This window comes from Dermacentor albipictus, unplaced genomic scaffold, assembly GCF_038994185.2.
Source record: "Dermacentor albipictus isolate Rhodes 1998 colony unplaced genomic scaffold, USDA_Dalb.pri_finalv2 scaffold_17, whole genome shotgun sequence".
Lineage (NCBI taxonomy): Eukaryota > Metazoa > Arthropoda > Arachnida > Ixodida > Ixodidae > Dermacentor > Dermacentor albipictus.
The window spans coordinates 1308492-1379913 of NW_027225571.1; the positions used below are offsets into that span (position 1 = coordinate 1308492).

At 44.9% G+C, this 71422-nt stretch overlaps 3 protein-coding genes across 5 annotated transcripts; 2 read left to right on the forward strand and 1 right to left on the reverse strand.

Annotated features, from left to right (window-relative positions):
• The first annotated feature begins 2309 nt into the window (after positions 1-2309).
• Positions 2310-14923, forward strand: LOC135897847 (uncharacterized). The gene is made up of 6 exons (XM_070529112.1): positions 2310-2549; positions 2908-3002; positions 8744-8861; positions 11556-11641; positions 12251-12470; positions 14838-14923. Exons 1-6 carry the CDS (start codon positions 2357-2359, stop codon positions 14921-14923), a joined length of 798 nt encoding a protein of 265 aa, XP_070385213.1. The 5' UTR covers positions 2310-2356.
• A 13551-nt stretch (positions 14924-28474) lies between these two features.
• Positions 28475-36038, reverse strand: LOC135913572 (uncharacterized). Its single transcript, XM_065446084.2, has 7 exons — positions 35324-36038; positions 32313-32507; positions 31559-31915; positions 30005-30225; positions 29776-29935; positions 29327-29423; positions 28475-28956 (listed from the first exon to the last, which is right to left on the reverse strand). Exons 1-4 carry the CDS (start codon positions 35355-35357, stop codon positions 30152-30154), a joined length of 660 nt encoding a protein of 219 aa, XP_065302156.2. The 5' UTR covers positions 35358-36038; the 3' UTR covers positions 28475-28956; positions 29327-29423; positions 29776-29935; positions 30005-30151.
• Positions 36039-42888: 6850 nt separating this feature from the next.
• LOC135897839 (uncharacterized) lies at positions 42889-51360 on the forward strand. Of its 3 annotated transcripts, none has more exons than XR_010563169.2 (5): positions 42889-43020; positions 45276-45422; positions 46379-46447; positions 47495-47575; positions 49886-51360. XR_010563169.2 is itself a non-coding variant. In XM_065426544.2 (5 exons), the coding sequence occupies exons 2-5, from the start codon at positions 45370-45372 to the stop codon at positions 50365-50367; spliced, it is 681 nt and encodes a 226-aa protein (XP_065282616.2). In that variant the 5' UTR covers positions 42889-43020; positions 45276-45369; the 3' UTR covers positions 50368-51360. The 3 variants fall into 3 exon arrangements, 1 of the variants encoding a protein (XP_065282616.2); XM_065426544.2 differs by having other exon boundaries at positions 45276-45418; XR_011509642.1 differs by lacking the exon at positions 47495-47575 and having other exon boundaries at positions 45276-45418.
• Positions 51361-71422: the final 20062 nt, after the last annotated feature.

Here is a 71422-nt window from a genome sequence, read left to right on the forward strand (position 1 = left end):
GCCCCATACTCTACAAGTCTCTGAAGTCAGTGTTCTCTTTACGAAAGGGCAACACTGCAGTGCCATCTTTTAAGCAGCCGAACAATAAGTTGGGTATGAGGTATGGAATAACCAAACACCTTTCATGTGAGAACAATGGTATTTGAAGACAGCTACGAAGAACAGATCTACCAGATCATGCCTTTTGTCAGTTTTACTAAGCTATCGCAGCTTATAGGGACAGGCAACGAACAGATAGCTTGCACGTGACATCCTGGACACAGCTTCTTACAGTGCTGGTTTGCCAACATGGCGGCTAGGATGACATTAGTGCAAGCAATCTATAAGATGAAGCAATGAAAATGAAACAGCGCATAATCGTGAAAAAAGAAAAGCTACGAATTGCTTTATAGCAAACAATTTCAAATGTGTACACATGCTGCATAAGCTAAAAAAAAATGCATAAGCCTAAGTAATCATGTGCCCTCTGCTTTTCAAAGAAATTGTTTTTGTCATAATTAAGTCTTTAGTTCTGCCAAATTTATTCACTTCCCTTTCGTGAACTTCAAATAATTTTGCTGACAATTTGGGAATACTTTTGCTAAAGAGACGAAACGGGTTGTGACATCAATTTCTGTCCAGCAAATAGCAGCTGCATTAAAGAAAGAAAACGCATTGCCCCGTCATGAAATGGGCCGTTGAAAGTGACAGAATTGTGAATGGGTTATTGTTTTATTTTTGTATGGCAGTGTATAGCTCTGCCTTACTAATACTTAAAAAAGAAAGAAAAAGGCGGAAGTTATTTTTATTCACATACATGTTTGGTGCCTTTATCGTCAGAAAGCTTGTCCGAGGCCCTTCCCCACTGAGTCCTTTGTAGAGATGCTGAGACAATCGTTTTTTTTTTAAATCTTTTACCTATCTCGAAGAAAAATATTACGCAATGCCAACTTGCGCTGAATTTTTTCATTCTGTACCGGCTTTGTCTGCGTAATTCCTCCCAAACGCTGCCACGGTTTCTAGCTAGGCTGTACAAGAATTTCTACTAGATGAAGGCAGCTTTCTTGCTGGAATCTTAGTACAGTGTGTTATTGTTCATCCTTCAATTTTGCTAAAATATTTTCGTTTCTTCCTAGTCAGGACTAAATTCTCCTTCTCCTAATTCCATCAAGGCTTGTCCGATTCCCTATGGTTGGTACGCCATCAGTAGAGGCAAAACAAACCACCAAACCAACAGAATGCATGCTTACCAGCTCGTCCTTGCAGTCCTCCATGCACTGCCGCTCGCTGTGGTCTGGCTCAGAGTCAGCATCAGGTTCTGATCCGCTGCCATCGGAGGATGAAGTTTCAACTGGATTTTGCGGTGGATCGCATGACTGCGAAGGGTAGTGTTCCGCACGATGTGGCTCGGTATACTGATCTGAGCCTGCAGGGGCCGACCAGTGTGCTTCGTCTGCCTGAGCATCGCTTCCGTCTGAGCTGTCTTCCTCACTCATCGCGACTGGCGCAAAAGCCGTGCCAAATGACCGCTTCTGGAATCTGTGTTTAGAACGAGGGGGAACTTCGACGGATGAGTCCCATAGGTACGTGCCAAATTGCCTTTTCGGCGGCATGGCGGCAGTCGGCGGAGGCAAATCAACGAGAGATACGAGTTTTCGCTCCCGGGCACATCCGATTAGACTACGTTGAGAGTGCACACGTCCGGGCGAACAACGCACCCATAGGACTTCGTTTGTACAGTGCGGAAACAGAGCCTTACTATCTCACGACGACAGCGCCATGCGAAATAATAGTAATAACAATAATAATAGGGCAACATATCTGAAAATTTCTGCTTTTATTACAGAGTACAGATTATTAGACGATGCTTGGATTTCCAAGTTTAGAAATGCATATTCGCAAGTGGAATGGTGTAGAATGTTGTATGTCGCACTGCTTCCATTCTTGCACCATGAGTAGGTCTACTTTATTTTCATTGACCGTCAACCAGACCCAGTAGCCAAGGGCATGCATACGCTGGGCTCCTTGCCTTGGCCGTAGCCGTAGTCAAGCTTGGGTCAACCTAACCTGACCCCGCGCAAACACGGCCTTCGAAATTGGCTGTTGTTACTGATAAGCAGCCATCCCTAGAGCGTTAAATTGCACACAACGTATAAGTTAGAACACAAATTATTATAATAGGTAAATATTGTTTCTTATGATTTCTGTAAACTCTTTGTAATAGTTCAGCCAACAGAATTTACTTTTTTTATTACCACATTTGGCGGCTACATAGAGATAGAGCAAGCAACTATGACAGCCTGCATTCGTTTGTGAAACGTTTATAAAGAGAGCGCACATCAGTCGAATGCACGTGAGTAGATAAACTTTTGATAGTATGTCGCACATACTGATTAAATGGGTGGCGGAGGAGAAATGGGACGTGTATCCCGTCCGCGCACTAGCTGACGCCGATGTCGGCTTCAGGCTGGTGGCCCAGGAGGGCGCCATAAAGAAGTTGAGAGGGAGCACGCAGCCCGTGTACTGGAAGGAAGGGGAACCAGCGGCCCCGGCAATCCTTCTGAACTGCGGTAAGCACTTATTTCACGTCATATATTTGCATTCATATATACCGTCATACTTTAAAGCAACGACTGGCGATCGCAAGTGATGCTGGCACTCTCGAAGAGGCCTAAAACGGAGACCGAAGTATCTCCACATTTAAGCGCTATGACGACACTCCATGTGCCGTCTCTGTTAGCGCGACAGAAACAGCTTTACTGTAAACATTAAAAAGTATACAGATTATTTGGTCCTGCTCGGTGATTTACTATGCTCGGCTCAGAACATTTTGGGCTTTAACAGGGCGCGTTGCTTCTTCTCACCCCTTGTGCATGTATTTGTCGAAGCTTTGTTTGAGCACTTGCATTTGCGCATTATTTCTCGCAGGGAGCCCGAAAGCCCTCGAAAAGAAGCGTTCGCGGCTTGTCGCCAACGCAGGGGCCCTAACTGCAACGACAGAAGGGGACGAACATAAAGCCCACGTGGGTGCAGTGTTGAATTACACTTCACGAGTGAAACTAACCACGTTTTAAGCTTGTTGCATGCATTCAGTCGCTTCTAATAATACTTCAAACTTTAGCAAAGATAGGGTTTCGCCATTTTTAATTACACAATCGTGCGTCCGGGTGGTGCTTGCGGCGCACGTGCGTGGTCATTTTGCGGTCACCCTACCCCTCTTCACAAGTCTAATTTCTAGAAGGGCTGAAGGAGGGATTCCCGCATCTGAGATTGGAATACCAGTTAATGAAAATACTACAAGCTCTCACTAGGCCCACCTTGTACTGATGTATTTAGTGACATTGCCAAAAAAAATGCACCAAATAAAGTTTTCACTGTTGCATACTAATAACTTCTATGCCTAATTACTTTGGGCCGTTTACTGCATCCATATTTTTTTTTCTTGTGAAGAGCGGTGGCCGCATTTCAGTGGGGGCGAAGTGCAAAAACGCCTTTGTGCCGTGCACTGGGGGCACGTTAATGATCCGCAGGGGATCAAAATTAATCTGGAGTCCGCTCCCCCACTATGGCATACCTAAAATTCAGATTGTCGTTTTGGCATGTAAAACCTTAGAATTTCTCGTCTTTTTTTTTCTGATGATAAAACAAGCCTTTGTATACATAGGCCTAGTATGCCTGAGCAAACATAAAATTTGACGAGAATTGCATTGCGATTTTATAAGCGAAGCTTGGCACATAGGGAAGAGTCTGGAGGAATGGGACATTTTTCACTAATGTATTTTTAGTTTTGTTTATTTTGAACGCAACCAGATATTTGATGGATTATAGTAGAAGTCGAAACATGCGGCAAAAATTCTGAGGAACAATGGTTTCAACCGCTTCTGGGCACACCTTTGAAAAAAATAAGCTTCTAACAGCTGAAATCTATCCCATTCCACTCGTCTTTTTGGGTGGAGGGGGACATCTGTAACGCGTTCATTCCAACGTCTTCAGTGAACATGCCCCTGTCACACGGGCACCCGCAAACTCCGTCATCTTTATCTCGAGGGAAGTGCACTTGGTGTCGCACGGTCGCCCTTCCGCTAAGGGAGATTAAAGGAGCTTTTGGTCAAGGGAGATCGGCGATCTCCCTCAGCGGCCTGATGTAAAAATGATTATTTAATTATTGGTCTCATTAAAATTGATCTAGCGTGCGTTTAAAATGTTTCCATTGAATTAAATAAATCTCCTAGCACAATTCAGCAACAGTTATGCTTGCTGCTGCACAATGCTCTCGACCTAGGCCTCTTGGCACCATGTTTTTCTTATCTTTCAGGGCGTTTACACGAACCCGACAGAATCAAGTTGAGGCGCCTTGTCGACCTAGAATATGCCTGTTGAGTTCATGTAAATGCTAGCCGGTCGGACTGAACAAACATCGAGTCCAGCTGAGTCATCCCAACTACATGCGGTATGTTCAACCAGCCCGATCCATTTGCAGCGTGCATGTGTACACGCACGGGTCCAGCTCGCCACACCGAGACTTGCTCGGGAATGCTGGGACATCGCTATTTATGCGTCAGCAGCTGGAATAGTATCAGGTTAAGGACCAAGAGAAGGCACTGTGCGATGCAACCTCATCGTAGCGATAAGACCCACGAAATAGAGCTGTTCCAGACGGCAGCAGGGAACCGCAAGCAGAGTTCGAACGCATTAGTCTCAGCTTGACACTGTGTGGTGTTTGCGCTGCTAAGCACGAGGTAATGGGATCGAAACCCAGCCACGGCGGCCGCATTTAGGTGGGGGCAAAATGCGAAAACACCTATGTACTTAGATTTAGGTGCACATTAAAGAACTCCAGGTAGTCGAAATTTCCGGAGTCCACTACTATGGCATGCCTCATAACCAGAAAGTGGTTTTGGCCCAAAAAACTCAATTTTTTTAAAATTTGATGCTGTATGCCATACTTGTCCACACTCGTCAGAAGCGAGTTCGTGTAAATGCCGTCATGTCGGGCTCGGTCAGCTCGCGTCGGGTTCATGTAAACATGGCCTTTGTCGTGCTAGTCTGGCAGTGGTCGGTATGGTCACTCATGAATGACACCATGGCACAATGGACAATATAAAAGAAAAGCCCACAAGGTCACCGTGCACGAAATGTCATGTTTTGAGTATAGTTTGCAGCAGTTCGGGTAACAGAACACTGAGCCTACTCGCCACGCTATGGAGGCTAGCCATGCCACAAGGAAAAGCGTACATAGGCACCAGGTGGCTAATGGCGCTGTCAGCAATGCTATGTTTAGCGAGCACACTTTGATTCTTAATGAGGTGTATGTCTTTACCATCAAATGCATTCAATAATATTCTTATAGAAGGAGCATTAATTATGATAGCTACAGTGTAATTGGAAGTTGTATTCTTGTATTAGTTCAAAAAACAAACACCGCTTAATGCACTCCTGGCGGCTACATTTAAGACCTCGTTATTGGGCGTGTGACACGACCACAACTTCCTTGAGGTCGAACTCCCTTAGGAAGTCTCGTGCTCCCTTATCCTGAAGGAGTTCGTGAGTGCCCGTGTTACACGGGTATAAGGAAGTTCGACCTCAAGGAAGTTGTGGTGTCACACGACCAACAAGGGGCATTTTAAATGTAGCCTCCAGAGGTGCGCTCAGCGATGTTTGGGTTTTGCACAAGAACGTAACTTCTAATTGCGTTCATAGCTGTTATAATCGGCACTCTTTCATAAAAATATTATTCAATATGTTTGGTGCAAAAAACATACACCTCATTAAATATCAAAGTGCGCTGGCTGTAACAGCGATGCTAGGGCTTATCTGCCTTTTTTTCCTTTGCGGCGTAGCAAGTTGGCTCTGGGTTCCGCTACTTGAGCTGCTGCAAACTATACTAAAACACGTTTCGTGCATGGTGACCTCCTGAGCTTTTCTTTAATTTTGTCTACTGTGCCGGTGCCAGTCATGAGTGACCACACCGACCACCGCACGACAAAGGCCACGTTTACATGAACCTGATGAAATCGGGTCAAGTCGGAATTCGGCCTGACGGAGCCTGACCTTACTGCATTTACATTAACTTGCTTCTGACGAGTCGGGACGACGGCACACAGCGTTGAGCCGAGAGATGGACGTGTTGGAACTGGGCTTCCTGTTCCCACTGCTGTCTGCAACAGCTCTATTTCATCGGTCTTATTGCTATGATGAGGTTGCACTGCACAGTGCATTGTCTTGACCTTGTCCTGATGCTATATCTGCTGCAGCCGCATAAATTACGACATCCCAGTGTTCCCGCACAAGTCTCGGTGCTGGTGGGCCGGACCCATCTGCATTTACATGTACGCTTCAAACGGGTCAGGCTAACTCAGCCTGACTCGATGCTTGTTCAGTCTGACCGGCTAGCGTTTACATGAACTTGACAGGCATGTAAACGCCCTCTAAGATGAGAAAAACATGGTGCCAAGCAGCCTAGGTCAAGAGTATTGTGCAGCAGCAAGCATAACTGTTGCCGAGTTGTGCTTGGACTTTTATTTAATTCAATGGAAACATTCCAAATGCACGCTACTTTACTTTTAGTGCGAGCAATAAGTAAATTATCACTTTTACAACAAAAAGTATAGGCACAAGAGTACTTCCTTCAGTTGCTGAGGGAAATTGCCAATCTCCCTTGAGCAAACGCTCCTTTAAGCTCCCTCAGCGGAAGGGCGACCGTGTGACATCCAGCGCATCGAGATAAAGACAATGGAGTTAAAAGGAGTTTGCGGGTGCCTGTGTGATTGGGGTATTACATAAGCTTGCATATGAGCAAAACATGAACAAAGTGAATGCAGGAGCCAACGTTTCGACAAGTGGTCTTGCATATGTCATATATAATACACCATGCATTTAAAGGTATACTTTATGACTATGCAGAAAAACATTTGAGTTGTGGAGAACATGCAAAATATGTCACAACCATGTCCTTTTTACATAAGTTGTGCCATTGCTGTATCATGACATAGTTTTGGTGGTGTGAAATTTGGGGAGCTGGCACACAGTAGACATTGCAATGCATGGTGGCGCTACATTCATTTGCTGCATTGATTCGTTGCATCACTGTCAGTAAGGTTGCCATTGTGACAGTGGACAGAGTGCACTTGAAACCTATTTCTATGCACCAACTGTGAGGCTGCTATGGATTAGGTGGCCATGCTGCCTCTGTGACTGCATGATGAATGCAGTAGTTCTACACATCGACGGCTGTTGTGTGGTGGTGCTCTGTAGACTTAAACATTGTCCTCTGCTTCTTCCTGTTGCTTGCTTTCTACTTGAAGAAAAGAGCGCTGCGAAGACGCGGACTAAAAGAAGAAACATGTACGACGGACAAGGCGCTACTTGCAACTAATTTTTTTTTTTTGCAGAAACGGGACTTTAAGTAGATACAACATAGAATGGCCCATCGTGACATCACGACCTCCCTATCTCATTAGAAAAGCTATTTCTTTTTCGGTAAGCGACGCTGAAGGGCAGCTAATGCACGTGCCCTTGGCCTTTGCAATGTAGAAAGCTTCTAATATCTCCTGTTCTAGTCTATCTCTAGACCGTGCCAGAAACCTAGTCTCGCGAAGATATGGACGGCAATTGTGACGTTTACAGTGTTCTGCTAGATGGCCCCCGCATTGCTATTTACGGCCCAATTCTGCTCACGTGCCCTTTAATTAAAACACCGTCCGCTTTGACCGATATAAACCTGTTGGCAACTTTAGGGTATCTCATATACGACATTACTTTAAGAGATAGACTAGAACGGGAGATATTAGAAGCTTTCTACATTGCAAAGGCCAATGGCACGTGCATTAGCTGCCCTTCAGTGTCGCTTACCGAAAAAGAAATAGCTTTTCTAATGAGATAGGGAGGTCGTGATGTCACGATGGGCCATTCTATGTTGTATCTACTTAAAGTCCTGTTTCTTCAAAAAAACATTTAGTTGGAAGTAGCGCCTTGTCCGTCGTAAATGTTTCTTCTTTTAGTCCGCGTCCTCGTAGCGCTCTTTTCTTCAAGTATGCATAACCAACTCGCCCACATCAAGCTTCGGCTGCTTGCTTTCTACTATATTCACTGCATCATATGGCTTAGTTTACAAGAGAAAAGTTACATTTAGCAAAACTCTTGCTTGAGCTAGTTGGTTCATGCTTGGAAGTAGTAAAGGCAAGGCGCAAAAGACCAGGACTCAAGAAGAGCACAAACAACAGGACCGACGCCGGTCCTGTTGTTTGTGTTCTTGATTCCTGGTCTTCTGTGCCTTGCCTTTACTACTTATATTTAGCATCAGGCTTTATAAACACATGCATGTTAAGCAGCTATGAGCCCGGTTCATGCTTTTTATCGACAATGTCTTTAGTGGTAGTGTAAGAGTCTAAAATGTGCATCAAAAGAGACGATAGCTGTGCAAACACTGCATTGATTACATTGTCTAATAAAGAATTTCGTTCTGTTAGCAAACGGGCTAGGTGCACGTGGTGAGTAATGCTAGGCACGAGGTCTGATTGTATCCTTTCCAATCTTTTGTGATCTCAAATTTCCTTTCCAAGTAAAATCCGTTAAAGGCAAGTGTTCCTTCTGTTCTGTTCCCATCCTCTGCTTTCTTAAAAGCACTGACAATATTCACTTACAGGCCAGCATTCAGAACCAACCTCCAGAAGTAATATTCCCCAGTTATGTTACTGACTCTACATCTGCACCCATTTTTCTGTGTCTTTGATGCCTAAGAATGCATGCACTGTCATGATTTCAGAATGCAGCTTGCGGCACTTGTGGCGACAGAGTGCGCCAGCTGGAGGCGGAAAATGAAGCCCTACGGGCAGAAGTGGAAAGCCTCAAGAGGCTGCAGGAAGGGCATGACTATGTGACTGGTAAGCACCTTAAGGCAGCAGCCATATACTTAGTCATTCTTCAGTTTATTTATGATTCCCTCAATGCACATAAAGTACACGCAGGTCAACACTATGTGTTGGTATTATTCCCCAAAGGACTTTTAGCGCACGAAACATTAGTCTTTCTGAGCACTGCAACCCTTCCTTGCAGGATTCGTAACATTGCTGAAGGCTAACTGCAACAAAGCCTTTAACTGTGTAAAAAGCCTTTCATGAAATGTTGGCATAAAGGTGCCTCTGTGCAAAATTTTACCTTTTAAATTTCAGAACTAGCAGAAATATTTGGAAGAGGAAACGGTGCATAAGACAAGGACAATCGTTGTGCTGTTCACCCTTCATTGCATTGCACCTTTATGCACAGTGTCGCCTTCGAAATGCAATGCCAACTAGCCCAACGTCGATCCCTCATATAGAAAAATACCTGTTTTTGATACTGAAGCTGAAAAAGAAATGCCAGCATTATTGCTCGGTAGCAGTTGCACATGACTTAATGCACGGCTCCTCAATGTAACCTTCGAAATCGCAGTGCTGCACCTTTGCAACCGCTCATTGTTGCACCTGTGCAACAATGAGTGCTCTCGCTGTAGTATACATGAGCCCTCTCACTATAGTAGACGCTTGGAACACCCACATGTCCTGATTAGTATGTGGTTCTCCAGGCATGGCATAGTGATGCCAGCTTGAGCCACAATAGCTTAGAACTGCAGACCGTGGCAAGACTATCAGATACATGTATCGTCTACTAGGTGCTGTTTAATGACTGCTAAAAAAATTTTACAATTACCAGCTGTGCTGCTTTGCCAAGATTGATTCAGTGCTATATACAACTCATCCATAGCAAATTTAGCAAGTGTGAAATTTTATTTAAACCCGCTGTGGTTGCTTAACGGCTATGGTGTTGGGCTGCTGAGCACGAGGTCGTGGGATTGAAACCCGGCCATGGCGGCCGCATTTCGATGGGAGCGAAATGCGAGAACACCTGTGTACTTAGATTTAGGTGCACGTTAAAGATCCCCAGGTGGTCTAAATTTCCGGAGTCCTCCACTATGGCGTGCCTCATAATCGGAAAGTGGTTTTGGTACCTAAAACCCCATGACTAAATTTTTAACATTGCAACATTCTGACACTCGCTGCAGCTAATTCGGTTGTTTGCTATGCTGCTACATTGGCTGGCCCTCACAACGAATAGTAGCGAGGTGATCAAGCAAGCTGGAGCAAGTGTCAGAATATCGTAATGTCCTGTTCCCACCTGACCACATACTACGTCATGACATCCCAAAAGAGTATACTCCTTGAAAATGTAACCCAAACTGACTATAGAAAAGCTATCATAATAAATTACTCCGAGGCATATCGGTATTTTTTTTCTGGGGTTTAGAGATCTAGAATCTTAAGTTACCAGAAAAAAATTGCTATGTCAAAGCCCTTCAAGCACGTATGTAGGCGAGGTACATGCTATATGTAAGACGGATTTTCTCTTCTGATTGAGTTTCTTGTCTGGCTTATTGCAGTGATGCAACAAGGTATTGTATTTGACCAGATTTTAAATAATTGTAATATGTAATGAGCTCTTGCTTTGAAATGTGCACACAGGGCTGGAAGTAATGCATGAACTGCCATAGGAAGGCGAACTTTAGTTCTAAGACTTCAATTTAAGACTAATGGCAGCACGCAAGCTAGGCTTGTGAAGCACCGGGACATCAAAATGGTTCTGTGTGGCGACTCGGAAGTGTTATAGAGGGATTGCCTTGGCATTTACCACCAGTGCGTTCGGAAAATCATGCCACCACGCAGTATTCGAAAGCTGAGAACTCCAGATAGACAGGCCGGTCAATACGACATACCTGAACTGCATGCTTGTGCAATTATCTGTAAACATAATGCTGGCGATCAGCACAGCAGGAGAATTAAAAAAAAATTTGATAGAAATCTGGAAACCTGTAATTTTACCGTACAAGCATAGCCTGTTACGTAAAAAAAAGGAACGTGCAAGACATTTAATAAGATCGAAAAGGTGGAAAGCTAAGATGCTTGGGAAACAAAACACATGTGCAAGTTTTCAGAATGTGCCAGCAGCGTTGTTTGTGGGATTTCCCTGTCATGCAGCAAGGTATGTGTAGGAGAGGTCGGGATTTTCTGTGTTGGTATAAAGAAAAAGGAACTGCGAGCATGAAAAGACTGCTCTGAGCCACTAATGTGAAACCATCAAATTTAGAGCACACATTCACGTAAGGCACGGGTCAATGTTATGACTTGATGCAGTACTTGTCCCTCTTAGTGACCATTTAGGCAGTGATCAGTTTGCATAATGTACCTTTTGCAACATGAGGGAATGTGCACTCTGTTCCATACTTAGCAGGCAACCCTGTGGAAGCTATACAAGTTGTGCAGCCATCAAGTCTCACTCTGCATTTTTCATGGTGCAGTTTTGTATTTGCAACACTTTTTGCAGAATGACTTTTACGTATTACATGAATGACTTGTGGACACAAAATTGCACCAAATCATGCATCAATGACTGATGCACAAAAATAACAGAAGTGTCACAAAGTTCATTATTATGTATGACATATAGTGCTGCATAAGGAATCAGTATTTTGTGCTCTTTCACTGAAATGGTTGAAATACACACACACTTTTGTTCACTGGTTGTATTGCTTGCTCATTATGCAGAAGCTGGCAAGATGGTCAAACGTCTCAAAAGGATGTTGCAAAAAGCAGAAAACAAGCCGGAGGAACCGGTAATTGCTTGCACAAAGGTACGCTTATTTGCTGCCAGTTGTTCCCTTTTTTTTCTTTTTTGGCAGTATAGTGCATTTGAAGTGATGCCTTGAGCAATGCAAGGTTAAATCAGTGTTTCCCAAATCGCTGGCCCCTGGAATCACTTGAGATGGTGAAAGAGGTCTGTCTGGATCACTTAACGATGTGCAGTTGATCATTTGCAATTTGTCACTATGATTAAAGCTGATGCCTGGCCGGCATGATGGCCGGTGGCAAGCGGTTGCAGGAAGGTTGCTGAAACTATACGCCATTTAGTAGTCGTTAACAAAGATCATGTTGATGTCGCACCTGCTGACAGCTGCCTGTGTATCTGTGGGCAACGAGCCGTCAATTACGAAGTCCACTTGTGAACAATTTATATTTGTCTTTCCGTCTTTCTTTTCTTTCTTACTCGCACCTGCACTGCAGTGTCAGTCTCTGCAAGTAACTGTCAAAGACATGCCTCTACAATGCAAACCATGTGACGATGCTGCCAGACACTTGTTTTTCTTCTGCTGTCATTTATGGCTAGTATATTTGGCGATACATTATTCACCTTTATGCCCAAAGGTGAGCTTCTAAAGTGTCTCTTAATTTTCTGTGTCCAGGTGGACATTGGCAGTGGCACACTGGTCGACGAGTCGATCATAAACCAATTGTGCCGAGCCTGTGACAGTGGCCCTGGCAAATTTGCCAGGGCACTGTTGCGCCACGTTTTCTCCGAGGAGGAGTTGCGGGGCAAGTCCCTCTTCGGAGGGAAAAGCTGCGTTCGGGGCGAGACCCGACAGAAGGAGGCCCTTGATCCCGTACGTGTGGAGGCTGTGATAGGTGCGTACACTATTGGATTACAGTGATTTTGTTTAAAGAAACTAAAAACATGCGTGTAAGTTGCCATAGCAAGAAAGCCTATTGTGGTTATACCCACTGTGCCATTAGCAACTAGCTGAAGTATAGTAAGTGTTCCTAGTAATTTGTGTGGAATGACAAATACTTCACTTGTATTATTGCCCTTGCGGCTGCACAATTTTTAGAGGCCTGATAAAACAAATGACTGGTTGAGCTGTCGATTGATCTTAGCTGGCCAGATAGCACACGTACAGTCCTAGGTCTGCTTCTGGATCTCATGGCACAGTTTAAACCATGTTCAGCTGTGTTTTCTATGTGCTACCTATTCCATAGCGCTTTTTTTCTTTATTAAGAAAAGCCTGCAAAATTTTTCATTACTTAAATTTGGCCTCACATAGTGCTTATTGCTATCCCAAAGTGGCAAATATACATGACTCATGTTGCATGCAAGGCTCACTCTAGCAGTACCTTAGTGACTGCACAGAGAAGAGCCCCATCAGATTCGTGTGAAAGTCACATTCAGAATGGAAGTGATTTAGTTTGTTCACAGCATGTCTGACCAGCACTACTGTGATGTGTCAGCAGCAGGCTGCACCTACCTTAAAGGGACACTAAAGGTTACCAGAAACTCAAGTTAAAGTGGTAGAGCAATGTTCTAGAACGTCTAAGGCGTCAATTCAATCGCGAACAGAGCTTTACTAACCGAGAAATTGAGGTAAATGCATGACACGATTTGAGACCCCCCAGCGACATTCCGGTACTAGCCCGATGACAAAAGGACTCCTCATAATTTGTGTTACTAATACTCAACTACTCGTATTAAAAATATCATTTCATTTGATTATAAGACGGAAAAAAATGCTACTTGTCTGCGTCTATTCGATTCAAAGAAAAAATTACATTTTGACGTTGCCCTTCAGTAATATGGGTGTTCGAAAGGTTTCGTTTTCGCTCGACTCTGCGCGCTCGACTCTGCACCGTGCACGCTTTGGAGTTTCAGTACTTTCGTTATCGCGTCGTGCTGTGAGGGTTCTGCTGGCTCGCGAAACTTTCATTTGGAACAAGCAGCGAGAATGCCACGTCCATGTGATGTCGTGGGAAGCCCTCGTTGCTTTCCCGCTCCGGAGAGCCGGTGTCGAGGCCGCCGTCGTAGTACGCAACGACGCCGGCAGTGCGAGCCCTCAGCAGCAGGTCGTGCTCGTCGGTGCTCAAATCGCTGAAGTTGAGCCCACCATCGCGAGCCAATCTGTCGGTGTCAGGGTCCATTGCGACGAGCGTCGAAGTTTGCGTCATAAAATTAAGTACCAGCTTATGGGCGTATTGCGCTGGAGTTTGAGGTATAGTAGCGGCGCCTGGTGGCGGTGCGGGAAACGACATCTGGGTCATGCCAGCTTGGCTGTGGCGAAGCACGTTTCTAGGCCGAGTTTTGCGTCGATTCGCACTTTTTTATGCCCTGTTGCGAGTGTGAAAAGGCTCACAGACCACGCCGACCACGTTGCGAGCTCGCCGCAGCCTATAGTTTAACGAAAACGGACTCTCCGTGTGCCGTGAGACGTAATTCGTTTCTCCTTCTGCTAGCCACCATACTCCCGCTTTCGCACTGCTGTCGGCTCTGTTTCTGGCCGCGCGTTTGCGTTTTGCGCAGAAAAGCCGTAGCGCCGTCTGCGGACGCTGTTCTACTCACCGATGGCGCAACGTCACTATGAGACCATGATGTCAGTACTCCTCGATCGGAGGGCGGGCGATTTGAACTGCGCTAGAGGTACGCGGACGCTTCAGAACGCATTTTCTCTTAAAATAAGTCTCTCCTTGGCACGAAACAAGCGTTTCGAGGTTTCTGTGATGGTATTTCAACAGTCCACGTTGACTTAATAGTAACCTTTAGTGTCCCTTTAAACATGTTGCATGCTTTTTCCTAAACTAATTAAAGAGTTTGACAAAAAGTATTCGGTTGCAGATGCAATGTTTTCATGTTATTTTCAAGCCTTGCATTGCCATAGTGACCATTAGATAGCTTAACAGCTAATGCTAATTGTAATAAATATTTAACCAAGGAGAACACAAATATTTCAGGTTTTTTTCAGGGCAATAATTCACACATAAAGGTAGTTTATAGTTTAAGCTGCATAGAAGCTGATTTAGTTAAATACTTTGTCTAACAACTGGGACAAAGCTCTTGCCACATTTACCATGGCTCATTATACTGTTATAGTTCCCTATACAGAACAACCTGGATTAAACCCGAAAGCTTCAAGCAGACATTCATTGCTTAGTCTTCTGGCTTAAGTAAGCATCTTTTGCTGATTAGTTTGCTAAAGCTGCACATTGTTTATTTTATTTCTTTTTCAGGATACACCTGCACAAAATTTCCAGGGGTCAGTGTGCCATATCTGAAGAACAGTCTGTCCTCCCTTCTCTCCCGTGAAATAAAATGAGTAAGATGCCTTGTTTCGTACTGTTGTGCTTGATCAGCATTACCTGACAACACGAAGTCATCACACTGAGAACTAAATGCAATGTAAATCCCACGATAAACAATGCCATGGAAATCCCATGTAAATCCCACAAAAAGACAACGCCATGGAAATCCCATGGAAATCCCACGAAAAAACAACGTCATGAAAATCCCATGGATTCACGGTGGCCACTTTTCCATGATTGTGCAACAAATCCTCCATAAGATATCCATGGAACTTCCACAGTTTTTCTGTTGTACGCACCATGAAATATCGATGGAAAACCAATGGATTTCCAACAACATTTTTTGTAAGGGCAGTGTAGGCTTTGCCGCAAAATAGTAGGATCTGGTAAAAAACGCCAATGGTACACGGAACAAAAGGATGTCTACGTGCGGCAGAGCGACTGGCTGTGGTTTTCGATATGCTTTTCGCTCTCTCGCAGTGAAGCCTTTTGAACTCGTTGGCCAGCAGAAAAGAAAAGAAAAACCGTGTCAACATTAAAACATTTTCTTCGCAATTTTATTGAAACAATGAGACCGACGTTGGGCGTGACCGCAACGTTGTTCGGGCTTCATTATTATTATTGAATGTTTGCGGAGGAAATGTTGGCATCATAGGTTATGCCCGCTGCTCCTTCTCTATTACGCAAACAGTACTTATGAATTGGCCGGCTAAAAGAAACAAACGAGCAAAAATTAAGGAGAGGCAGAGATGTTGCTAACAAAGGTACGCCGGCTAAAACAGACACAAGAGAAATCGTATCAGCATAAAAAGTAAATAAAGGCGCCAAAGCGCTTACGCGCAGTTCACGCAAAATTCAACTTGTCGGTTGACCTGACCGCGGCTGCTGTCATGCTGAATAGCTCAAACTAAAGAACGAATCACGTGCCTAATGGTTCATCGCTCCTTGGCACAACAATCGTACGCACAATCCTATCGCGCCAACGCAAAGGAACGCTTCCAGACGGTCACCGCACGTGTCACACTGCGTAGCACGGATGCGCGAAAGCAGATGGGTGCGCGCGCCAGTTACCTGCACGTCGATGACGCAGCAACGAAATGAGCCTGGGTATCATAGAATTTGCTTAACCACCTCAAGAAAGCTTCATTTCACAGATTCCATGATTTCCTTCCCATCTGCATAACTTCTTTTCCCAAATAATATTCACAAAGGTACGTAAGTGCGGTACGTTGCGTCTGTCAAAATATCTCTTCCGCGAAGCGGCGTACAGCACCAGCTGTTGCCATTGCATGCCACAGTGCCGTTCTAATTCAAAGACCGCAGGAAGCGCCGTCAGCAAATCACGGACGCCGTAACGTAAAGCTGTTTTATGACTGTTTATTTAAAAGTCGTGAAAGTAACACGAGTCATGAAAGTAACGCGATTCATCAAGGTAACGCAAGACACCAAAGTCATAAAAGTAACAGACGCTTTCACAAAAAAGAAGTACATAAGAGAGGGCAACTCAGCGGCCCAGCAATGAAGAAAAGTCATAAAAGTAACGCAAGTCATAAAAGTCAAAAGTAACGCAAGTCATAAAAGTCATAAAAGTAACGCAAGTCATAAAAGTCATAAAAATAACGCAAGTCATAAAAGTAACGCAAGTCATAAAAGCAACAAAAGTCATAAAAGCAACAAAAGTCATAAAAGCAACAAAAGTCATAAAAGCAACAAAAGTCATAAAAGCAACAAAAGTCATAAAAGCAACAAAAGTCATAAAAGCAACAAAAGTCATAAAAGCAACAAAAGTCATAAAAGCAACAAAAGTCATAAAAGCAACAAAAGTCATAAAAGCAACAAAAGTCATGAAAGCAACAAAAGTCATGAAAGCAACAAAAGTCATAAAAGCAACAAAAGTCATAAAAGCAACAACTGTTCAGCTTTCTATGATGCAACAGAAGCGTTGCACGCTTGTTACGCCCGTAGAACGAATGAAATCCCCGTCGCGAGACAGCTACTGCTACTGGACGTGTCCGTAATGAAAAAGGAACTTTTTTTTCTTCAGCTGACGAAGCACCCACGCCTACTCAAGTGTTTCTCTTGTGCTTGTTCTCTAGATCCCAACGAACCTTCTTGTCTCGAGCGGGCGCGAGGGCTTGCTTCTTCAGTGGTGAAACGACGGTGCGAGGTGTAGCCAATGCGCCCGATGTCGAAAGCGGCTCAGCCACGGGTGCGCCGACGGGTTCCGGCGCCGCTGCCCCGCCGGTCCGCGGTAGCGCGTTCCCAACGTTCGTCAGTGCTGAGCGGCTGGTGCCCTGTTGCTGTTGTCGGCGCTCAGGTAGTGGCTTCTGGTGTTCCGTCTGTTTCTCGAAGCGTTCCTTCGGCGACCTGGTGCACGCAGGCGAGATGGGCTGGCTGGGTACAGGATGGCTGACCGCACCTGCGTCAGCAGGCTTCGCAGACGTACGCACTACAGCTGTCTTGGTCTTGCCAGGCATTTTCCGGGCAGCTGCATTCTTCATGGTAAATCGAGCACGAATTACGGGGCTTCACGATAAGTACGCACTGGACACTCCTGGCTGTCGCGCAGCAGTCTGACTGCCATGTGGTGGGGCGGGTCACGAAACACGCGTATTTATAGCCTGCTTCTCAGGTAGCGTCATGGAGTGCCATGTCATTTTGCTATCTTGAGCGATGCTGATGTACCATATTAAAAAAAGAAGTGCATAAGAGAGGGCAAATCAGCGGCCGAGCAATGAATGACGTAGTGTGGCGAAACGGCGCAAATCCAGAATCTGGGCAACGAAACTGAATCACGTGACTTACACTGCTCGTCTGAGGACTCGAGCACTGCGTGATAAATACTCATTTCTTGGGGATGTGGTGCAAATAGTTTCCCGAATTACTGATTCGTTGATTCACGAGGTTTAACGCCCATTCGGGCTGGGGCTAGACACCACAGTGGAAGGCTCCGGATTAATTTAGACAGCTGGAGCTCCTTAACGTACGCCTAAACCTAAGCATACAGATACGTTCACGCCACCTCCATAGACATGTGGCCACAAGGGCTGGATATTGAACCCTCGATATGGTATTAAGCTGTCTCCTGCACTTCTCAATGATGACGCACTTGACACGTCAATACATTTTCGGTTGTCTAAACTGTGCTTAACGGCAATGTTCTGGCTCTTTTCGTAGACATAAATCCACCTGCAGAAGAAAGAAACGAACAAGAATATGCACGTTCAACGTATGTACACGTTAGAATCTATGTTGTGGTTAATGAAATTTTGTTAGTCTGTGCTTTTTTTTCCTGGGTCTTTGACGAAAGGGAAACCGGCGCCCGCTTGTTCTTTTGTGCACCCGTGATACGCAATGTCACAGATCTTATATTGGCTTGTATGTCTCTTCTTCTTTATTGAAGTGAAAATAAAAGAAAGACACGTACGCCTTACTGCATAGCGGAAAGAACAAGTTGAAAAAGATATTTCGGAAAATGAAAAGAAACCACGTCATAGGGTCGAAAATCCACAGCACACAGTCCTATACACCGATGAGCATATCAGTATAAAAGACAAATACAAGTTGCACCACAATGACTCAACACACCACAACAAGGTCAAAATTCACATAAGCGGCCATGATTTAGACCGCGATGGGCATAGAAACAAAGGAGGAATTACACAGAGTTAAAATACCGGACGCACACAATAGAAAAAAAGTATGTCTCGATTTCTTGTTATTTATTTTAGGTGTGCCTGCCACTTTTTGGCCAATCCCCCGTTGTACCATTTCATGGATATCATCATTACCATTATCAACACGTGGACATGCTTCTTTGCCGATGCCCTGTTGTGCTTATGAGCAATAGTATGGAAATCATGATTATAATCAACACGTGGGCACGCGTCGTGGCCGATTCACTGTAGTAGGCATGTGCCGTAGTATGGAAATCATATTCATCATAAACACGGAGCAACATCTGAAGAAGCTTGTTACTGGCGCGATATGTACCGCCCACTTCTTGGCCAATCCCCCGTTGCGGGTGTGTGCATAGTATAGAAATCATCATCGCATGTCAGCACACGGACATGCTTTCTGTCCGATCCCCAGTTGTGGACATTTTCCCATAGTGTGGGAATCATAATCATCAACACGCGTCCATCATCTGGAAGAACAAGTTTTCGTTGGCACGATATATACCGGCTGTTTCTTGACTAATTCCTCGTTGTGGGTATGTACCATCGTATTGAAATCATCATCATAGTCAACACTCAGCGACGATATGAAAGAGCTGGTATGTATTGGCACGGAAGTAGCATACGTGCCTATCATTGATAAGAAATTTGTGCAATACTTCGACGACTTGTCTTGCTACTTATTTGGCGTTATTTGCTACATGAAATAACATTAAGCAAGATGTACGAACAGCCGCTAAAGAAGTAGGCTCTGCGAGGTCATTTCATGCAAAGAATGAAGAAATGATGTTGGTGAATAGCCTCAAAAGCCTTTATGAGCTAGAGTGCGAAGTGGCGGGTTCATGTATTGAATAAATTGCCAACGCTAAATGTCAGCTCCAATAACAGTACGCAGAATGCTACAGAGGTGTCTGTATTCACTCGCGCAAAAGCCCTGCATAAAATTGAGAGAAACCGTACAAACCTATTTATGTACCTAGATGACAACTGCAAGAGTTGCACAGGGGAGCCGTATGGTGGTGCACGCAAATACTCCATGCACTCCGCCGCATGTCAAGCAGGACGCGTGGTGTGAAGTAACGAGAAATCCGACAGATTGTTCGTGCATTCATAATCTCTCTCAAAACATATGGGCTTCCCTACTATGCGATCACGAGAACTCAGATGCGCATGAGAGAAGCGTACTGGGGCCCAAGTTGGTAATCCATTACTCAAGTAATATTGCGCAACAAAAAAGGGACGGTCGTAAGAGAAGACGCACCAAGCGCAAACTTTGAACTAAATTTATTGCACCAATGAATCGGGGGGGGGGGGGGGGGGTTGTACATAATAATAATAATATTTGGGGTTTTACGTGCCAAAACCACTTTCTGATTATGAGGCACGCCGTAGTGGAGGACTCCGGAAATTTTGACCACCTGGGGTTCTTTAACGTGCACCTAAATCTAAGCACACGGGTGTTTTCGCATTTCGCCCCCATAGAAATGCGGCCGCCGTGGCCGGGATTCGATCCCGCGACCTCGTGCTCAGCAGCCCAACACCATAGCCACTGAGCAACCACGGCGGGTTCAGGGGGGGGGGGGGGGGTTGTACATGTGAAGCAGTATAGACTGCGCATGCGCTTACATGAAGACGAACTGCGCATCCGTTTAACGTATAGTTATGAGTCATGTGCTGCCGCCTCCAAGAAACTAGGTTCTTTTTCGGTGAGAGCCAGTGAAGGGAAACTAACACATTTATCACCCGATTTTGCAATCATCTGCGCTTCAGTTATTTCACGGATGAGCTGCGTCCTCCAACGGGACACAATCATGCATTCGTTCTCTATAGGTTTGCAGCCATGATCGCGACAATGAATCACCAAGAACGCACCTGTGCCATTTTTTACGTTGTTGCGGTGTTCGCGGAGCCGATCATTGAGGCAACGCCCACTTTGCCCGATATATTGCTTCCCACATGAAAGCGGGAGGTTGTAAAGCACCCGGTGAACACACTCGACGAACTTTTTGCGGTGATGCTTTGTGTACTTATCGGACGGGACCGCATTAGGATCCGTCAACTTGCAAAGCTTGCCGAGCTTGTTGGGAGCAGAAAAGACAACTGTTACATTTGCCCTTCGGGCCATCTTTTTCGAGTTATGGGATATCCTGTGCATGTAAGGTACAACACCTAATTTAAGGCATTTGCCGGAAGGGGCGTCGGCAACTGACTTCTGCGTGCTGGATCACGCTTCTCTTAAAATGCGTTCCGTGACAGGCACTTGCACCACCTTAGGATACCCAGCCAATGACAGACGTCGAATTTGCTTTTCAAAACTTATATCAATTACATGGCAGCAAGACTTGCTAAGGGCATTCTTGAAGCACAAACTGATCATGGCCCGCTTAACAAGCATAGAATGTGCGGACGTATATGGCAAAAGGGGCTTATTGGCTCGCGGCTGATACGACCAACACGTGTGGCTGTCCTGAAAGCTCAGGCGAAGATCAAGAAAGCGAATAGACCTCTCTACCGGCCACTCATGAGTAGCTTGGAGGGGAGCTAAGCATTTCTGAATTGTTTCTACCGCTGTCTTTGTTTCCAGAATGAAGGCATCAAAAGAGCAGTCAATGAAACTTAAAAGGTCGGGCAGCTGCACATGAGCCAGCAGGAACAACACCGTTTACTTTTCGTAACGGTTTGCTGTACAAAAAAAAAAAAATTCTCGGCTGATGGTCCCCCATTGCTTCTAGTTGTGCCCGAAAACCTTCTCCCTGCTGTCTTTCGTTCCATGCATGACGATATCACGTCCGGGCACCTCGGCTTTGCCCGCACACTACACCTACTTCGACAGAGATTTTTCTGGCCCAAGCTCTGGAAAACAACGAAACGGCATGTCGCCAGCTGTACTGTTTGCCAGCGCCACAAGCAAACGACGACGGCTCCAGCAGGCTATTTGCAACCAGTTAGGCCACTGACGTTACCCTTTGAAAAAGTCGGCATCGACTTGCTTGGCCCACCCCCAAAGACGTCAGCTGGCTACCGCTGGATGATAGTATGCGTAGATTACCTTACTCACTACACGGAAACGGCAGCACTTCCATCTGCCACTGCAGCAGATGTCTCTTCATGTTTGTTGCATCACGTCATACTCCGTCACGGCGCTCCCACGGTTGTCATCAGTGACCGTGGATGGCAATTCACCGCCGATGTCGTTGAAGAAATTTTACGGCTTTGTGGTTCTGCATATCGTCATTCCACTCCTTACCACCCGCAAACCAATGGCCTCACGGAGCGGACTAATCGAACCCTTACCAACATGTTATCAATGTATGTCGCTGCTGACCACAAGAATTGGGACGCCGTCTAACCTTTTGTAACGTACGCGTAAAATAGGTCCATGCACGAAGTTACTGAATATGCGCCGTTCGTTTTGCTGTACGCACGCGCTCTCCAGAGCTTTCTGGACACTTTTCTACCTTTATTGTGCCAAGAAGATCCTTCCATTGCCCAATCTATGTGTCGTGCTGAGGAAGCACGTCGAGTGGCGCATCTCAGGAAGTTGTCCTTACAAGGCAACAGCAAGACTCGCTATGCTGCGCGGCATATCCCCGTCAGCGTTACTCTCGGTGACTATGTTTGGTTGTAGACACGTTTTGCAAAAAGGGATTGTACCGCAAGTTTCCCGCCACTTACACCGGACCATTTGTTATACTCAGCCGCTTGAGTGATGTGAACTATGTCATCGCCAAAGTGAAGGCAAGTAATCGGCATTCATGTGCGACGCAAGTTGTTCACGTGGCCATACTCAAGCAGTACCTTCACAGGTCCCTTTAATTCGCTCAGCAAGCTTCGTCTCCCCCCCCCCCCTCCCCCGGGGAAAATGTCGCAGCACGGCGCGACTGAGGCAGATAAAGAATAAATAGAGTGTGCACTCGTGATCTCTGGGTTCTCTGCGCCGGCTGGGCCTAGCCTGTAGCTTCCTCTCGGAACTCGTTTCACGCTGTAAATAAACAGCCTTCGTAACAATAGCTTTCATTGAGTACGAGAAAGCGTTTGGTTTAGTCGAAACCTCAGCAGTCATGCAGGTATTAAGGAATCAGGGTATAGACAAGCCGTATGTAAAAATACTGAAAGTTATCTATAGCAGCTCCACAGCCACCATAGTCCTTCATAAAGAAAGCGAGAAAATCCCTATAAAGAAGGGCGGCACGCAGGGAGATATGATCTCTCCAATGCTATTCACAGCGTGTTTACAGGAGATATTCAGAGACCTGGATTGCGAAGAAATGGGGATATGAGTTAATGGAGAATACCTTAGTAACTTGTGATTCGCTGATGATATTGCCTTGCTTAGTAACTCAGGGGACAAATTGCAATGCATGCTCACTGACCTGGAGAGGCAAAGCAGAAGGGTGGGTCTAAAATTAATCTGCAGAAAACTAAAGTAATGCAGAAAACTAAAGTAACAGTATCGGAAGAGAACAGCAGTTTACGATAGGTAGCGAAGCACTGGAAGTGGTAAGGCAATACATCTACTTAGGGCAGGTAGTGACCGTGGTTCCGGATCATGAGACTGAAATAATCAGTAGAATAAGAATGGGCTGGGGTACGTTTGGCAGGCATTCTCAGATCATGAACAGCAGGTTGCCATTATCACTGAAGAGAAAAGTGTATAAGGCTGTGTCTTACCAGTACTCACCTACGGGACAGAAACATTCAGGCTTACGAAAAGGGCTCTAATTAAATTGAGGACGATGCAACGAGCTATGGAAAGAAGAATGATGGCTGTAACGTTAAGGGATAAGAAAAGAGTAGATTGGGTGAGGGAACAAACGCGAGTTAATGACATCTTAGTTGAAATCAAGAAAAAGAAATGGGCATGGCCAGGGCCAGGGCATGTAAGGAGCAGGGAAGATAACCGATGGTCATTAAGGGTTACGGACTAGATTCCAAGGGAAGGGAAGCGTAGCAGGGGGCAGCAGAAAGTTAGGTGGGCGGATGAGGTTAAGATGTTTGCAGGGACAACATGGTCACATTTAGTACACGACCAGGGTAGTTGGAGAAGTATGGGAGAGGCCTTTGCCCTGCAGTGGGCGTAGCCAGGCTGATGATGATAATGATTAAGGTGATGATGATCACTAGTGATCACTACTGCATACGCGTTATCCCTTAGCAATGGTAACAATATTAATAGTGACGTAATAACTTTTTGATTGATAGCAATGATGACCCCCGCCTATGAAAGCTACCATTGTCGTAATAAACAAGGTGACCAATGATAACTACTTTATCAACTTTACCATGTCCTAATTACAATAAATGCATCATTTGTATGAAATTTCATTTAATATCTTTGACACTAAGCTATATGAAAATACGAGAACATCGAACTGAGCGTATCACTAGTGATCACTAGCGATTAGGCGTAATCAGTTACCAGCACTAACTAAGGAAGCACCCATTTAATGGATTTTTGATTGATATCAATGGTGACTTTCGCGAATGAAAGTTAACTTTGTACCAGTAAAATAAACGATTCATTTCATTACCTTAATGATACCACTTCCCACTAAGCATAGTGAAATCACTCATTTTATGACATCTCATTTGATTTCAATGACATTATGGGGTGTAAAACAGGGGGATCTTAGCATAGCATGTTAGTAACTAGTTACTGTGATCCACTGAGTATACATAGTATAATTATACAAGTAGAAGTATGCATAGTAGCTTAGTTATTCGCTCATTATTGCTTATTTGCTCATTACTGATTGGTTTTCATGATGGCTTGCTCGATTGGAGGCTACAGATAGCCAAGTAGGAAAAGGTATTTCTATTTATTAGTGACCAAAGCATACTGGTGCCTAGCGATCATTGAATCACTCTGTTTCGGTTGAGAGGCACGATGACATCAGCCGTGCGTCACCCCCTTTTTTAACAATCTCGTGCTAACATTTTCTCGCAATTGTTTACTTGAATTGACATGTCTGCCGCTCTTGCAAAAAAAAGGAAAAAAAAAGAAAATCTGAACATTTAGTTTGTCACATGGAAGGAAATCTACTGGTCTTCCATCTGGCTCTTTTTTATTACTGCGATAGCAATTATATGCCCACTCCAGGCGCATTTATGCTGTCATGTGGCAGTGATCTTCCGTGTAAAGTCCAAGGGCGATAGCGCCGTCACCGCGCGCCCTACGCTGTATGTGCGAGTGAAAGCTTGCGAAGGACCAGCCGCGGTGTCTCAGTGGCTATGGTGTTAGGCTGCTGAGCACGAGGTCGCAGGATCGAATCCCGGCCACGGCGGCCGCATGGGGGCGAAATGCGAAAACACCCGTGTACTTAGATTTAGGTGCACGTTAAAGAACCCCAGGTGGTCGAAATTTCCGGAGTCCTCCACTAGGGCGTGCCTCATAATCAGAAAGTTGTTTTGGCACGTAAAACCCCATAATTTAAAGCTTGCGAGGGGAGCTGGCGATCGGCGGCTCAATCCAACACCACCTAGATAGCACAAGGCCTTTTCACTCCGATCCATGACGTCATGCTACCTGGCCCGACTGGCATAGAATCTAATGGGGATGCTCGCGAGTGGGCAACAGTGATTTTGACGTCATCGCTTTCATCACGCCAGTTTTGTCAATAGAAATTTCGGGCCAGGTAGCGTGACGTCATGAATCGGAGTAAACAGGCCTTGTGCTATCTAGGTGGTGTTGCTCAATCTGGCCCGCGGGAAAGCGGGGAAAGCGGGAAGGAAGCGCGCCGTCTTCCGTCGTGCGCGAGCCACACTCGTAGGTATGTGTCATGCGCGTACACTTTTCTGATTTCTCCTGAGAATGGTTTTGCTCCATCACTTCACCCCGTCCGACGAAAAACGCAGTGACACAGTACACGAACACACCCGCCTCTAACAGTGGGCACTATTCTTTGGACAACTTTTCTCATCGTAACGTCACTCGGGTGCGAAATAAAACAACATGGAACAAACACGCAAGATGTGTGCTCGTAGCGGTCGCCGTGCAATCCTGTTTTCAGGCAAAGCGTAGCGCAGCGCCAGCGATGCTCGCTGCAATGTTCCTTCGCCGGATCACGGATCAGAATAAACGCACGTGGCACAAATGCGGCATCGTAAGCTCGCAGTCATATTTCTGGCATGATAGACAATCACAAACAGTTCTGGAATTCACTCTGACGAGGGGCTGAAGCACACAGCTGACGCGACCTCGCCCAGTTCGAAGCGCGGGCGGCCATCTTCTCCGTCGGCGGGTTCACCGGCGGTCCGGCTGATGACGTTAGTCCAGGGTGCGCGTCCATTGGTGGGTGCTCATGTGCCTCCACCTCGGAGAAGTAAACGCCCCCTTTTTTCTAAAGTTGTATGCGACTATAGTAGCCTCTAACCTGCGGTTTCGTCTTGGTTGGTGGTGCATCTCAAGCCCATAGCTCCATCAGATTTGGTGAAGACACGCTGGAATGAGCCGATGTGACGTGAGACGAGTTGCCATTATGGTCTACACTAAAACTTGATTACTTGTGTAAATGCGCGCCGCTATTTTAAAAAACTCAAGGCGATAGCTGTCGCCTTGTGTATCCTATTGGCTATGCCATTGCTTCTTTGAAAGGCCGCCAAACCCAACGGTGGATGCCCTTGCAAAGCGAGGGTTATTACACACGGCGGAGGTTGGTGTCGAATTGAAAGAACAATTACTTATAAAGTGATAGCTGTGCACTATAGCGTCGCCAAACTTGGCGGATTTCAACGTTGGATTGTAATAGCTAATACCGCGATGGTTTACCTCACATATTCATATGGCGGGTAGAGGTGCGGTGGGTTTTAAAGCGATAGCCCTGTCGCTGTCCGTACGCAAAAGATTCTGAGCCGTTCCACTCTATGAGGGTGGATGACTAGCGGAAATGTACATAACTACCGATATATTAAAATAAAACTAGAAAAATATAACACAAATATTCACGTTATGTTTATTTGAATTCACGTTTATTTCGTGACCACAATAATGGTGGCTTTATGGCCGCTATGATAGACCGCCATGGGCTCTTTGACGACATTGTAGGTGCTCTTAGCGAACGTTAGACCTACCCACGACCGATGGTGCGTTCTAGATACAATAGTCTTGGTGCAATATTGAAGGCCGAACGTTTCCAAAAGGAACGCATGCAAAGGACCACTTTCGGTCGGGAAGAGACACATCGACGTTAAAGTCACCCACAATGGCACTGGTATTGGGGTCCACCGAGAGGATCCATCCAAATGTGTCAGTCATAAAGACTTTAAGGTTCGTCTTTGACGTTCCGGGATGAACGCATGCGGTGTCGGCAACGATTCTGTCCCCAATCTGTACGGCGCAAGCGTCGGCACATTCCACGCCGAGGCTCTCGCTCGTCGTCTGCAAGGCACAGGGCGCAACGGCCGCGCGGTCGTTGTTTGCGTAGATCGCAACGCATGAAACCATAATCAATCAGCGGTTTTGGCACATCTGTCGACCCGCCAGGGTCGCTTAGTGGCCTTGGTGTTGGGGTGCTAAGCACGAGATCTTGAGATCGAATCACGGCCACGCTGGCCGCATTTGGATGGGGGTGAAGTGGAAAGACAGCCAGGTACATAGATTTAGGTGCACATTAAAGAACGCCAGGTTCTCCAAATTACCGGAGTCCTCGACTATGGTATGCCTCATAATTAGATCGTGGTTTCGGCACGTTAAACCCCATTATTTTTTGACACATCTGGCCTCAAACGCCGCTCGAACACATACGCTGCTACAATTTTGCCTTAAGCTTGAGCTGTTTTAACTCTATAGACGTCGCAACCCTAGTAGCACGCTTTGTTGCCTCAGTGTGGCCACAACGTTAGCTTCTAACATTGCCTTAACGTGGCTAGTGTCCTCTTTTTGCAACGTTAACGCAACATACATAAGACAACGTTGAGACAATATTGCTCCAATGTTACATCAACTTTCAGTCAATGTTAAAGCAACTTCTGGAGACAATATAAATGCAACATTGCTACACCTTTTTATTTGCACACATGCAACGTTACAATGTCACTGCAATATTGCCGCAATGCTGTCATAACATTTCAGAAACTTTGAGACCGCATTCTAAATCACTGAAATATTTCAGCTATCAATGGTTGCTGGTCAATAAAATAATCTCGTGAAAGGCTAAACAGTCTGCAATGGTATCCTCATACCACAACGGTTACGGCAGTTTAAGGTCGCAAGAATGAGCAACTGACCATTACTCCTTGCTACACAGTGATGCGGTGCTGTGCTATAGAATACAAATACTTACAAGGCTGCACAGCACAACACATTGTTTTTCCATACTTTTCAGACCGCTTACTCTAAACAAGTTCTTTATGTAATATTCATCAGCTCTCTACTAGTGCTCTTGATCATCTAGATGCTACAAGCTGCCGTAACCTGAAGATACCACTGCACGTGGTTATTCTGACAATTAGAATGATTTATATATATGGGTGCACATCACAAGTAGCCATCATTTGTTTCTGATAACGCTATTTTATTTGTCAAGAACTGAATCAACTACACTAGCATCAAGCTTCAGACTGCTGTATAACTGCACTTTAGCTTGGCATACAGCTAGTTTCACAAATATAACTTAGAAAAAGGAAGCAGACATATAATACACTTAATATTACATGAACACATTAGCACAGCTTGAAAAATGTGCCATGTGAGCTTACATTTCACTAATATGATTTATATTATTTAATTACTTTATAAATATGATTATATTATTTAATTACTTTACAAAGAAACTTGCAACAATCTACAAAACAGCACACATGCAGCCTATTTTGGCTACTCAGGAACAAAAACCATAGCTAATGTTTTGAACAGTTACTAGGCGCATTATCATAGCATGAAAACACACACACCTCTGAACTTGCATGTTACAAATATCAAACACTTCAGTAAACTATTTACACAACAAGAATAGCATGTGTTGCATGTGTTGCGGACCCCATCCGTCCTCGTTCATCACTGCGAACTGTTGTAGCTGACCACCAAAACTGAAGCTGACAGCTTATCAGAGTTGTTGGTGTAGACCATGCGTGCTCTAGGTTGTAAAGGGAGTATATTTTATGTTTTCCTTTTCAATAAACCTTCAGTTGCTAGTCAGCACCTGTACAGTCTTCTGTCTTGTCCCTGTTGCTGCACTGTTTTCTTCCAAGTCTCCTTCATCCCTTGTTTGGCCATGTGCCGTTGCACTGGAAAACTACAAATTTAAAGTACTGTCAACATTTGCCTCAAAAATTCAGCACATCTAGAAACTTCTTGTCCCCTTGTCCCCTGGTGGCCTCCAGCTGCTCATGATGATGGTCTGATTCATGACATCAAAGGCGAAGCTGCATCCCTGCAAAAAAATAAATAAATATGTAAAGAACCAAAAATTTTCTATCATAAGCATCTTGGTGGACACACTTCCAATAGCAAAACCTCTAACAACAAAAAGTGCAACATTAAGTGCAGGTTGCTGACACTGCTCAAAAATATGGATCAAGGATGAGGAAAAGTAAAATAACATATATACTTGCACTAAGATATCTTCCAAATTAACAAAACACTTCCTATTTTGTCTGCCCCCAACTTAAAACCAGAGGTTATTTAAACTCCAGTAATGCATGCAATAAAATGCACATATTTATTAGGAAATATTTAGTGTTGGCGCCTCTAAATTGCTGATCTATAACTGCCAATCATTAAAGTACTGAACTGTCTCTTACCGTTTCTTCTGTCTTGATGGTGCATAACGGAGCCATTCGGCAATCGAAAGATGTATTTGTGACTCCGTGGCCTCTGCGAAATTGCTTTTCAGCGTTTCTGAAAAACAAATGAAAAAAAAAAGAGAATGAATCATCAAAGACAAGGCTACATTGGTTGGCTTGGAGAAGAGGGTTAAAGTAAGATAAGAGAAAGCCTCATGGCTTGTGCTGAACAACGGCCTCATCACCCTTCGCTATAATAGGCAAAGCAGAAAACCAGCAGGGTGATGGCATGCCAGGAAAAGCCCATGCTATCAGTATAAAAAAATATACTGCTTATGTTCCTTACACAGGAAATGCATTCAGTGCTTCAAGCCTATGCATTGTTAACTGACAGCTAAAAATCATGGCATGCTGAAATGCGAATGTGCGTATGCATGCTACACATGAGAGATATATAAATATAGCACCTGTGAGGACTTGGAGCAGGTATAGCCCAATAAATGGCCTTTTTCCTTTTCTCCCAGTCAGAGAAAAGTCCTGGGCCAACGTGTCACACATGCATCTCCGCATAATTTTGCGTACAGAATCTTGCACTGATGTGCCACCGATTCGCGATAAATGGGCCATCTAGAAAAAAAAAAGACATCCACATAAAATTTCATGCATGTGTACTTGCAGAGCAAAAATTTAACTTACGAGGTCTGTCCTGTTTTTTTCATCATGAAGCTGCCACTCCAATTCTTCCAGCCTCTGATGAGTTGCCAGGGGAAGCAGTTCAAGAATGGCACTGCTGACAGGTTGTGCACACGGTTGTTTATTTTCTGTGATGGCTTGCTCTATCCTTTAGATGGATTTTTCCAGGCCATCTACCTGAGCTCTTATTCCCTTCACCTCCTTGAGCAACTTTCCAAGCATGGCTAAAACAAAGAAGAGAAAAGTAACTTGACCAAGCTAAAACATTTCACTGTAATGGTTTTAATCTTATGTAAGCAGTAACCTAAGTATGTCTTCATTCTTTCTACAAGCAAAGCAATCCACCTAAGAAATAGTAGTAACAGTTAAATAAAGGATTCCTGCCATTTCTTTCTTTAACCAATAATCTGCAAAGGGCCTAACTTAAGTTGCATGAATAACACTTTGCATTTCCAATACAAGAACACCATGCAGAAACATGCACACGTAACTTCACAGGATCCTTAACACAGCCAGAGTACTCGTGCTGCAATGAAAGGTATAAGAAATGCAGATATAAAACAAATTATTCAACAGTCAGACTTAAAAATGGTGAATTAAACATATGCAAATATTCTACTGTTAACATAAGTGCGTTTTCCCAAAAAGTATTGACTAAATTTAGGGGATCTACAATAACAGTGAACATATTTGCTTGTAAACGCACTGAAATAAATTAAAGACCTATTGCACTTTGAAGACTTACTATTTACATTCCACTCCCACTTTTGCTATAGCTCCACATGGAGCTGTAGAATATTTAAGTAAATGAATAAAATTAAATAAGATTAACTTATGGCAATGACCAATATGTGATCATGTGGCTGCTACAACTGAACAGACCAACTTTTCCATGCTAAATTGTAACACCATGGTTGGATGCAACCTAAGTGCAGTGAAGCTCCGCCCACATTTGGGACCCCCACACCGAATTCCACTGCAAAAAAATGTAGTCAACTGTTAAAGCTTTTGTGACCTAAACAAGAAGCTAATCACCAGACGAAATGATAAGACCAAGAATTTTGATGCTCATGCTTGCTTGATAAATTAAAACACTAAAAGCTGCTCTCATTTACTGTACTGATTGGCCAGCAGAGTAATATAGAGAATGTGAACCATGGCCCAGTGTTACCAACTTCTTTTTAAAATTGTATCCTACTACGGTAAAGCTCACAAATGCGGCAGGCACCTGCATATGACACCAACAGATGCATCACCAAAATTAAACACATTCAGTAAGGCAATGTTAGAGCAACACTGTCTATAAAGTGCCTAATGTAGAAACATTCGCATGATCATGCAACCTGCACCTTCCCTGTATGGCGGCCAGAAATAAAGGTTTGCTGTCGTCTATCTATACGCTCCACTTATGAAATAATCAACTATAGCCCTTCTATAACCTTTACAGAATTAAAAAGCACCTGACCAGACTGTACATAAAGTTGGACAAATTCTTGCGACCTGCAACTCATGTCGCAAGCATAATAAATGATTCCAAAGGCTGACAGCAGCCCCTACCATTTTGGTCAAGCTTCCTTTTTTCAGCAAAAGAATCGCCATCATCTAAAGCCACTTCCCGGCTAGGTGGGGCCTTTTGTATCTGGGGATCCTGTGAAGCAAGTGACTGGGGCTTGAACCGTGACAATTTCACAATTTTTGGCGGTGGTGGTCGTGAAACAAACTTCGCAGTTTGTTGCGAAGAATTAAAGCACTGTCCTCGTAGAGGAACAGGAAAGTCGATGCTCTCTTCATCTGAAGACTCCAGGCGCGCTGGTGGCCGCCTCTTCCGCCTTTGCTGAATTGTTTCAACATCTGAGGCCAAATCTGATGTGAATTCTGCTTGCTGCTCTTTTTGTCTAGCACTTTCATAGCTGCCTAAAAAGAATGAATGTAATATTTATTGCCCAAAAAGAAATGAAATGCAAAGCACTAGTTTTAAAAAGACAAACAAAAAAATTTATAGAACTGTTGAACACTGAGTGGTGAAAGAAATAACAGCATAATATAAAAATGACATGTCCAAATTAATATGTTTAGTATATTCATCTACTCAAAATTTGCCACCTTCACTAGTTTCAATACAAAAGCAACCAGTTCTGGTACTAAGAGTAAACAAATTGTAGATACCTTAATTATAAGGTTCAACGAAGATAACTTTCAAGCTCAAAGTTTAGCTAACAATACTGCCAAAAATTTACCGATCTTACTGATAGTACACGAACTTAAGCTACCAACTTGAACATGTTTTTAGAAACTTGGGCAAGAAGCTTACCACATGTGCACAACACTCGACATCTGTAGCTAGTCCAGTCGCTTGATGGTGGTTGTTGCTCTTTGATGGCAGTAGTTATCTTTGCGGTGCTCTTAAATGGTGGCCACCTAACTGTGTTTTCTGAAATCCACGAAGTGGGCACGACGGAAACTTCATCTTCATCTTCAAAAAGAACGATGCTGTATGTCTTCCCCCCTGAAATTATAAAACAAAGAAAACTGAATTAATGCGATGGAATCCTAGCCACGGTGGGTGCAGTTTGATGAAGGTGAAATGTGAAAAACATGTATGTGGCGAGTGATGTCAGTGCAGATTAAAGAACCACTGGTGGTTAAAATTTATCAGCAGCCCTCCACTATATGCCTCTCGCCCGCCTTTAAACTCACGTCATTGTGAATCAATTCATGTGCCTTATCTACCCTGATAGGCAAGTTTTATATTTTACGAAATCAACCAGTGATCCCCGAAAATATTGCCTTTCCTATTATTCAGCAATGCAACTGCTACACTTGTACTGCAGGTAATGATATGGTGGAATGAGAGGTTTCACATTTCGAAGCTGCACATGGATTTTTTAGAACACAAAAGCGGAAGGCTGCCAATTAATTTTTGACCACTCAGTGTTCTTTATAACATGCACTGACATCACACACATTTTCACTCCATCAAAATGTAGCCACTGTGGCAAGGATTCAATCTCATGACCTTGAGAAGAGCAGGTCCAATGAAATGAACAGTTTAAATTAGCAAGTATACCAGCACAGGCTATACTTGTCTCATTTAGTCCATTCATTTCAGTGGACCAAACCATGGCATGTGTGCAATAGAGGAAATACTGCATAATTATCTCCTCCGCTTGGCAAGCACATGCATTTATTTCTAATTTCATCAACAGGCCACACAGAAAGATCTTGTGAAAGGTCTTTAGCAGCAAAAACCAGGAGCTCTGAAGACGGCAATGGTTGCGAATACAAGTCAGCCAAAGTTGTGAAATAGTGCCCACAGATGCTGGCCCCCGACACCGATTGCAACATATTAGTTACTAATACAATGTGACCTTCTTTAAGCTGGACACAATTATCCAGCCTGCCAAGCTTTAGCACAGTTCCTTCAAACTCTAGCAAAGAGTACTGTCTGCCTTGAAACCCTGGTGGCACAGGTCCATTAGAGTGCTCTCCTGACAGTCTTGGGTATGAATTGAGAGAACCTGTGGAAACATTACTAAGAAAGCGTTTCTCACTGAGGCGCTTGATAACCTGCTGAAGAGCTCGAGCCTTCGTCCTTACTAGGGTCTTAAGTTTATAAAGGAAGTTTTCAAAAACGAAGGCTGAAAAGTCATCAAGAGGGCCAAATCTTCTGGCATCGTCAGCTAGATGCAACAATGAGTGCACGTTATAGACATAGATCCCCTTTCCATATAGGGAGCCAGCCTCAGCTACAAACTCTTGAAGAAGGTGCTCCGCCAAGTCCACGTTGTGCACTGCGTAATCTGGGCATGCAAGGATAGCAATAGCAGCACTAAGCTTCATAAAATGGTCGTAAAACTTTCTTTCCAAATTTCCTTGGAGGACAAGTGGTCCATAGTACAGTAGAAAGTTCCTAAACTCAACCGCTTTCCACTGCTCCAAAAATTGCAGTGATCGTGGCCTGCGCTTCATGTCACTTGGAACATACAAGTTAAAACTAGCAAGCATCGTGGATACATGAAGCTTTGACTGTGATGACATTTTTGAAGCTGATGGCTTTTTAGAAGCCCAATAACAAATGAGTAGTTTCTTCATTACTCCCAAACAAACCAGGTGCATATAGTCTAGTGGGAACTGTGTGACCATCCCAACACCAAAACACTGCAGCGGAGACTCGCTATGGTGGTGATGTTCTTGGGCAAAGCTCCTGAAATCTTCATCAGTGCGCAAGGGACTGTCATGGGAATCAAAAATGATTTTCCTGTCAAGTGCAGAGTATGCACCCTTTTGAGTGCACCTTTCACATCCAAAATAGGCTGTATGGCCCTTAATGCATTTGATGTAAGCCCTTGCTGGGGCATCACACACAAATGCATGGATTTTCACAGCATAGACCTTGCCATTGTACATAAGGCCCTCCTCAAGCAGCTTCCTTATTTCGGAGACAAAATCACTTAAGTACAAGGTCACATCTCCAGGCTTGCTGTCACCCTCATAGAGAGCAGCAACAAATGGAGAGGAGTGTGAACTTTCCTTTACAAGCACGAGAATCGGCCAGAATTGCTTTCTCGAGCTGCGGGAGAGCGGAAGGCCGTCTACGTTCACAATGAGTGACAATGTCCGACAATCTGCAGGAACATGTGCAACATGTTCTTCCAAAGAACGAGAAATTCCAAAATAGTGGTAACGACCACCGGTCATCACTGCCAGATCAGTATGCCTCTGCGTCTTTAGCAATGTTCTAGCATCCGAGGGTAACTCTGGATGGTATGGCTTGAGCACTTTAAGCAGGGAATTCAGGTGTGAAGCAGGCAATTTACTATTAATAGCCCATACACGCAAGTCGTACTCTAGACACTGAGTAGCGGCACCAGACTCAGGTGTCATCCTATCTTCACACTCCACCAACTCGTCATCGTCAGAAATCCGCGACAAGTCTGACGTTGCACTTCCTATGTCAGAGATGCCGCTAGAGGTGCCAAAATCTGACAAGTTGGAACTGCGGCTTTCATCTGCGTCCTCGCCTGGCACTGATAAAGAGGATAAAACGACATTATGCGACAAAAAGGCGTATTGATCCTGCTCTGCTCCTGATGCGCACAATCTGCTGTCACGACCATTATCAACAACGGCCAAACAATTTTCTAGTTCGCCGTGAACAGCCTCTGCTATTCTTCGGCGTCGTTGCCGAATGGACACTTCACTTAGTGAACGCTTCACTCTCTTCATGATGCAACGAATGTAGCACTTAAAACCATCACGAAGGGCATGGCTTTGTGCCAACCAACACGTGTTACAGCACAACAATGAGTAGAAATCACTTACCACTGAGGTCATCCTCGGAGCAAGCCTGCGCCATTTCAGTTGAATTGCAGAGAAGCTACAAGAAAAAAAGCACAGGCACGGCGACTGCAAAAAAAACTATGCTAGAACAACAAAAAACGCGGACTTTGACACGACTGCCGCTGAGTGGCACGTTTTTAGATGAGCGCGCGTCGCAGGGCTGGCTGTCGCATGGAAGAAGGCATGGAAGAAGGAAATGGGCTCTCGGCTGTACCGCGATTTGGATTTGTGATGATCTCCATGGCCATTAGACTGCGGAGCGTCAGTGAAACCAGAACTCAATTTTTTCGGCAGTTTTTATTTAGACCGCCTGCTTAATAAAAAAACAGATATTTCAGCTGTTTAGAAATATTTTCGATACAGGTATATATTTTTACATCAGTGTGACATAGTTAAGTACACTTGCACTGCTCGCCAGCTGTATGCACACCACATGCAAGCTTGCGCTCGAAGCAAAAAATAAAAAAAATTAATGTAGTAATGGTGAGGAGAAGTGATCTAGCTGGTACCGGCTTTTCTATTTGGGCTTCAGAAATAGCCCGAGAGGGCAGACAATTATAGCCTATAGCATGAATGTTATAGCAATGTCATCGTAGGTGGTTCAACATTTATTCATCATTTGACAATATTGCTGCAATGTGAAAAAGACCACTTTAGAGCAACGTTATCAGCATGTTGCTTGGTAACATTGCAGCAACATTATCTAATGTTGAAGAATGTTAGCGCAACATAATACAACATTGGCAATGTTGTTGCAACGTTGCAGTAACATACTGTGCTACTAGGGAATCGTTTTTGCCAGCGCACATCACGAAACGCTGGAAACATATCTAGCTTTTCTGGACACGTACCAACTGTAGCACGCGAAGCCGCCCTGGCCCGAACTAACGCGTTTTCAATGCAAGGAGCGGGTTTTTCGCGAATAAGAAAAGCTGCAGGTCGATTATTGAAAAAAGGCAGATGACAGACATGTTCTGGAAGACAATCCACACGCGTCAAATTCAGTGATCCCTCTCTGGCATGCAAGAGTTTTGTTCAAAAAGTGCTTAAAGATTAAGCAATGGAAGCTTTAGGAAACGACGAAAATTTGTACTCGATTTTCGAGATGAAAACGAAAGCTGGGATAAAAGTCGTCGTCGTCGGATAAAAGTCGTCGTGCTGCGTCGAACACCAACTTCGTCCGCTCGCTCGCTCGCTCGTTCGCGCGGGCTGTTGGCTTCCATTGAATATCCTCGTCGATGGTTTCTGGACAATTTTCCCCTCTTTTCTTCTATCATCCGTAAATGATCATTGGAACTTAGCTGATAGGCCATAAAGTTAACACAACAGGTACAGGTCCCGTGATTCCCACCGGCTGCCACCTTACTCACCGCTCGCGCTACTACACTTACACAAAACATTAGGCACACAAGTTCAAAACACAAAAAAATGGCCTATGAGGAGGAACAACTTTATTTAATAGTAGGGGAAGGGGAAGGGGGAGCCAGGTCATGGGGGGAGGCTAGGCCGGGGCTCAGGGAGCCGCAGCTGTAGCCGTCCATTCAGCCAACGTGGACTACGTGATGCGCACAGAACTGGTGGTGCCATCTCGCGGAGTGCAATCGATGCTCTTCTGAACGGTCATGTCTGCATTTTAAAGGGAGAGGGCGCTCCATTACAGCCGCCCATCACAGGCGTAGGGCACTATATCGCAGGGGCGCAGGCGGCACCAATGCGTGCTACCGCCACGTCGAAGCGTGCTTTTTGTACTACCGTGCGACTCCAACTGTTCGAAAACGAAGTTCGACTTGTACTCTGGGCGTTTAGCCAAACTGCGGTGTGCAGTTTCAGTCGTTACGCCACGTTAGACGAACGACAAGAAAACGCTGGGCGGGTATACATTTCTTGGAGCACACGTTAACCATATAAAGCGGAATATACAACAGAGGTGGGTGAATGTATTTAATTTTCGAATCTGAATCGAATATTACAAACTAACTATTCGTATTCATATAAAAAACGCTATTCGGCACTTTCGAGTACTTGAAGCTAATAAAATATTTCACAACAAACGACTGTGAAAGTCTTCTTATTGTTCTCCATCAGCTAAACGAAGTATGATAAATTATCAAAATTTAAACAACGACAAAAGGTCTCGAAGGAATGCAGAAACAATATAAATGCTAGTTTGGTTTCGGTTTCACGATGGAAGCCCACATGACAACCTCCGAGAACTCCTTGTGGTCTGTCATGAGAGTTTTTGGCAGTCTGGTGTGCTACAACGCAAAGCTATTACAAACTTTTCTATTCAATTCAATTGCGCGATCAGTCCTCCATGAATAGCCATGACTTTTCCTGGCCACCGGCCACTTCGCTTGTCGGTCACGCGACGTCAGCAAAACCCCAAAAACTCCTGATCTGCTATGACATGCTGATTATGCTTGAATAAATCAAACAAAAGAAAAATAAATAGTTCCGATTCTTTGGGTTTTTAGCCATCAGCTCGCCGCTATTGGTCAAAATGTTTCAGGCTGTGCCCACTTTGGCTGCCTGTCACGCGAAGTCACAAAATTGCGAGAACTCACCGCGTCAAAGTGACGTGTACGTACTAATATGCCGAATAAAATGGCTATATATATATATACACACACACACATACATATATATATATATATATATATATATATATATATATATATATATATATATATGTGTGTGTGTGTGTGTGTGTGTTTGTGTGTGTGTGTATTTAACAGTCGCAGACTGCCTCGTTCCGAAATGAATAGAATAGGCTGCTTACCGGTCGCTACGGCACTAGCTACTCGGAGCTGCCGGCAAAATGCACCTATTTTGCATGTAATAAAGATATGTCCGCGCCTGTACAACGTTGACGAGCCCTCTCGGCACGTTATACTTTTTACGTTACACTTATGCGTTACACTTTTCTTCGCTGAGGATCCGTTTTAGTGGCAGGCATTTTTATCGTTCCATTGCACGCCACCACAATTTTCTACCAGTCACTGAAATCTATATACACAAGGAGAACCGGGCCAATTGCCGACGCCAGCATTGCCCTCCTCATCAGGTTATCTACATTCACTGCGCTATATATATAGCCCGGCCCCACCGAAACGCTCTCCACTTCTGCGTGCTCCTCGCCCCTTGTGAGCCAATTATGTAAGAAAAAGCTGTCAAGAGGTAGGCAATGCTATTCTATTTTAAAGCTAACAAAAGAGACTCCTGTAAGTGAGTCGAGTATTTCACTAACCTCTTCAAACAATGGTGCGGGTCACCTCTCCCCTCCCGATGCTTGCGTCGGCGGTTACATAAATTTGACGTCAGGAGATTGGAATAAAAACAGATTGGAATAGTTTCACGTGATAGGGTCCCTGGTCATGTAGCATATTTACCTTTTACGCTACGACCAGTGATGTTTTCTTTGCAATGGTTCATTTTAACGTGTTTACGGCTCACAAGTCCTTCAGCACCTTTTTCTTTTTTCGGCAATCATTATCTTGGCATTCTTGTAAATCTCTATCTCACGCAGCAGCCGTTCATTGTTGGAAAGCTTGTTTGTTACCAAGTCCTAAAGATGTTGAGGGACGATTCATGCATATCCTAATGACAATTAGTGATCTCGTGTTTAAAACAGATTCCTCGGCCCTGTATTTTTTGGACTTATCAACGCGGGCGCGGCACCTAACTATAAGAAATGAATATTCCCGCTGTATATACGTACTTATGTGTCTGCGTTTGACTATTCGATGCTTACTAATTGTACTCAATTCATATTCGAAAAATTTGATATTCGCCCATCGCCAACATGTAACCTAGTACCATGGCGGGACGCCTGCTAACTTAACTAGAATGCCATGCAATCGCCACTTCTTTGCACACGTGCGATCTCCAGTCATTCGAAGTTGGCGTAATAATTGCAAGGGCAGTCTGAGAAGGAAGCACCACTTACACGATTATGGTACGTAACTGATATGTCGCGCGCCTAGGCGACAAGGCGTCACAGCTAGGAATGCGCCTTGGTAGCGGCGCAAACGTTATCAATCTGTGGTTGTGCTTAAAAGCGGCGGCATTCAAGCTGGCACGCGCTTTCGTTCCTGTAACATGGAACTGGGCAGTTCGCCCGCCGTTGTTAAGATGATGGCTAAATAAAGCCGTATTGTTTTCGCTCCACCGTTGCGCTGTCCTTCCGTCAGACACGACAGTCCCCTATGCGAAATGGCTCTTCCCCTTTCTCTCCGCATAAAAAACAAAAACAAAAAAACATTGAAAACGAAGAACAAACAACAAAACTTAGTGTGCTTCCACTCTGTGAAGAAGGATGACCAGCGAAACTGTGTATGTGGGCCCCTTAATGGCGAACTACACCTCCGCCGCGCGTCGGCCCGACATTGATTGCACTATCTTCGGTGTTTTTTTTTTTCTACACGTGGACACTATAAGGGGGTAAGTAGCCCTTAATAGCTTCGCTGTAAACTCGGGTAGCAAAAATACCTCGGGGCAACCTTTGTCGCTTTTTAGGTACGATCATGGGTTGTCTAAATGCCAGTGACTGGGCACTGTGGCGTTACTGCGAGAAACCAGGGCCGGGATAACGTAGCGGTTGTATTCCAATGCTAGTTCTTTACACGCTTCGCCAGCGGTCCGCGGGGCGCTCTGTCCACTTTATCACCGTGGTCGGCGGTCGTATACCAGTGGCTGATAAGAAACGTACAGAATCGAGCGAAAGGGGATCCTTGCGTCAAACATAGGGTCCTTGGTTTTAAGGTAATACCCGATAACCCCTAATTTCTGCCCACCGAACAAGTTTAGGAAAATTGGGTTAAAGCCTATTTCTCCCCGAAACTGGCCCTATCTTAGAGGATGGAATAAATACAAGTCTGACAAAACTAATGAATGCTGCGCACCTTGTGTGTGCAATTGTCTATATTGTAACGGTAACGAAGAACGTCGCAAGTGAAAGAACAGGAAGAGAAGGACAAGCAGTAGGATGGAGTAGTAGTGGGTCAGCGGAATATTTGGTTTTTGGAACGGCTGAGATTTGGGTGGGTCATGTGCCGCTTGGAACCCGTTCAAAGCCACCAGACTCCAGTTACAATATATACCCCATTAATAATGTTATTTGTATGCAAATATGGCATATGCCTCAGTTTCGCTTAACACTCAAGCGAAAACCGGCATACCCTATGTTTCGGCGATCACTTTCAAATTATATTTTTAATTGCCTGTGGCAGATAACGCAATTCTAGTCCGTGAGCTGGTCTACTTTAGAGGCAGACATTATTGTCAGGAAAAAGAATGAAATGCGAAGTAGGCTAATTAAGAAGAAAATCCCTAATTATATTGACTAATTACCTTATGGCACCTAACGCAATTTACAAATTCTAGCCGGGATGTTCGCAAGGCGGATCCATTTGGAACGAATTCTCAGGATGACACCAGCTTTGAGTTATTATTTCCTGAATTTTGCGGATAAATGCAATAGTATTCCAGTTTCTTTTGTGCTTCAATACATAAAAACGGGGTTCTGTTATGAAAGTAAGTAGGACGACAGTGTACTTTTAACGCAAGTTTGACGGCATTTCTCGTAAATGGCGTCATCCACACATTTGTTTTTCAAGTGTATATGCCTTGCAGTTTCACATGCTAGAATTTTAGATTGCAATATGTGCCATAAGTTAATAAGTTAATAACTTAATTTGTGAACTTTTGTTACTTATATGATTACGTATTTCAAGTTTTCCTCCAAGTAATGTTCGCCTCTTCTAGTAGAGCATCTCGTGGACTAAAACTATGCTATCTGCCACAGGCAATTTTTAAACATTTTTTGAAAGTGTTCTCTGAAACATCCTTATATATAATAAGTATAACGCCAGCCGGTCATAAATGTGCGAAAGGTTGCCGCTTTTTTTTAGCGGATGCGTTTACATGATTACGAACGCGGCGCATATCATCGCATTTCCCGTATGTCGCATACGTGTATACGGCGGTAATGAGCTAGAAAGCAGACGCAGAGCAAAGGTTTCCGTACGTTGCGAATGGTAGCTGTGACATCAGAGATTTTTAGATCACGGTGCCCAAGCCTTGGGAAGCGTAATCGCAGAGTGTATAGAACAGCGCAGAGCGAGCATAAAAGGCCGCAAAGGAGCAACACTGGAGTTGTCGTCGCCCAACACTTGAGTACGGCTTAATTGGTTGCCGTATTCTAAAATTCGCTATTGAGAGAACGCTTACCCAGCCAGATTACGTTCACAGAACGGCTGCTCTGTTCTGTTTGACGTTCTGATCACAGAACGGCAAAGCAGGACGACAGTAGACAAGGACGAAAGATTTGACAGTTTTCTAGAATGAATAGGAAGATGTTGAAAAATGCATATGCTAAATGTGTACGTCAACAACACTCTAAAAACTAGGAAGGGTATCGCAGGAATGAAGCGGCCGGTTCTCTCTTCAAAGCGTCGTTTTACTCTCGCGAAATGTCGAGGAGAGTGAAATGCATTGTTCACTCTGTCACCAAGGAGAGATTGAAATGTGCTTTTCACTCTCCCCTTCAGAGAGAGAGAGTAAAACTACTCTTGCGGCAATAGAGAACAAAACGTAGCGTAATCTTCTGCTTCAACTGTAGGTGGCTGGCCCCGAACATGGCAATGTATCATTCATGCACGCTGAGCAAAGAACACATCGTTTTGCTTCTAAGATGATGATGCTGTGTGGTGTTTTGTGGCGCAAGGGCCAGGTTTGGCCAAAGAGCGCCATGACAAGTGGTAATGTTAACGATGTATTATGGAAGATGTGACTTGGCTATAAAGTGGCCTAAATATAGTCGCTGTAAAGTGCGTAAAATCTACGTGCTATAAAATTATGGCGATGACTAATGACGAATACTATGAACATTAAAATCCATCGTAAAGGATTGCTGCATTGTTTAAATTATGCGAGATGTTAAAGTGCTTACAGCACTACTGCCTCGCCAGAGCCCTTGAACCACAAGGGCCTAGAGGCATGTGCTATTCAAAATAATTATCGCAGCGGCATCCTCTGAAGAGAGGAAGCGCTACGAACGTGTGGGGCTAATAACATGCAACACTTCATCTTTCAAAAAACCTAGGACGGCGTTGGTGTCAAAGAGTGGTTCTGGGCCAAGTAACATAACAGGATGAAGGGGGATGTGGTGCCGGTATGCTAAGAGAAAATGTTTTTTTCTTTCGGATTCGGCTTCCCGACACTCCAGTAGGACGTGGAGGACGGTCAGCCTCTCCCCGCATCTACCACAGGTTGGAGGCTCGTTTCATCTGTGTAAGAAGTTATGTGTGCCAAAAGTGTGTCCTATTCTTAGACGGCAGAATAGGACATCTGTCCGGCGGGATTTTGTTACAGGAGGCCAGAAACCTAATTGTGGCTTTATTACATGCAGTTGCTTCTAAGAGAACAGGCCGCCGCAGTTCAAAGGAACGCGTAGCGAACGCTCTACTTTTTCACTCGGATTTGCTCCACCGCACGCGCGCGCGCTCATGATCGCGGAACAACACAGCACCGGAGAAAGGTGATCCGTACAGCATCGTCCAGCGAGCTGCACCGCCGCCGCGAAGGCCAGCCGAGGACGATCGTATGTCAGCCATCTCGCGTCGCTACGAAAACACGACAGTCGTTCGTCATGCCTTGGATATAACAGCAAATCCTCCATGGTAAGTGAATTCTAACTTAGGTGCACATTCTCCGTATATGTCATGCTATCGCCAGGAAGCCGTCGCTGCGCTTAGCCGACGCGATTGACAAAAGATTAGGCGTACGCGCTGTGTCTCTCCATGTCAATCGAAAAAGCCAGTCGTCGCGATAACTGCATGTGATTTTATCACGTTGCCGTGTTCCGTAAGAGCTTTAAAGATCGCAAATGCTGCCAGAACTATGGTTAGTTCAATAAGACGCCAGGCGAGAGGACGCTTAAAATGGTTCGTTCACCAGCCCGTTATTCCGAGCCTATGCGGAGCGTGATTAGCGTGCGTTTTGTGTGTTTGAATTTATTCAGTTTAGCAGTCTACTGTGTACGGAACGCTGTTGAACTAAGGAATCACATAACAGAAGGCGTCATTTTGCTGGCAGCATGCTTTTTTTATAAATAAACCGCGCGCTTGACGGTGTCTCGCGCAGGGGGAATCTGCGACCACTGAAGTTACCGCAGCACCAGTGCTAGTTAGAAACTTTGCCGCAGGCATTCAGTTGTATGCTGCAAGAGGTCAGTTGAGCGCGTTATCTTGAACTTACTGAAAACGCATGAGGAATCCATGTTTTATGCTGAAAAAAGTATGAACCCCATATAAGCGATCTTGCGCGCGGCGGCTACAAGCGACGCGATGGAGATGGCTGTCGCGTTCGCTCGTCGCCTACAAGTCGTACTCCGTGCGAGCGACGATATTGAGCGACGCCTCCCCGGTGTTGCCGGCATGAGGGCTGCAATCACGCGTGACGCGTGCTTTAGTAATTTACGTTGATGTATTTTACTAAAAAAGTAGCATAAAATATGTCCGGAGGTCTTGCCGTAGGTTCTTATCCTTGCACGTATAAAAATTGAATCATTTGCTCGTTCCGCGCTACAATCGGTAGTATTTGAGCGATGTAGTACATCTAGTTCCGGCTTCGTGTTATTGGCAAGTCGCTCATAGCACTTTCGGGCGACGAGCGATGATTTCTAGATTTCCAGAACCGAGCCATCTGTTCAAGCGACGGCCCGTTTTGTTGCTCGTCGCCGTCGCGCACTAAATCGCTCTCACAGTGTTTATCCCTAAGACTGAACTGTTTTTGCTCATGTATTGAAATGGTGTGATTATAGGTAGGTCTGGTTTTGTCTCCTGTTGCGGTTTTCGTGCATGGTGGGAAACTGAAAGGATGCTTATGTCTACGAACTCGGTGAATTGTCGAGCAGCTAGTTATTCATCGGCATCGAATATAACGGCTGCTGTGTGGAATTACAATTGCAAGGGCGCTTTGCATACGCTTATTGTTTTGGACGTGCCTTTGCATTTGCTAATATGAGTTGGCGTGTCAGAGTTATGTCATATGAATAGCTAAATCAGCCTACCTTTGGGGGTTACAAGCGTAATGTGTGCATTTTGCTATTGCATGGCAGATCAAAATGTGTTTATCGCTTGAATATTTTTAGTAGAGAAATAAAATATCAAAATAAAATGTTGCTTTAATTCCGTGTTACCAGTCTGTCGTACACAGAACAATAGGTTGGTGTAATAAACCAATAACTGCGGTTTAACTGCGACTTTTACATGCCTTCAAGAATCTAAAATGCTAGATTTCAAACTGCAGCAGTAGTCGGGTCTGTCAAAAATGAACTCCATTGTGCACCTCATACATGAAAATAAGTTCATGCCTTTTAGTAAGCTTAGATGCAGGCCGCAGTGAACTTTCTTGTTAGTATTGAAATGTGGGCAAGCTTGCCATAACAAGCCTCATTGCCCTTTTTTATAGGCACATCCATATATCCATTGAACTGAAGGACAATATTTTCATCCCTACTGAGCATCATGTTTGCAGCTATAATCCTCAAATTATGGCTTCAGCAGTGGCACAACCAGGGATGGTGCGGGGGGCACACTGTGCACGTGCTTAGGATGTGTCACAAATGGTGTTTGCGATACACCAGGCTCATGACAGACCTACGATGTCTGAAAATGACCAATGTTCTATTCATTAGCAGGAGTATTCTAACATTCGTGCCGAACGAGGATGAACTGTCCGTTATTTCGTTTTTGTGTAAATCTAAAATTGAAGTTAATTTAGCAGTTGACTGTTGCAGTCATTTGGATGTTTTGCATGCATTTCACTAAGAAGACTAAGAGCTAAGACTTTCTTTTATTGCCATGGCCTTGACTGTCTTGATGTTGTTTTGCACCATGCCCTTGTGTTGACTTTTGCATACAATATTTTTCAGGCACCCGCTTTATATAACTCAAGAAGGCAGCTGCAAGGACACGAGGATGTGAAAGAGCCAGTGCAGCGCGACTTCACGTAGTGCAGAGGAGCCAATGCCGAAAAATCAAAATACATTGCCATGCAATTTGGACAAGAAAACTAGTATGTGGGTATATTTGGTGTACCATTTGACCAAATGTAACCAAAATCAAGATACAGTATGTTACACCAAGTTGAAAATTCTCATGTGCTCCAGGCAGTCATCTTAACATGGTATATTTATGTAATGTCTCCGATTGGAAAGTCAAATCAAGTATGTTCTCTGGAGACAAACACATAGCAGCAAGTGTCATTGAAAAGTTAGATATGTGTTTTAAAAAAGCTGATTAGTTCTGAGAAGTGACTGCTTTTTGTCTTGCCTCTCAACAGATACATCCATGTGATAAAAAAATAGTGGTACAATGAAATTGCATATTTGCTTAGTGACATGATACATACATGCAATGAGCACGGTGCCTTTGTTTACTATAAAAAGCAACAGCCCATGCTTGGTTAGGTTAGGCCCACTACAACATGCAGGCATGGGTGATTGGCGCTTTTTTTATTTCTGTGTCGTAAGGTTTATTGACGTGCATATAAGTGCAATGGCACGCAGTACGGCTAGTACAAAAAAAGGGGGGGGGGGGCAGATATATGTAGCTCACTGTACACGCCACAGGGCAAAGGAAATCCGTGTTCAGCAACCATGTTAAATGCCATGTACGTAAATTTTACAATGCTACTCATTCGAAGCGCGCACAGGTGCATACTGCAAAAAAGTTTTCCAGGGTACATAATTTAGTGTGTAATTTACACTAATCTTGCTCTAACCACGAGACTTAATAATTTGAATATACTGCACGGAAAAACCTAGAGCGAATTGTGTGTCAGCTTCGTGTGTATAGATATAGTCTTTCCTATGCATTAGGTTTTTCACGTAATGCATTACCAGTTGACAGCCTATCTTATGTGTACTCTGTTTACATTACAGTTGTTTATTAGTTTACTCATTTGTTTTGCAACTTATGAAATGCCGGTGTATATGTATTTTCAACATTTGACATAACCCTGTATGTTTTGTAGGGACAACCCAGGACGTGCATTTCTCAGCACCCAGTCAACTGCCAGAAGTGACTCGAACACAGGCCACCAGTAAGTGGACATCAGTTGCAATTTCACATTATGCAGTTGGCTGCTGCCTTGTACTGAGGATTTTTTTTTAATCAGATGGTGGTGTCGTTCTAATGTACATTTTGACCACAAAGGTGCGATCATGTCTCACAGAGGCTATTCTCTGCTAGGGACGTGTTCTCGTGTTCGTGAAGCATTTGTGTTTGGCAGTATTGTCGCCCAATGAGTCAGATATAAACACTGTAACTCGCCACTGCTGGGAAGTAGTTGCGAGAAACACAATATATTATGACACTGTAAAGTTATTTCATTAATTCGAAGGAAAATTTGCAGCAGGAAAAAAGGTTGCTCTTCCAGGTAAACATGTCTTTTTCTCACAAGTTATTTAACCAAACCGTTGATGCGTGAAATTCATGACTTATGAATAGATTTTAATTAATCCTTTAGTAATGCTTCTAAAAGAGGCTAGAAATAGCATGTGACTACCTCTCCAATCAGCAGATCATACACTTACAGTCATAAGTGGTAGTTCCATGCAGTCTCGCACTCTATATAACCTTTCCGTTCAGCAGCATTGGAACTGGCGGCTGCGTTTTCAGAAGGAAGAGTGCACTTGGCACTGTATATGTATGTGTGAATTCGGTTTTCTTTGTACGTGTGGCTCACTGACTCAAACAGTGCAAAAATCGGTTGTACCCTGAGGCTGATGACGCCTTCTGCTGCTAGAAATGCGGCACTTCATATTTTATAGTACTGAATGACATTTAAATCAAAGCTAGCACATAAGCTGATCAAGAAAACTAACCGCTGTTATAGCTGTTTTCCTCAAAGAAAGCTTGTCCTTTATGGACTGTTAATCTGAGCTCTCCACTGATGTTTCAGTAGTATTATCCCTTAGTGAGTGAGAGATTGGGGGCAATTAATCGTGTTAGTCTTTAAGTGGTGTCCTAATTATGTGTATTTGTTCCAACAAAGTTGTCTAGATTACTTTATTGTGTAGTGTAAAGCTTATGAAACCATCAGCAACTAGTGAGTTGCTAACATGCATGTGCATTTGGCACTATACAGGTGGCACTCGGCTGTACCACTGCAGTGCTGCGGAAATTGCAAGCACCAGCGGCTTTGCAACAGTTGTTTCACAGCATGTCGGTATGTGCTAATCTATAGTTTTGTTGGGATGAGTTAGTATTATGGACCACTGCTACTCTGTATTGTGACAGATCCATATGATAAGTGATGTAATGGGCACAGCGAAAACATGTGAATGTTTTACTATGCTGCATAAAAAGGCTCTTCTTTTCGTCACTGGAGCAGGGAAGAAGAGCATGCAGGCACTCCTGAATGTACATATATTTCAAAACATGAGAGAGACATATATATATATATACATACACATACAATTAAACTAAAATCGGGGACATTCCATCTTTCATTTTGAATTGACTTGTACAGCGCAAAAATACAACACAGACTACAGAGAAGCCCGCATGTTAACAGGTATGATACACACAATAATTCAACAGATTTGATACTTCAGGTGTGCTATTTTATGCAAGGGGGAAGGGAAAGGGGATAAAACCAGAAAAAAGAGTGGAGTGGAAAATAAAGGAATCGTGGCAAAAAGCATGAGAAACATTGTGCAGCCAGGATCGCCAGCAGGACATCTAAAAAGCACTGATAAAATTACATACAGGGCAACCTTACGTATTGTTTGTTTCAATCAACTCAGATCACATGCAGCCATTACTGCAATCAAGTTGTTTCCTTATGTCATGAGGGAATGATGTGGGCCCAAAAAGCTGTTTAGAGCTGAAGGATTATGTTCCATGCTTGCCTCATTACCTGCTTTTTATCATATTATTATCAGCTGCTTATGTTAGGGACAAAAAGTAAGAGTACGAGCTTTTTCCTAATTCGCCATTCCACACAGCATGTCTTTGTGACTATATGTACATGCAGATGATCCATAGATGAAAAATATTCAGTACAGTAGAATCTCATTACAAGATACACTTGGTTGTAAGAGACATCTGAAAATGGTTTGGTTGGTTTGCCACATTAAAAACACTGTACACAAGAGTCACCTTTGTTACTAACGACTTTTTAAGTATTCACAACTTCGAAGGGACACAACCCAGACACATTCACTTCATGCACCTTGTGTGCTCCAAAGGGCATAAAGATCACACAATCCTCACACAGGTCAAGTGCGCATGTCTCTTTAGCATGAACTAGAAAAGGAGGGCAACGAGGACAGTGCAGGGCAGAAAGTGTCGACAGTTGAAGCTGACGAGCGCCTAAGAGCACCTCAAAGGCACCGCGAGCAACAAGGCTTGCAAAGTGAAGTGTTTAACTTCCAGAAGTTAGGGAGGAAGCTAACACAATCTACAGTCACTAGAAAGCTGTTAATGTCTTCTTTAAAGGGCCCCTAAACCACCGAGGTTGAAATTTAGTTGCGGTGTTGCAGTTGTACATGTTAAGGCAACGAACACGTAGCCACGAGAATTTTTCAAAACGGTGCAGTAATAGTGGAGCTACGTGTTTGATTATCTAAAAGTAGTCCCCGCTCATTTTACTCTTTCATCTGGTACAGGCCATCTGGACAGTATCGTCTTTTCCTCGCCTAGTACACCTCCAAATGGTACGGGACAGGCCATCACCGACGAGCTCTGCTGCTGCCGCGCAGGCCCGTCATCCTGCGAGGGGTGGCGCTAATGACCTTGCCAATACAATGGAACTGTATGGTGACTCTAGTTAAAGAGCCTCATAGGGAGATCCTTCTGCTGGCGTTTCTGTTCTTTGCCCCCATTGGCTGCCCACAATGGCATCGCGAGCAACGCGACGAAGAAGGAGTGTGTATTTGCTTGCAGGCCTTGCCGGCAGTCGTACACTTTCGTTCGACCAATCGACAGCACCGGAAACTGGTGACATCATCAGAGACAGCCTGGTGATGTCAGGACAAAGTGGGGGGGTGCAGGATAGGTCCAGAGAGGCGCACGGGGTCGTTTTCGTCATATTGTGGTGCTCCCACAGTGCTACGCACTGTGGCGTTTGGCGTCGTCAATTGTGACGGCATTCTGATTTTGATGTGCATGTTTACTTGAAATCTTCAAAAAATGTCAAGAAGTGGTTTAGGGGCCCTTTAAGCCACCCTGAGCAATTATTCCTTCAGATATATCTAAACATACTTTAGTGATGATGCATAATAAGGTGATCTAGTCTGGCTCCTCAGTGTTTTAAAATATTTGGTTTCGTGAGACATGTTTCCCGTGCCTCTTTAGTATCTCTTCTAATGAGGCTTAACTGTAATGTATGAACACAATTGTGTAACTCCTCCTGCAAGTATTATTCCTTAAGCCTGGTCACTGATGTGCAAAGCTTGTGGTTAAGTTTTGATGTCCGTACTTTTTAGAGCTATGTTTGTTAATTCAGGCTGTTCTTATTGGTTCTTCGATGCAGGAGACAATGCCTACGAAATTATTGGCCCTGATGACGAGAGCCCTCAAGGGGCAAACGACATCTCTGTTGCAGAAGTGAGCCCGATACCACCTGAAGTTACCATGACAGGTGGCACGGCAGCAATAGATACAGAGACGGCCATGTCTACTGCAGCTGCAACAGTGTACGAGGCAAGCAGCAGTGTGTCAGCATCAGCAGCAGTGTCAGAAGGAACCGCACCAGGCCTGGTAGAGCAACATGTGTGCTATCACTGTGACTTTTTTTGTAGTGCATACAACTCATTTGCTCAACATACAAAAGCTTTTCACCACGACTGTGAGCCAGTGTTCTTGTGCAGCAAGTGCAAGACTAAGTTAGGTGTTATAACACAGTACACGCATCACTTTAAAATATGCAAACATATTACAGTTGTTGCCTCCCCAGCCAGCCCACATAGCGACAACGTGGAACACATGGTGGGACACACCTCTTTCCCATTATAAGATAGTAGAGACTGTCAGTGTTGTTGCTAGATTAACTGGTCTTTGTAGGCAACTAGAAGGACAGCACAGGTGTCGTAAGATTGTTGTTGATGTTGTTGTTGAAGAGGTAAAAAAGAAGTTTGATGCAGCTGAAGTGCCAACTGATATTGAGCAAATCAAAAACAACCACCTGAGAAAGCAACACTATCGAAATTTGGGTATCTATGTGCCGCCAACTCTGGTAAAGATGGCATAGGACAGAAGTGTGATGAAAATCACACAGACACTGCTGTTCCATCACTGGTCACAGTGAGCACTGACTTATAGGGCAAGAGAGTCAACTGAAATGAACATTATGGCATAGTGTCATGCTCCCATGTGACCACTTTCCATGTTATTTTGCATGATACGGCTCAACCTCCAGAAACGAGACTGCAACTTGTCTGTAAAAAGCTTTCACAAAAAATTATTCACAACACTATTAACACAGCAGTATCTTCTTTTTTTGTGGGTTCGAGGTTCCCGGGTGTCCATTAATGCAAAAATTGCGGAAAAAAAGAACATGTGTCGTACTTACACCTTTTTATCAAGTACGAGGGGGACAGAACTTTTCTAGTCATGCATCTTCATCATACTATCAAGTTTTTAAATGCCTTTTATAATTATTATAACCAGTTATATCTGAGTGCATTGTATGCATTTAGCAGGTGTAAAATCAGGTCAGTTGGATCAGATGCCTTATCTGCAAGAGAGCCCTATATTCAAGAAATTTGAATTAAAATAGGTACGTTACAGATGCAGTCTTTCAGCACTTTATTGCGTGTGGTTTAAGCATTGCTCAATACTTTTGTGGATGGCAGTTTCAACCGGCACAGCACTGTGCTTTGTCACGGTCACGTGTCTTCAAAGCGGTGTTTACCATTTGTGTTGATCTGTTTGTGTATTCATAGAGCAAGTTCTTAATTTATTTTTTCCGCATTCTTGTGCTTGCACTAAGCTTGTATAAGGCACTTACAAAATGGGCGTCACTATAACGAACTGTTCTGTTGAGATTACACATGCAAATAATAATGTTCAGATGGCCGCACTTCCATGTAGGTGCACCAATAGCTTTGGGTATGTTCTCATGTTTGTATAAATCTTATATAAGCTAGTTACAAATTGTATGTCACTAAGCATTGTGATATTCTTTAACGAAATGCTTGGTTGGTTGTACACTTATGAATTAGTATTCAGGCGGTGGTATTTCCATGTAGGCGCACTGCTAGCTTTCTGTGTGCTCACGTGTTTGTATTAAGCTTTTACAAGGGAGTTACAGCATGTACGTCACTAAGCGCTGTGATATTTTTAAAGTACTGCTTTGTTGGTTTTACACCTGTGAGTAATAGTACTCGGGTGGCACTAGTCGTGTCACACAAGGACCATTTGTATACATTATGCTCATGTAAAGCAGTTACAAAGTGTATGTCACTAATCACTGTGATATTTGTTGAAGATTTGCTGTGATGGTTTTACACATGTGAATAATAGTGGTCAGGACACAGTACTTGCGATGTATAGTTGAATTTATACAGTGCCAAGACAAGGGCTGTATACGTACCAAAAGAAATGTATGTCATTATATTGTTGTGATTATTACTGTTTGGATTTTATTAAACTCTAATAACATTTTTTCTTGTATCTATTGAGGTATGGCAATTTGCCATGCAACCAAACTGAGGACCTGAGCTTGTGCATACAAATAAACAGCTAATTTAAGAGTATACTGCTCATATTCTGCGAAACAAATTTAACAAATCTTGTACTACAATGCTGGAAAAATGACAGAGCTGACAGGGATGTACAGAAAGAGTTCTGCACTGGCTGAAGGACTGCCCCACACTGGAGTTGGTAATGTTGCGTTTATTGGAGTAGAACAGTAAGTGCACTTCTATTAAAAATGGGACAGTCAATGCAGAAACAAGGCAGACGAGCAGATGTGGCACATTTTTTTCAGGACCCTCCATGCCTACTACTGCATTTCTAGTCTTCCTGTGCTCTTCGTATAAGCCCCTGTTCAGCCAAGGTTTTTACTCCATGACAGTTGTTCTACTGGGTTCGTAGCAATATTGAAGAAAAAAATGCAATGGTTTTCAAGAACATTCGAGGCCCCGACACAGTAACTTCAAGGACCTCGTGCGATTTTTTTAGTAGTTTGGGCAGGCAATAACTTGTTCATCAACATTAACTTTAATGCAAACAAAAGAAAACAAAACAAATCGCATTTCACTGATTTCAAACATATGAAAGACTGCTAATTTGCCTTTCACCGCCAATCACTAAACGCACACAAGGAAGCATTTCAAGAAAGCGCTCAAAGTTTTTCTGCAATAGCACAATTAACTACTTGGACCTGCAACATTTGCAGTTTTTGAATACTGTCTGGTTTGACAGTGTATGTGATGTCATCTGTTGCCTCAGCTTTTCACCACCAAATAAGCAAGTCGTTTGTAATTTCCTTTTATTGTGTCTGTAGCTCTCGATTTACTCATCACGGCTTTTCTTTGAATGCCTCAACTGTTGAGCTTCCTGCTTCTGCTCCTCCAAGTACATTTGTCGCCGGTTCCGTGTGCCTAAAATTGGTATCTGCAGCTCCTTTGTAATTTCAACTTTAAGGATGTCGCTTTCCTTATATTACCTACACAGACAATTCTCTGTGACATGCGAAGAGTGTCACAGAAGGAAAAAAAACAACGCTTGGCAATGTCTGCTAAGTCTAGCCAAGTGTACAAATTTAAGGACTTTCCAGTACTTCTAAAAATTCCAGGGTTTTCAATGCCTTGAAAATGGCATTTTAGAAATAAGGGGTTTTCAAGGATCGCTACAAACCCTGGATTCTAGCACCTAAATAATTTTACAAGCTTATTTTGGCATGGAGTTTGGAAATTCATGCTTTTTAGCTAACGCTGCACTATCTCTGTACATTGAAGCCACGAGAGCGCAACCATTTTGGAGTAAAGCAAAATACTGAAAGCTTTTAATACCACTCTTTCTATGGAGCTTCGTATTGCCTAGTTAAGTTTACGAATGTGCCTGGTTTTGGTGGGCATTTCTTCGAAATTTTCTGTGAGAAGTAGATGACTAACCCCCATATTCAGAAATGTATCTTAATACAAAGCTCATGCTTGACTTTATATAAACGACGCCTGGTGCGAACGTCCCCTAGACGCTCACTGCCTTTCTTTTGGTGCGTTCACGGCTTGCGTCATTTAGATCAAGTCAAGCATGGGCTTCAAGTTATGATGCATTTCTGAATATGAGGGTAAGCGTGCGCAATTCCGGGCAACGCGTTGTGCCATTGACACTGAGAGGAAACGGGGAAAACAAAGTTAACGCCCTATGCTCCTAAACTTTTGCCTACCTGTGGTGTGCGTGTATCGTGCAAGAAGGAACAGCGCAAACACCAGAACGAAAAAAAGCATCAACCTCACCAGTGCTTCGTGGTGTGGTCCATGTTTTTGCGTCGTGCTTGCGTTGCGCTGTTTCTTCTAAAATGCTCAACCAACTAGCCGACAAGTCCATCCTGTGCATATATATTGAACACACGTATGAATGTAGATGGTCTTCGAAGCTTTTAGAACGAGCACTGCCACAGGATACGAGCAGTGCACGCGTAACAAGTGGACACATTAGTCATTTAAACATGGGTGCCAATGCATGTGACGCGGCTATCGGCATAAGCAGTCTCCAAATGCTGGAATGCATGCTCTTCAAAGCGCCAACGATCCGCTGCTAATGCAGGACAACAGCTCACAGCGGACTGAACCGAACTCTAAACTAATGCACTTGAAAAGAACGCCTACACGGCAGCGTGAGGCACGTCGAAATGCCTGGTACTGGCGTCGCAGTTAACCACATACGAATGGAACTGGCGGAAAAAATAAACAGAAATGCTCACCAGTATACGCGCGACTTAAATTCACATACGTGGATGGTTGGCACGATACTTTGTATCCGCGTATTTTCGGAGAACATATAATGCATGGACTGGAAAAGCACTCGATCGTGAGCTGAACGGCACATTTGTTATTTTCCTGGGGTGACGACAAGCCGTGAATAGCTCTCACGTCGTCGTCTACGTTGTATTCCTTCGTTAGTCGTAGCAAGGAATGGAAATGATGCAAACGCAAACGTATTCCAATACACAACAGCACAGCACACTGCAGAGAAACTCCACCTACCGCAGCCGATTCCTCAAATACATTTGTTATATATATAACCTCTAAAACAACACGACTGAGCGTGGTGGCTCTGTAATGTAATGGTTAGGATGTGTGCTTTCAGTTGTATAGATGCGAGTGTACGCGGGTTCGAATCCATGTGATGTATAGAGCAATGTGGTTCTCCATGACTATGTGATTCCCTCTACTATTGTGTTCTAATTAGACTATGTGTCTCCTGATTGTGAAATGTGCGAAGATAATTGCGCATTAAATGTTAATTAGCTTTTTTTCTTCGCAGTGGCGTTCGCGATGCATACGCATAAGGCCGATTCCGAGCAGTCACGCCTCATGGTAGGCAGCAAATAGACAGGAAAGATGATTTTAAAATCCTGCATAACTTTGCTCACGCCTATTCTGTAGGCCGCTTGGAATTGGGCTACTGACTCTGAGGAGCCGCCTAAGGAACGGTGTATCAGCGACCCTAATTTGATCTGATTTCCTGCCTGCATGCGCGGCCAGGACTTCGCTAAGAGGGTATTGGGAAGAGTACTAGCACTCTGTTTGGGGGAGTAGAAGTACTCGGTCTGGTGGAGTGCCATTACCCCTGCGGTGAGAGTATTAGCAGTCTGGGGAAGAGTACTAGCACTCCCTGTGGGAAGAGTATTATCACTCTGCGGAAGAGTACTAGCAATCCCTGGCGGTGGAGAAACAAAACTCTGTCAACAGGAGTTGACCTACTCTCTCTCAAAGAGGGTCGATCTACTCTCGAAAAGAGAGTGAAATATGGGACAAGCATCTACTCCCTCAAAGGGAGTGCCCGGCACTCTCTTTGTTTTTAGAGTGAATGGCTGAGAAGCATCAGACGTCTCGCGAAGCATGCCCGCGTCTACTACTATTTTGTACATTTTTCCTTTGCGGAAAGACGCGAAGAGCACAAAGCAAGGAAGTGATACCTGTCTCTATTTATCGTTTCTGTACGAATACTGAGCACCAACAATGATTTGCATAGGTGAGTTCGTCACATGATTTGTGAGCACCTCTATTTGTCATTGCATGTTCCTATGAGTGATTTCGCATGTTTAAATAGAACATTTGTATCCAAGAGCAGGCCACTGGCTGTGCTAAAGGTTCGTGAAATTTACCGGAAAAATCCCGAAATCCCAGAAAAAAAGAAGCCCGATTTCTCCTCGGTTTTCATCTACGAAAATACCACCCAGTTTTACCTCCCAAATTGGAAAAAAAAATATCAAACTCGAGAACCAAGGACCCTCACTATACGGGACCTGCCTATCATTCGCGCACGATATTAAAGCTGTACATTTTAACTCGACGCCTATCATAGCAGACAAAATGTGTGAAAAGCCTGATGTAATTAAAATGATTGGGAGTGAGCGATGACGACACCTATTGCGGGTTGGTACAGTTGAAAGCGCCGCTTTCGTCGCTACTCTTTTTTTTTTTTATACGAAAGCACGAAATGGCCCGTTGAGGGAGAAAGCTGGCGGCGCCGGTAGCAGCGAAACAGCGCCTAAATTCACTTTGGCAGCGACGCCACGTCACGAGCGCGCCTCGACGGAGCAGAGCAGGCGAATCGCAATACTTGCCGCCGAGAGGGCATCGCCTAGACGTAGACTCCCTTCCACGTTTTACCTAGACGCCATATCGCCCTCACGTACCACTATGGTACATTACTCGCTGCGCAAAAACTCAGCGGCGTTCAAGTGGACATTAATTGTTTTAAATTCACGACTCGTAAGAAGTGCTTAAGTCTGCTTGGATATTTTTTTTATTTTTTGCAGTGTATAGCTGTTAACGGCCCATTCGACGGATCTGGGCCTTTCTGCGTGTGCGTAACCAATATCACTGCTTCCGAAATGAGCTCAGTGAAGCGCCGGCAAGAAAGCGGCAGGATAGACGGATATTAGATTACAGGCGCATGATGCCAGCGAAATTCCTTTCCCCATCCCTTCACTCCCCTCTTTTGTTACTTTTGTTATTTTGCGCTTGAGGATGATTAGAAGATATTAAAGAAAGGACCCCGAACTCAAAGCGGCAAAGGCGAATCTATGGCATAGCATACTGGAGTACTGAGCCTTCAGCGCTGCGCATATGATCCCACAGGACCGAATAATCTTTGTACAAGATTGCACATAATTGGACATGTGCGAACAGGATAACCCAGTATAAGAGTTCAAAGGAAAAAGAGAGAGTTCATAAAACAGCTATCTTCCTATGTTAGAGCTAACGACAAGCTTCCTTGCTCTTCTTTGTGTTTTTTGTTTCTTTTCCCTTTTGTAGTAGTTATCGTCATAGTGTCTCTAAGTTACAGAAAACAACAGTTGAGTCTTAATCCCGATGGTCACCACCCTGCATCGTCTATGGAACTTTTTGACTAGCGCGACAAGCTCAAGTTCTGGATTGAAAACCATGACCGTCATAAACAAAAATCACCTATGCTCTTGAGCAAACCTTTCCGTTTGTTCTTGCAGTGAAGGCATCACATGGGCTCATCTGTGACTTCCTGTAAAGATAATGGCGGGATTTGAATGAGGTAAATGGCAAAAATCATGCGCCTCAATAATGGAAAACGGCGTTAGATAAATGTCTTAAATATGATAAAAAAGCAGCTGATGTATTGCTGCATGTCAACTGAGAATTATTGCCAAATTAATTGTGGCGGAATCTAGTAGAATGTGAGTGTGCATTGAACATTTTGCGAATAACTTCAGAAATTTGAGGACAGGCTTGTCAATAGCTCTAGACTCTACGCTCGATCGCCGCGTTTACTTAACTATCAGGAGCGCGTATTTTATTGAAGCGTGCTTGATTTGTCAACAAAACACAAGGTAAGCAGCACTGGACTGTTATTTTACATGACACATATTTGCCAACTAATAGTCGAAGTTAAACACGTACAGGATAACTGTGAAGTATACGGCATACACACGCATAGACACAAAAAAAGGGGGCAGAAAAAAAAACAACTCCGAGATTACACACAGAAGAGATATCGAGAAAGTGAGCTTCAAACGAAACTGCACAGCAGTCTGTAGTAATAGCCAGATTCGACAAGTCACCGACGTCTGATTTCTTGGCATTACCTTAGACCACAAGCTATTCGGGCGCCTCTCTGTCGACCACGTTGTGGCGTCATCGTCACAGAGGTTTCATGTTCTCAAACGAGTCGTTGGCATTCGCTGCGACAACCACCCGACGTCGATGCTATGACCACACACATCGTTAGTTACAAGTTGGATCCTATACCAGCTACCTCTGATGTCACCCTTAGATACTTAATACGAACGCTTATACAGAAGCCACACACACAAAATGTTTTCTGCTGCGCCTGAGAATCCCTCAGCCGGCATCGAACAAAAAAAGGGCTCTACGAAGCTAAGTTACGCGCTCTGCGACTTCAGGCTTCTCAGACGCTCATGACCCAGCTGCTACACTTGATTGAGTCATCGAGCCGGAAAAGCCCGCTTAAGACGTGTAGATAACATGCCGCACTCACACTTTTATGCAGCACTGAACACGCTTCGAGTCTTAGGATTGCGCTGCCCGAGACAGAGAGAAAAGGTAGACTCACTCTACTAGATTTGAGGATATCACATGCAACTTACGTGCACCACGACTGTTGTCAAAGAGCTGCATTCCAGCTCCAGCAGCCAAGTCTCTAGTTCTGGAACATTTGAATACGAAGTACCGGAATCAGCTCCAATTATACGCAGACTGATCGGTCAAAGTAGACGAAGACTGCAGCGCTGCTGCATTCTATATTTCCTCTCTGAGATATGCGTGGTCTGGCCCTCTGGACTGTACTTTTTCGTCGACAGTTGGGGAAGGCGTGGCAATACCTGCTGCTCTGCGCAAACTAAAAACATTGCCTCCACAGAATGTAGTTCGCCTTACGGACTCGAACGCCGCGTTGCAAGAATACTACCGTAGTCTACCGTCCACCAAGTTCCCACGCAAATCCCTCGCCCTCGTGCAAGAACTCGGCAACAAAGGTTTCACAGCAAAGTTTCAGTCGATTCCCTCCCACACTGGTATTGCTGGTACCAATAAACCTGATGCTGTTGCATACGCAGTGCTCTATCATACTCCCAAAGTCGAGGCCCCAAAGAGTAATCAAGATAGAAAATCTGACAATCGAAATCACTTTGGGTCACTTTGGCTTCCACCACACGTGCGCTGCCAAGACATCGCTGAGAAGAAGCCGCACTACTATATCGAATGAGACGATCTGCTAGTACACCAGCATGGTTATTTAAGACGGGACGTATCAATTCTCCGAACGTTACGACATGCGACATGCGAGTCCTACACAGCGGAGCTCTTTTAGATCAAGTACAGGCCGTCCAGAAGGTCACAATACTGCGGTAAGGTCAAACCTTACTATCCGGACGTGGGAGTGGCCTGCGTAAATCTAAGGGTTGATCTCCAGGACCTGAATAAAGTTCACCATACTATACCATCTCTCTCGTGATGCCGATGTTACAACCACTTAACAAAGTGCAGCGAACAGGGCGTACATTCACTGGAATGACGCCCTGTTCTATCAACGTGCAAAACAGCGTACGTTTCAAAAATGAACAAGCTCAAAACAAATATAGATAATCAGTAGCAATGGCAAGCAAGCAAAAATGCAATGACTCCTACAACCGTACGTAATGGCTGATGCCCCTGTAAGCAAACGAAACATGCAATGGCTCATACCTCCGTAAGCCAGATGCTACAACTACTCAGCAAAATGAAGCGAACAATGCATACATTCATTTAAATCACCCATACAACGCACAGAACAGCATACGTTTCAATAAAGAACAAGCTCAAAACAAGCATCGGAACCATCAATAAAGCATTGCATATCCCCTTCAGCAGCTGTAGTGGTGGTTTCCCAGAGCTTCACCGGACATCGATTTTCGCTGTGCCGGGATGGCGAGAGAGAGAGAGAACCAAACTTATTCTCTGAAACGGTAATCCGAGTCAAAACCCGGTTCACCTTAGGCGGGAGAATTTCTCATTCCAAGAACCCTCTGGCTTAGAGTGCCTCCTTGGCCCGGGCGACGAGACTGCGTTGGTCATCCAGGTCATCAGAGGAAAGCTTGGCCTCCCACATTTCAGTTGTATGGATCTGCGGTGAGTTGGGGTGCTCTTCTTGTGCTACTATTGGTGCGGCCTTCGTTGGAGTCGTCTTGTGGAGCTCGTGAGGTAGGGTCTGCGGATGTCACGCAATGCGCAATCCTGGACCATGTGTTGCAGGATGTCTGAGACGTCACAATGGGGGCATGTATACGAGTACTGCGTAGGATATAGTCTGTGCATGAATATTCCGTGTACGTAGGTGTTTGTTTGTAGGCGGCGCAGAAAGACTTATTCCTTTTTGCTCAGATTCTTGTTTGGTGAAGCGTACGTTCTTCTGCTGAGTCGGTGGTGTTGTAATAGCTCCGAGTATTATAGGGCGATGTCGTCAAAGTTGGTGGCCGGCCTGGTGTGGGATGACAGGAAAGCCCGGGTGGTATGCTCGCGGGCAGCGACGTGTGCGCCTCATTTCCTGTCATGCCCTGATGGGCTGGAACCCAGTTGATGTGGGTGTCGGGGAGTGGGGCGCGTGCGATGTGATTTCTAAGTATATTGAGTGCGGTTTCCGACATGCGACCTTTTTGATAGTTGCGAGCTGCTGCTTGGGAGTCTGCTACAGTTACTGCTGCTCCAGGGCAAGTTGTTATTGCTAGAGCCATAGCTGTTTCCTCTGCACTCTCGGGGGCTCTTGCTCCGATGGTGACGGCTGCAAGTTCTTTGCCTTGGTGATCCGTGACGATTATGGAAAAGGCGTTTCGTACCCGCCATGGTTGCTCAGTGCCTATGGTGTTGGGCTGCTGAGCACGAGGTCGCGGGATCAAATCCCGGCCACGGCCGCCGCATTTCGGTGGGGGCGAAATGCGAAAACGCCCGTGTACTTAGATTTAGGAGCACGTTAAAGAACCCCAGTTGGTCAAAATTTCCGGAGTCCTCCACTACGGCGTGCCTCATAATCAGAAAGGGGTTTTGGCACGTTAAACCCCATAATTAAGTAAAAAAAGGCGTTTCGTTTATTATACCGGGAAGCATCGGTGTACCTCGTATAAGGGTCTCTCCCGTATTTCTTGCTAAGTGTGTGGATTCTTTGCCGACGCTCCTTATGGTAACTTGGTTGCATATTGCACGGTATAGTTGCAACGCTGATACAGCCCCGGACTGCAGGCGGGATTCTTGCTTTCTCGTCTCTGTCTGCAATGTAGCTTTCGCTGAAGTGGGGGTAGCGCAAAACTGTATATCCGGTAGGTGTGAGCTTGAGCCGTTCTAGTTGGCTGATCTTATGAGCCTCAACAAGCCCTTCCCACGTATTGTGGACGCCGAGATTGAGGAGGTTTTCTGTTTATGCCATGGGTGGGAGGGTCAAGGCTACTTTGATCGCCTTTCGAATGACAACATTGAGTTTCTTGATTTCAGCCGGCTTGAGCGTCAAGTAGGGAGTTCCGTAGGTGATACGGCTAGTCAGGAGAGCTTGAATTGTGCTTAGTGTGTCTTTTTCTTTGAGTCCGATTCTTTGGTTTGTGATCCTCTTGACGAGGTGCGTAACTTGTGACAGTGTGCGCTGGAGACGCGGGCGAGTGGCCACCCCTGATCCGTCCTTGTGGACGTGAAGTCCGAGCACGTGAAGAGAGTCGACTGTAGGGATCTTGGTTCCTGTGAGTGAGACGCTAGTTTCATATTGTTGGGTGGTCTTCCTCGTGTCCGTGCTCTCAGGACGAGAATCTCCGACTTTTCCGGTGCGCATTGGAGAACGCAGTCTCGGAGGTATCTTTCGATAGCATCGATGGCTTATTGTAGATTGCGTTCTTGTTCTATCGTAGGTTCTTTGGTCCAGAGCGTGTTGTCGTCGACGTAAAGGGCGTGGCATAGGTTTGGTATGGCGCTCAGTAGTTTCGGTAGCTTGATCATTGCGATATTGAAAAAGAGGGGTGAAATAACTGATCCTTGTGGGGTTCCTCTGTTGGGTAGCAGAAATTTATCGCTGCGTAGGTTGCAGACGCCTACTGTACTGTTCCCGTTCGGTGTGTCAAAAAGCTGCTGATGTAGTTATAGATGCGGGCTCCGCAGACTGTACCTGCGAGGTTGCGAAGAATGGGTTCCTGGCTCACGTTGTCGAATGCGCCCTTTACGTCGATTGCCAAGATTGATGATTTGCGTCTGTGACCGAGCAAGTCTTCTACGAGCACGAGTACGTCCTGCGTGGACAGATGCTGTCGAAATCCGAACATGGTGTGCGGCAAGTGTCCGTTGTCCTCGAGGTATGGTATTAACGGGCCGTGCACCATGTGTTCGAGGAGTTTGCCCACGGAAGATATGGGGGAAATGGGACGGAGGTTTTCAATGCGAAGGGGTTTGCTGCGTATGGGGATCATGGTGATCTCCGAATGCTTTCAGGCTGCTGGTAGGTCCGCCTTTTACCAGCAGTCGTTGTATTGTAGGAATGCTGTAGTGGGAGGGAGGTTGCGTATAGCGGAAGGTTGCGTAGGAGCTTATTAGTTATTCTGTCATTGCCGGGACTGGTGTTTCTAGCGAGTTTTTCTAAGGCTGCGTAGACCTCTCCCTGGGTGAATGGTCGATCGAGATCTGGGTTTGGTGCACCATCGTACGTCTTTCCGCTCGCTGTCGAAGTGGGTTTGTCGCTGCTAAGTTTTTGCTGAAGCTCACGAAGGAGATCATGCTCCGATCCAGCGTGATTGTGGATCAGACTGCGCAGATCTTGCCTCTTTTGCGTTTTAGTGCGGTTGGTAGGCGATGCCAGGTTTTCTTGGTGGTGAGTGTCCTTTGTATGCTGTCACATGAGGCGTGCCAATTTTGCCTGCTGAGTTGCACCGCGTAATCTTGGGCCTGTATGGTGACAAGGGCGATTCGTTGCTTAAGCTTTCTATTGAACTTTTTTCTCTTCCACCTCTTGAGGAGGCTTCTTTCGGCCTCCCCGAGATGAAGGAGATGAGGGTCGACTGCGGAGCTGTTGGTGCTTAGTTGGATGTTCTTGGTGTGGTTTTCTGCGGTGATGAAAAGGCCCTTAAGCCAATGGTCGATGTCGTCGATTGTTGTGTTGCCATTGAGATTGTCTCTGAAGGACTTCCAGTCTGTTTGTCGAGCAACCACAGTCTTGGTCAGTTCCCGGCTATGCGCGATGTCAAGTTGGATAATGTGGTGGTCACTTTCGAGTGTCTCCGAGAGTCGACTGCACTCGGCCCAGTGGACGTTCACAGTGAACGTAGGGTCCGGGTTTGTGCCCCTGGAGACACTGTTTCCGGCTCTCATGGGCTGCAGTGGGTCATTCCAGAGGGTCATCCTGTGTTGTTGAGCAGTGTCGTGTACATGGGCTCCCTTCGTGGTGGTGTTTGGATGAGCCCATGTTGTAGGTGGGGCGTTGAAATATCCCATTATGACAGCTTGATGGCCTTTCGTGCGTTTCCTGAGTTCACGGACAAAGTGGTCGAATTCCGGAAGTTGATCACAAGGAGGGCTGTATATAATGGCGATAAAGAGGCTTTGCTGCGTTATTGTGTCGGGTATGATCTCCACTAGGGTGTGCTCGATGGGGATTCCTTCTATTTCGTGTTCCTGCATTGTAAGAGTTTTCTTGTTAAGGATGGCTGCGCGTTAAGTTTGTGCATGAGCGGTGTATTCTTGAAGTAGAACGTTGTATGTATTGGTTTCCTGTAAGACAATTACATCAGCGTTGTCTAACTTGACGGGTCCTTGTAGGTTTGCATATCGGGGACGGAAGGATAGACAGTTCCATTGCTAGATTCGCAGAGTTTTTGCGGGCTCTTTGTTGTGGTTTTAGGTGTCGCCATCACGAGGCTGTTCAGTTTCACAGGCAGCTTCATGGTTGGGTGAGATCGAGTGGGAGGCATTGCGACTGTTCGTGCGAGCCTTCTACCCTGCTCGGTGGTGTGGAGAAAGCTGTCGAGGTAGGACTTGGTGACATAACTGTTTTTTATGTGTGCTATGAAATTGACCTGGGCTTTTAGGCCGGTGACCTGGTTTGTGAGAGTGGCGATTTCATTTGCGAGGGTGGTAACTTGGGTGTTGAGGGTTGCAATCTTCTCGACGACTGGCTTGGTGATATTTTCAATCAGGGCGAGTATGCTCTTTGTGAAGACGTCCTCGAAAGCCTGGAGGCGCTTTTGAACTCTATCTTCATCTTCAATCGCAGAATCAACTGCCTCCGTGGTTAGCTTTGTAAATAGTTGCTTGCTTCCACGTTCGTATTCCTTGCGTCTTTGGAATAGTCTTTCTATGAGGCTTTGTTGATTTTGTAGCTTGGTCTCGAGGGCTCTTACAGCTACCGCTTATTCCGATCCGACGCTGGCACTGCCAGAGCTGCCGGCTACTTCAGCGTAATTCACGCGTTTTCGGGAACGCGACCGCGATCTTTATCGTGATCTTGACGTGGGTCTGCTAATTCTTGCGGTGCTACTGGAGGCGTTACTTGAGTTGGCGGCGCATCCATTGACAGCGTCTAGTTCAGGGACTCATCGCGGTTGGAGTTCCATCGACTGTCTCGTTCTTGGATCCTGTTTTGCCCTTGCTGTCTTATTTGGTAAGGCGGTGGATTAGGATTTAGCTTTTTCTTGCATTCCTTCCCAGCCGTTTCGTGTCCTTCTCCGCAAATCTTGCACGTGGGATGGCAGTCACGGTTCGGGGGTTGGTTTGTTTTGCCACATTTGTATCATAAAGTTGGGGTTGGTTTTGGGCAAATGTCTTAAGGATGTCCGAGGTTGCCACAGGTTTGGCAATACTGGACTGGTTTGCGGTAGGCTTGCATCGGTAGTCACCGCTCTGATAAAGGATGCTGTAGGGGACATGTGGGCCCTCAAAATAGATGACTGCCGCCGTGGACTGTCCAGGCATGCGAGCATTGAGGACTGTATAGCGTGCTGGCACTCGAATCCCAACCATTAGCTCCGCACTGCAAGTCCCAGGCGTGACACCGTAGATAACACCTTTGCTAACATCGTTGGGTAGGCGCGAGTTTGTGTTTACGTTGTAAATGTTGCCTCTAAGCTGCATGTTAGTGACTTTGGCTAAGTTTTGATTGTAGTTCTTGTTACCTGTACTTGCAATGATAAGGCTTTCATATTTTTGCATTTGTACTGGCACGTTGTCGTGGAATTCTTTTTGCAATATTTCGCTTGCTCTGCCGACTGCGTGAGTGACTGTGACGAGGGACCATGTTCAAGGCCAGCTTGTGGACGGTAGACAATCTTGACGTCGTAAAAAGGTAGCGGGCGCATTCTGGATTTGCGCGGCGGTGGCGGCATGGCTGGCTGTTGTGTGGATTGGATCGCTGCGGGGGCTTTGATGCACGTGATTTCCTTCTTGCCTTTCATTTCCCATGTCAGCCATTGGTCGTTGAGGTCTATAGTTCTGTCGCTATTTCTATCGTAGGTCCAAGATTGCGTGAAGTCGGCTTCTTCCGCTGTGTCTGGATGCATTGCGCTTGTTTCTTCTTGCCGTTCGCTTGACGTCGCGTCCGTCGCGGGTATTTCTTGGCTCATATCAAGGTCTGCCTGTCAGCCGCAGCGCCTGCGAGTGCCGAGCCTCCTCTTCGGCTCACAGTGCGCGTGCGACAGCGAGCGCTGTCGGCCTCCTTTCATGAACACCGTGTTCCGGTTGCACGTGCGACGGCGGTTTTCCCCGGCGGGCCGGCGTGGCCTCGCGCGGCGTTAGGCTTAGTAAGGCGCGGTGTGGTCGGTGAAGTTGAAGTTCGAAATCTTGACCAAAACGCACTCATCTTAAAAGTAGGCGGTATCCCTTGGTTCATTGTAGCTTGTCTAAACTGTCGCTGCAAAATAATACACTGTAAACGAAAATAAACCCAGCTGAGAGTTTTTAAGAGGTGATGTGCCCTAAAACCTCCCCTCCTCAAATATTTACTCCGATGTATGGGAGCAAAACAGCGCCATTCCCTCGTTTCACTCCGCTGGCTAGCTGCGGGAGTTTTAAGGCGACATGACGCGATTTTACTCCGCTTAAAAATCTTGTTCTCCCGTGAAACTCCGACAGGGAGTTTTAGAAAACTCCCCTCCGCCGGTCACGTGGCGCTTCCCATGAGGCTGTGCGCCTCGCCAGCGACCGGGCGCGTTCGGCGGAGCAGGCAGTGCTCATGGCTGACGGTTTGTTTACGTCTGTGAAGTGTCGTTCCGTGACAGCGTTTCGTCAATTTGTTTCCCGTATCTCCTTCCAGAAAGTGTTATAGGCATGCCTGAAGCTCACTGTATCTCAGCTTCAAGTACATTAGCTGTGATCACTTTGCTGACAACGATGATTGCAAGAGCCACGTTTTCAAGTGCGGAAAAAGGCTTAGGTATACCTCGAAGCTGCTCACTGGCTCGTGATGTCGGTTCACGTTCTGACTGTGTTTTCGTGCTGCGTCACCCTGTCTTGTGTTCTTCAGTACGTGAAATGCGACTTCTATGTCCTTTTTGAGTACATGCTGACAACGTCCAGTGTAGTGTTTGAAAGGACCGCGTAGCAATGGCAACAGCAGCCACTGTTCGAGCGACGACATCCGTGCTAGTCGCGCATGAATGGCGTAACCCATGTTCGTTGCGGTGCTGTGTTGCCAGTGAAAACGACCGGAGTGCAAGCAACTGTTTTTATTTATCTGTGAACGGATATCCTCGCCCGAAGAAAAACGGTAGGACATAAGTATGCGTGCTGAAAATAAAGCTTCTTATTGAGCGATGTGAATCGAATTGTTATCGCGCATATAGGTTATGGTCACGTCGTTGCTTCCGATATTGCATTAACATTACGCTCTATCCGAGACACTGATTTAGACGCATGCCTGCTGCCTCCGAGTTTAGCGATTCACTCGCCAGATCAGCGATGTAGCTCCTTTTCGCAACCGAGACAGATTGCTTGGACGCAGAGCAAGTAGTGCGGCGTATAAAATGTATGTCTGCGCATGTTTTGGTGTCACGTCGGCTGCTGCGGGTCATGCTCACACGTAATAATTTCTTGCTACGCTACCACTATATCGCAAAAATTTAATTTTGCTATGCAGCACATGCACTTACATTTTTCTTGCTTACTGTACCTAACGCACTACTTTTTGGCCGCGAACGCCGGCAGTGTGCGAAGTCGCTTCAGCACTCTCAGACTGGCATGATAATTTTGAAAAATAACGCCATTAACTTTTTTTCTCTCACTATTTTGAATTAACAGTTTTGTGTTGATTAAGGTATTCTGTTAATTTCAAAGAGGCAGATCTCGTATAAACGAGCATGCGAGTCTTAATTCTGAAATCAGCACAGCTGCTCCCTAGGCGGTTTCGAGGCACACAGTATCGCGGCTATATATACTGGCACCGTTGCTTCTTTGAGTATCGCGTGTACGTGTGATGTCTTTCAAATTTGTGCATTGGGCGTTTCTGGAATGTTTATGTATGTTATGATATATGTGCTTTCATTGACTTGTTTCGTCGAATTTGACGCGGTCTCGTGGGCATATTTCTAAATTTGACCAGCAGCCTCTGCATGTAAACATGATCGCGCAAACTCACGCGATGCCTCTTTCGCCTCTTTTTATACTCCCGGTGCACCTCGAAAAAACTCCGTCAATTGCAAAGCAAAAAATAAAGAAAAGACAGAAAAAAAACTCCCATAATTCCACGCAAAAATTCCGCTCGTACGGAGTAAAAATTCTACTCCGATCATACGGAGCATAATAAACTCCGAACCGGGGGGTCGCTAGAGGACAAGCAGTATACTCCCACCTCGGAGTTATTTCCGTTTACAGTGTAGGGGTGATTGGCCTTTCTGTAGAAATGAGTGCAAGACGCAGGAGTCGATGTGACGCACGTCAGTACTCCACGGCCCCCCAGCTAGTCCTGGGATGGCGAGTCAATTTTTTTTAGCTACCTTAGAGCGTAGGTACGAAATTATGATTGCGCAAAACGTGATTTTGCCGTCGTCCTCTGCTGCGATGGCTGGTGTCTGGTGAGGTTGGCATTCCAAAATTCTTTTTGCTGATAATGCCGTGAGATTAAAGCAAGGGATACCTCCAGCTACGAAAGATCATCTCTGTGCACTGTAGCGAGGACAGCCGCGTAGAACGTGTTAATAGGGTCTCTGCAAATGAAAGACGCCTGCAAATGCAGTGAACGCTTTCTTGTGGCGAGCGCCACACTTTGTCCTGAAGTTCAAGGCTGAATGGGAACGAGGAAATGAGTATGAACCTGTTCGCAAATTTCGTGCTCCGTAAAGTCTCGCTTGAGTGTGTGCGTGTGCGCTGAAACATTTTAAAGCGAACCCTTAGATGGCTCATGGGTCGCGAAATTCGACGAACGTCCAGCATTATGGCACCAAAATTCACGCGCATGGGCCAGTAAGTCATCAATATCATTATCAATAAAAGAACTTGGTTATTACTGTTCGCGTTGCACGGACACCTTTCTAAATGATCAGTGTACCATGGCCACAAAAGTGTCTGTGCGTGGTCTTCCCGGTTTTGTTCAAGTTTGCCGAGCAATGCACACGTGTATTATGACGTCTTGAGAAGTATAAGTACGCCTACAAGAGCTGCAAATAAATATGTTGTTGAAAGTTACTGCTGTGTGTTTGCCTAATTTGCCTTTCCATGTCCCTCTCATTCTGCCTGCGCTATAAGAAAGTAGAAGGCACCATATATACAAACCCATGTATAGCTACCCTCGTCGACTGAAGTGCTAAACTAGATAAAAGAATCATTCAGTAAACCTGCGTATGTGTCTTCGTGGTCTTCGTACACTTGCCACGACCGTTCTTACGTGCCACAAACCATGCAGAACCAGCGGCGATGTTTAGGCGACCGGAAACGAGAACAAGAGAAAAGCAAGTAATAGGAAGTAACAACGCATTCGAATGAGCATGTCGACGTAACTCAACGACTGCTTCGCGGACGCGCAGGCTTTCACCTTCAGCTTCCTTCGCGTATGCTAAATCAACTGTCACCTTTTTGAACGGGTAGTGGCTAGTAGCACTTGTGCTAGAATGTCAAGTAAAAGTAAAAATTATAATTGTGGGGTTTAATGTCATGAAACTTCAAAGCGGGTTCTGAGCGACGCCGTATTGGAGGGCTCCGGATTAATTTTCGCTACCTGGCGTTCTTTAACGAGCACCCAGAGCACAGCGCACGAGCGTTTTTTGCAGTCCGCCCTCGTCGGAATGCGACGGCCGCGATTAAACGCGCAACCTCGAGCTCAACAGCGCAGCGCCGTAGCTACTGCGCCACCATGGCGGGTTACGTGACATTTTTGATGAGTCAAACTAGTGAACAACCTAAAGAATTCTAACAGAGAAAAACGTCAAGGGTTAACGATACAATGCAGCTTGGAATGCCACTGCACGTACTAGAACTATATGTGTTTGTTGTGTGAAAGCCACTGTGCAAGTTGTGAAATGGACGAAAATAAAAAGCCACCTTCTTATGTTTTCAGGACAGCTATTCCCTTGTGCTTGCCAAGTTGCAATCAATTTTTACTGTTGGCCAACGCTAATTAGACTGTCGTCATGCACGCGTGACTAAATGCAGGAAAATAGAAATCTATCGAAGTCTGTCAGCATTGGCGGCCGAAGCGCATTTAGGAAACACGGACAGAAGGAACGTCGTTGGCACAAGTGCCGCTAACAAATGAAAATTTGATCATCGAAGGAAACTTACACACCCGCGCAGTAGAAAAACAAAAAAACCTGCAAAAGAAACGTTTGGTTTGTGTCTGCGCATGTCGACTTCCATAACGCGGCTAAGCGTAAACCTTTACAAATTGTTGGTCACCAGCACGACAACTATGCATACTCAACATCAGCGGAGAAACGCCGCAAAGACAAATTGAAGGACCGAAGACCAACTCTGCCTATCAAATGAAGTTTTTTATGAGCAATACACCAAAGGAAAAACATGGCTGTTAGGTGACATCATAAAATACATCATTAAGCAGGTGCGATTTACAATCTAACAATGAAATAACGTTCCGATATGCAATTCTCTTTCTTCCTTTGTGCATGGAAAGCTTCTACAAGTTAACGCGCTTTTTGTCCTTGAGGTTGATGATGATTTTGGTTATAATAAAGAAATAAGGCTTGCAACAACACTCGTTATTATTTACACAGCAACGCAGAAGCACATGTACGACGAAAGAAAAAGACGGGACACAGCGCTAACAATTGAGTGTTTATGGCACGAGAGCAGATATATATTTCACCGCACGAAAAGAAGGGAGAAGGGAGACACAAACAAATTAGCTCAGCAAAGTCCTGCCCGCACTTGGCTCAGTGAAGTTTTGAGTGCCAAGCCTCACGTCTGGTTAGACGCCGGTTACCCGTTGCATGTATTAATTGACCGGCGTGGAAGGCAGCATTCTAAAGAAAAGTGAGAATGAAATTAGCAGTGCCACTGACCAGGTGATGCAAGTAAAAAAAAAAGTAGTCATCTTACCCTATACCGACATAAAATTAGTCCCAATCTGAAAAAGATCGCGAAACGTGCCGGTGTAGATATCGCGTTCTCTGCGCCTTTGACGCAGTCTAGTTTGTGTGCGAGGGTAAACGCGGATACGTGCAAGCCACGTGGATGCGACAAGACCTACCGAAAACCGTTTGTTTCTTGTGTTGAAGTGGAGTTTACTGCATCCCGTTGGACTGTGGCAAAGAATATATATTTGGGACAGAGGGCAGCTGCATCAACGAGAGTTTACGTGAGCGCAGGCAAAACGTCTAAAATCTAGCCTTATCAGGCAACTTTGGCGCACGCACGGCGCGGATGCAAGCCTCGGTTTTATCGCACTCGATCACTGGCCAGACACCCTGACCAGCTCGCCATAGAAATAGTAGAAATTGCAGAGATTAGGAATAGGGATCGTGTTAGTTGCCCGTCAGTCTCCTCATCGGGGAAAGAAATGTTTTTGTCGCGTTAGCCGCCCGTGCCAGTTGCCCTTGCTGGGTTGATTTGTTTGTGTCTCCCTACTCCCTTATGTACGGTGATATATACATCTGCTCTCGTGTAATAAACACTCAGTTTTTATTTAGCACTGTGTCCCGTTTTCTTCTTTCGTTGTACATGTGCTTCTGCGCTACTGTGTAAATAATGTCATACCAACTAGCCCGCCAGACTGTTCCTTTGAACACTCGTTACAATGCGCTGGGAGATGTCAGGTATAGGCATTCCGGCCCTCTAATGTATGGTGTTGACGTACACGCTCATTCACGCAGTTACCAGTCTGCTCAGTGTAGGCTTTGCCGCAAAATAGTAGGATCTGGTAAAAAACGCCAATGGTACACGGAACAAAAGGATGTCTAGGTGCTGCAGAGCGACCGGCTGTGGTTTTCGATATGCTTTTCGCTCTCTCGCAGTGAAGCCTTTTGAACTCGTTGGCCAGCAGAAAAGAAAAACCATGTCAACATTAAAACATTTTCTTCGCAATTTTATTGAAACAATGAGACCGACGTTGGGCGTGACCGCAACGTTGTTCGGGCTTTATTATTATTATTGAATGTTTGCGGAGGAAATGTTGGCATCATAGGTTATGCCCGCTGCTCCTTCTCTATTACGCAAACAGTACTTATGAATTGGCCGGCTAAAAGAAACAAACGAGCAAAAATTAAGGAGAGGCAGAGATGTTGCTAACAAAGGTACGCCGGCTAAAACAGACACAAGAAAGGGAAATCGTATCAGCATAAAAGGTAAATAAAGGCGCCAAAGCGCTAACGCGCAGTCCACGCAAAATTCAACTTGTCGGTTGACCTGACCGCGGCTGCTGTCATGCTGAATAGCTCAAACTAAAGAACGAATCACGTGCC

Bases quoted from the DNA above. Each gene is read 5' to 3' on its own strand.
- LOC135897847 (XM_070529112.1), top strand. From the start codon at position 2,357: ATGTCGCACATACTGATTAAATGGGTGGCGGAGGAGAAATGGGACGTG. The intron at 2,550-2,907 runs GTAAGCACTTAT...TATTTCTCGCAG, and splicing joins GGCAATCCTTCTGAACTGCG to GGAGCCCGAAAGCCCTCGAA. The intron at 8,862-11,555 runs GTAAGCACCTTA...CTCATTATGCAG, and splicing joins AGGGCATGACTATGTGACTG to AAGCTGGCAAGATGGTCAAA.
- LOC135913572 (XM_065446084.2), bottom strand. From the start codon at position 35,357: ATGGCGCAGGCTTGCTCCGAGGATGACCTCAGTG. The intron at 31,916-32,312 runs GTAAGCTTCTTG...CATTCTTTTTAG, and splicing joins TCGAGTGTTGTGCACATGTG to GCAGCTATGAAAGTGCTAGA. The intron at 30,226-31,558 runs GTAGGGGCTGCT...TCTTTGTTTTAG, and splicing joins AAGGAAGCTTGACCAAAATG to CCATGCTTGGAAAGTTGCTC.
- LOC135897839 (XM_065426544.2), top strand. From the start codon at position 45,370: ATGCCGAAAAATCAAAATACATTGCCATGCAATTTGGACAAGAAAACT. The intron at 46,448-47,494 runs GTAAGTGGACAT...GGCACTATACAG, and splicing joins GACTCGAACACAGGCCACCA to GTGGCACTCGGCTGTACCAC. The intron at 47,576-49,885 runs GTATGTGCTAAT...TCTTCGATGCAG, and splicing joins AGTTGTTTCACAGCATGTCG to GAGACAATGCCTACGAAATT.